The sequence below is a fragment of the Amblyomma americanum genome, chromosome 4, assembly GCF_052857255.1.
Source record: "Amblyomma americanum isolate KBUSLIRL-KWMA chromosome 4, ASM5285725v1, whole genome shotgun sequence".
NCBI classification, from domain to species: Eukaryota; Metazoa; Arthropoda; class Arachnida; order Ixodida; family Ixodidae; genus Amblyomma; species Amblyomma americanum.
Genome location: NC_135500.1, coordinates 98614250 through 98686338, shown reverse-complemented (window position 1 = coordinate 98686338; position 72089 = coordinate 98614250). Strand labels below are relative to the sequence as shown.

Genomic DNA, 72089 nt, shown 5'->3' with positions numbered 1-72089 from the left:
ATAGCAGCCAAGTCAGCTCCGCCGAAACCGTGCATATATATATATATATATATATATATATATATATATATATATATATATATATATATATATATATATATATATATATATATATATATATATATATGATTTCAATGAACCGTTTTTGGTGTGACCATGGCTTCCACTCTGCTATAATAGATTGAACTATAGATGTATCTTATGATTTACTTTAACATATCATTTCGATTGATATTTATTTTTATTTATTTTTCTTACTACCTCAAAGGCTCTTTGAAGGGGTCTTACATGAGGGAGGGGGTTACACAACGTAACATTGCTTCAGTTGATGATTTGAATAGTGATGGGTCAGTATGGAGCAAGGCGTGGCTGGGCAAGTCATTCCAGTCTTTCGCAGTGCACACGAAAAATGAAGACAGATGTGCAGATGTTCAGGCGGGCAGAGGATATATGTGAATATATATATATATATTGTTTGGTCAGAAATAAAACAAAGTGGAACACAATACTAGCGACTGCGTCACTAGAACTAACCAGTGCTGTCTTAGAGCACTATGCCTCTTCCATGAAAGTGCTTGTTAACAAAGAGTACCAAATGCGCTCTTATTACAAACTCGGTTGTGTCGAATCAGCTGCATTAGAAAAATATGAAAGCAAAAAACTAAATGAACTTAGCGCCTTAAAAACAAGAAAGTTACTTCGCGACAACGTGGAGGGCTCTTTTCCCCAGCAACAACTTAATAGTTATGAATTCGGTCCTCATTCAGCAGCCGCAAATTGTCCCTCTGCTTTCTCGGGTGTGCCCGCCATCAACAAAAACTTAGTAGTCGAGATACTTCGACCGTAATGAATCTCTCTTTTTACAAATTAACGTTGGAAGAAAACAACGTGTTGTCCCGTGGCCTTAGTTTTTGCCCCTCTGTAGGCGGCTACAGCGAGTTCCAGCTGCTGAAAGATTTGGACAATTTTGCCCACAACCTGCGCCTGCGAGAATTTTTTTACGACAAAGCTAATTCTAACGCCCCGCGAAATTCATTGTCGTCTTACAAGCACTGGGCTCCCCCAACACAGTGGGACAAGTGCCTAGAGTTGTATATTGGTGCTGTGCAAAAAGATATTCTACAACTGTACAAGAGTAAGGTACCTTTCCTCCGTAATCTTTCAGTTCGCGAAACTAGAGCAATGGAACAGTTAGCATCCAGTAATGAAATCATCATTAGGCCTGCTGACAAGGGTGGAGCTGTGGTTGTAATGAACAAGAGTGATTATGTCGAAGAGGCATACAGGCAGCTAGCAAGCAGTTCTTTTTAACCACTTCTAGACTATGACCCCACAAATCAGTTCAAAGAAATTCTCAAGAATACATTGCTAGACCTTTATAATGATAACCAAATTACAGAAAACGTTTTTCGCTCAATCATTCTGGTAGATTCCACTTGTTACCAAAAATCCATAAAGTAAACATTGCGGGTCAACCCATGGTTTCTGGTGTCGGCACTGTTACGGAAAATCTATCCCGCTACGTCGATACTCTAATTAATAGAATTCCGCCCACATTTCCGTCCTACATAAAGGACACTACTAACTTCCTGTCCGATATCGTTGATCTTGTCATTCCTCAGGGTTCTTTGCTTGTCACCCTCGACGTTACTTCACTCTGTACGAACATTCCGCATGCAGATGGTATACGGGCAGTCGTGGCCGTCTACAATGAAGCCCGCATTGAAAAGATAGTGGACGGTGGTACACTGGCCACCTTACTTAAACTGATATTAGAACTTAACAACTTTGAGTTTGAGGGAAAGCATTATGTTCAAGTTAGTGGCACTTCTATGGGCACGCGCATTGGGCCTAATTATGCAAGCATATTTATTTGTTTGTTGGAAACCGAATTTTTGAAAAGCCGGTCATTAGTACCATTTTACTATAGGCGTTACATTGATGACATATTTCTTATTTGGCCCCATGGAGAGACGAGCTGCTTTCATTTACAGCCGCTTTCACCAACCTGCATCATTCTATATCATTTTCCCATACGTACTCTAGATGTAAAGTGAATTTTCTTGACGTCACCGTTTCGCTTCACGAAGACAGATTGACTACAACGGTGTAAAGAAAACCTACTGACCGCCAGCAATATTTGCACTTTGATAGCAGCCATGTCAAACATGTTAAAACCAGCATGCCCTACAGTCAAACACTTTGGTTCGAACGTATTTGCTCTAAATAATCTGACTTTAAAAGCAACTACGCCACACTTCGTAGCGCGCTCATTAAACAAAATTACCCCCTCAGCTGATCGATGACGCCATAGAGCGCGCAGATACACAATCCCGAAGGATTATACTCGCTAAAGAAGAACCAGATACTTCTTACTCGAATACCAACCTTGTCCTCACTCATTCCGCATCCGCACCAAAAGTTTCGGCAATCTTTAAAAAACACTATAGTATTCTCATGCAAAGTGTTCGCCTGAAGGAAATATTCGTAGAGCCACCAAGGGCTGTTTATAGAAGATCGAGAAATCTACGGGACATAATAACTTCTTCAAAAACTAGTCCTCCGCAACCCACAGGCTTCATCCCTTGCAACAAGAGCCGCTGTAAAGTTTGTCCGCATATGACTACGTCTCAGAGCGCTAGCAGTACGGGTTCTAACTTTTGAATTAAAAATTCAGGGTGACTTCACCTGCGATAGTGCGAACGTTATTTACCTACTCCAGCGTATATGTAACCTTCAGTCCGTAGGCCAGACAGAAACCCCCTTTAGATTACGCTTCAATAACCACCAAGCCCATGTTAAATCCCTCCCAAACCTGCCCCTATCAAGGCATGTTCAGCTCCCAGGTCATTCATTCGATCATATTACAGCTACTGTTCTGGAATCTGCATTTAAATCTAATCATTACCGAGAAATTAGAGAGTCTTTCCTGATCTATAAGTTTAATACAGTATCTTCTGGTTTGAACGAAAGCACGGAGAAATTGAGCACCCTACCAGTTCAAACACCCTGATATCCACCGATGTTAAGTGCTATTCCGTTCGTGCTTTTTCTTCGTGTATATCGCACCCCGCGTTTGCGTTCAATGGCGCCTGTATGTTTAACTTGCTGCTCCATCATATAGCGAAAATTCCGCTACGTTCATCTTTTTACCTCAACGCATGGGTATGCTTCTTTATTCTTTTCTTGTGCTCGGACAGAACAGGCAGATAACGTCATGAGTTGTTTTGTCAGGATGTAATAAAAGCTAATACTGTTACCGCTTATGCTGCTTTATCGTGACCTGTGTTTTTTAGAGACGGTATATTTTAGTGTTTTTAGAGTGTGCAACTTCTGGCTTCTTAAGATTTTGCTGTCCAGTAATTCTGGTTTCTCAACTTTGCACTGTAAGCATGACACGTTTAATCATCTGTCATCGCATTCTGTAGCTAAGAGTGTTAACGCACTAAATTTCGCAACGTAGCCCTCTTGTTCAGCCATTGTGACCCACATTCGCGTTCTAGTCACGTGTGTGATACGTTTTTAATCTTCCGTGCATTATATGTTTGTACTTTTTTTGCACCCTCCGTCATATTCTGTGTCCTCCGTTCCTATTCTGTTATTCTGATGAAGGCCGTTCTACGGCCGAAACGTCAAATTACATTGTTTCAAACGTTGGTCTCTGTTTATTCACTACTACTGACCGTGCCAAGAAGCCTTTTCCCTGAATTATATATATATATATATATATATATATATATATATATATATATATATATATATATATATATATATATATATATATATATATATATATATATATATATATATAATTTAGAAAAAATAGGTTTAAATATCCTTCAAGTGAGAACTGAGGTAAAACCGATGCCTTTGATCTAGCATAGGGAGAGACAGCGAGGATTAGAACTGCAATGCGGGACTTAGGTCATATGATTACTTGCGCATCATAAAGAAGTAGAAGTAGAAATAATTTATTTATTATTAAGTTTTCAGGTTGAAAGCTCTTGACGTTTGTTGTTATCAAAGTTACTCAAGCAAGAAAACTGTGTAAAGCATGTATCGAACCGCTATAAAGGTAAGGCATACTACAGATGAACCTGTGCTCTGCAAAAATAATGCAGAACACACAATAACTGCCAAAGCCCCCCTAGAAGACTGAAATGCCCAATTTTCAGTATAAATCGTTCATAAATCAATAACATGTTCAGAACGTACAGTGCTTGCAAACTTTCAATTCAGATCATTTATTGAGCAGGATAAAATGAGAGGTACTGCACTTGTTCAGCTGTCTCTACGTATGTTTTTGAAAAGGCATGAATTCACTCTGAAGTGGCCTTAGTGTCGAGGTTTCTTTCCTTGGCCTGGGTGTCCGATACGTGAACGCGAGGACATTGAAGCCAACATTCACCACTTGCTGTGTTGGGAAGTGCTGCCCAGCTCGCAATTAAACCTACAAGAACCCAGCACCTGGATGTAGCTGGTCTTTAACCGAGCAACCCTGCTTCATATAGCTTGGACGCGGGAACCATACCATCGTTCATTACTGGACTTTTTAAAATCAGCTAGCCTTTTTCCATTAATTTAATCATTACTGCATCCTCCATCACCCCTAGCCCATTCATGCCCTGAGGCAATAAATAGTATTTTATGCTCATGTGCAAAGCTGTGCAAAGTGAAGAAAAAAAACCAGTGTCTTCTGGTATTTTCACCCGTGTAAATTTGCTCATTGGAGAAAGTGCGCTTGTGGACATGCATGTCTTGTGTTTTTAGATTTTTAAAAAAAAAGCTGGCAAACTCAAATTTTAAACATCTCAGAGGTTTCTTAAAGGTAAACAATTTCTATCCCTTGATTGGGGCGTGATAGTCGTCACTTATACGTCATAAAAGTCAACGCAAGACAACACGTGCGCTCTATTTACTGGTGTTTGGTCTTTATTACACGCCATATATTAGACTGCGCCCAGTTTTTTTTAATTTGCCAGTAAAATACGGAAGTTTCTTTATGTTGTGGGAAAGGGACGAGTGAGCTCACTACCTAGGGTACGACCTCCTTTTCTCCACAAAGAATGAGCCGAAATCCATTACAACTGCCGAAGTACAACGTACGTTAGCACGTACAACTGCAACGAAGCGTACCTGCAAAGGACGTCGTTGCATAGCGTACGTCACCTATTCGCGTTTTTTGAAAACAAGCCCAGAGAAGGGATCGTATTTTAACCCTCTACGCATGATCAGGTCCTTGTAACAACGGCCCTGGCCATGCAAAGGGTTAAGAATATGCGTGACATGCGTTGCACCTGGTGGCACCGAGCTGGACGCGTTCTATACTGCGCATACTGCTAATAAAAAATCGGCCACAACGCATCGGCGGAGTGTATTTTCAAGAGAGTGGAGAAGTATCTGCGCATATGGTTTCCATTCGCACAGTACGCAGTGGCGACGAATAAACCATCGCACATACAAGTTCAGCCGGATATTAACTTCGGATATAAAATTCAAGTATTGCGCTCCATCGGTTGCGATACCGAAACCAAGAGTGTCGAAATTCGGTCGTGCTTTCGATCGCGCTGGAAGGTCACAACTGACAGCCATTTTTCAATCGACTATACCTTGTGCACAGATCAAATTTTGCTGCATCATTAATACTTAATTGAGGCTGTCAACATGGTTCTCATTACGTTTGTATTTAAACGTGTCCACGCCTATCATGCAGGCAGGATGCAAACTGCATCGCGGGCGGCATCAACAATCACACAAATTTCGTGCGTTGCCGGTTGTGCATGTTGTACGTTTCCTCAATTTGTTGTTTACGTATTCGGTTTTGTGTGTTGTCAGTCTGTGTGTAGAAGAAGCTTTGCAGAAGGAAATCTATGTTCTTGTTGTGCCTACAGAGGAAGGGGAATTACGTGTGACCCGGAGAACTTCACTTTTGTAGCGTGCGCTAGTAAGGACGCGGTCCGTCTTTGTGCGCGCTTGCCCAAATGTCGTCGCAGAGTCAGGAAAGATTCGGGCTTGTTAACGCCTTCACCAGTAACATGAAAGCCGCAGAAGTGTATAACCACAATAGCACACAAATTTGCTTCGTTGAAGCCTGTCAGAGTTATCCCTTTAAATCTGCTACTTCATTACTTGCATCTGCAGACAAGTAGACGCAAAGCTGCAGAGTCGGCGTTAGTTTATGTCAATTCATTAGGCGCCCGATTCGGTCACCGGTGAGCTTTTGGTGCCTTTTATTTCTTTTGTAGCAGGCTTTAGCAAATATAGCACGTTCGTGGAGACCGGGCCGTTCACAATTGTCGGATGTCTGCGTTCTTTTTGTGCGTAGTCGCATAGCAAATGCAACAGTTAGTTCTTTAGCAGTCTATAGCGTTGCCGTGAAAATGAAGATGCTTTATGAATTCTGTGGCGATATGTGTGATAACCTTGTTCGTGGTGCGTCATGGTGACTTGTGCAAGCTGGTGAGCCATATCCCGTAACCAACCAGTAACCAACAGTTTACGCCGGAAACTGGTACAAACACCTACTAGTTAGGCATATCACCAGGCTTTTTTTCATATAGAAGTCGTCCCTTTCTTCATGCTGGCGTGGCATAGAAGTATAAAATCCGTATTCCGCGTCCCAATAGCCGCTACAAAGGACTGAAAAATGCATGCTACTCTTCGATTGCACTAAATGGTCTACTTCAGAATGCAGGAGCACCTGCTGTATTGAACAATGCTGGTGTCTGTTTTCGTTTATTTTTTTGGCTGGGTCTGCTTTTTGTGTTCACGGTTTCCAGACATTGGAGGAGTACCAGTAGCTTGGGGGAGAACATTCCAGAGGAAATGGAGCCAGCTATGCCGACCCATCGCTTGGTGCTCCTGTCGAGTAAAACAATGTTCGAAGCAGTATTCCTTTGATTGCTGTGAACTTTCGTGCAATTTCTCCGATCTGCTTTCACTATTGCTGAAACCCAAGGCTACTGGAAAGCTGACTGTGTTCTCTCTGATATGTGGTTGCGTAGCCTTACAGTCCACCAGAGCTCGTTTAATGTTTTCTGCACTGCTCCTGTATGCTGCAGAAATATCTCCCCTGTTGTACTTGCTTCGATGTATTGCCTGGTTCTAAGGCAAATTTATCTGGACTCAAGTACATGCGTACTTACTCTTGAATTATCATATAGAGCACTTCGTTGCGGATTTCGTTCTTAAAAGCTCTGCATCCGTGTCTTCATTCTTTTGTTCTCTTTTATTTCTGCACTTGTACTCCATTTCATACATAAGAGGCAATGCTGCGGAAAATGCTGAAGTAGTCTGTTCGTGAAACCATCATTCCGCCACATATCATTCGTTCTTTCCAAAACTCAGGTGAGTGTTTGGACGATAACAAAGAGCTGTATAAAACGAAGTGTTAGCATTGAAAATTACGGTCTAAACTTTGAGGCGGCCAGTGTTCAAGCCTTCTGGCTATAACTTACACTGAGTGAACTACTTTTCGGGCAAGGATTGAATTGGAGTGATTCACTCTGCCAACCTCTTATCACATCGCCTCAGGTAATTTTTGCTTCTCAAAGAATGGATGAGTCGCAGGGCGAAATCGTGGCCAGAGGTAAAACAAAGTCCAGGAGGTGCCAGCTATGGCACTCAAGGTTTTTCACAACGAAATATGCTTGTGTTCAATTTCGTTGTATGGCAAACAACTTTTTGGGCGCAGACAGCCTGCGTGAACAGGCAGGCTAGCTTTGGCAGCATTGCCTACTATGTATGAAATGGAGTATAGGAGTCTCGGTTTCTAAACTTTTTTGTGTGTGTTCCACAAGCACGTTGTCCCACTCAAAGAGCGAAGTTCTGCCGGATTAAACTCCGCAGAGCTTTAGTCTTTTCTGACAGACAGGAAATGTACTTCCCTAAGTAACTCACAGCTCCTAAAGACCTTTGCACATCGTGCTTGTATGATGGTTAGGGAAAGTTGACAACACACTGAATGAGATTTTCGTCTGTCTTAATTCCGTCCCTTGCGATTGCATCTCCGAGAAATTTTAGTTCTTGAGCAACCAAGATACACTTCTCTTTGTTCAGGGTGAAACCAGCTCGTGAATCGTCTTAAGGACTGCCCTCAAATGACTGTCGTGGTTCAGCTTTGTTCCGTCCCTCATCAATATGTCATCTGTGTACACTCTCATGCCAGACAGGCTATCTAGTGCTTATGCAGAGCACTTATGCGGAACTTAAGCCAATGCCCGTACAGCGTAATGACGATGCAGATTTGGGACGGTTGTTCATCTAATGGTATCTGATAAAACCTACGATTGGCATCAGGTCTGCTGAAGTAGTGGCACCAGCCAACTCTGCTTCAATACCCTCTATTTTATGAAGCCTCCGTACCTCTCGGACTTGATTTTTTCGTTGGTATCTCATTTCTGACACCATGCTTTGAGCTGCAAGACACTGAGACTGGCGTCGGAAGAATCACCTGTTTTGCAGTGCGCTTCTTGTTATACCCCTAGATGTGGCGAATGCGGCTGGATGACACAACATAACTTGCTACATATCAATACAGTGATCTTCAGAAGTCAAAATTTTTTTGTGAAAGAGCACACGTACTGTAGCACAGGGTCGCAAAGTAGGCTGCCATTCCGGCAGTGGCATGGTAATGGTAAACAACCGTAATGTTCGGGTGCCCCATCATCCCTTGATATGGCACAGCTGCGTATGTGGCCAGAAAGCATAATCACCTTCTGATCAGTCATGATAAGTAAAGCTTTGAGATAGTATTTAATATTTCTGATAACTCAGCAGTGATAATGTAGCAATGTTCAAATTTTATTTCACAGCTTCCTATCTCCTCCATGGTTGGTACAAACATCATAGTTTTCAGCTACATGTAAATATATGTGAGTCCAAAGATACAAATTTATGGTCATTAATACATATTGCTACTCTGATTCTCTTAAGATTAGGTTTCTACCCTTAGGTTTTAATTAGAGGTTTCAACTTGAATAAGCCACATTTTTAATATATATATATATATATATATATATATATATATATATATATATATATATATATATATATATATATATATATATATATATGACAATTTATTGACAAATCATTTACTGTTTGCAATTCTTCATGGTAATACAAACTCTGAGCAATATCAAGTTAGATACTGTTGTAGGCTTTAACCCATTGGCTTCTGCGGCCGGCGATCCGCCGACCGCACCGGCGGAGGCCCAAGTCACTTTGGCCGGCGAATCGCCACGGAGCGGCTAACCAGAGGAAGATGATCCTCGTTGAGATTGGCCAACTGAGGACAGACGTCTCTGCTCTGGGCTGCGTCACTCTGTGGGGACATTTGGGGAACACTGTGCTTCAACTGACAGGGAGAATTTCAACTCTTCGCGAAAATCCTTGCTTGCGCCGCGTTCCTTGGTACGATAGGTGCCCATATTCAAAGGTGCACCTCTCTCTCTCCCGCCTTTTCCTTTCAACTCAAGCATGGAGACGGACATGAGCGCAGGCGCTGCATCAGCAACCACCAGCAAAAATTCCGAACGGAAGTGGTGCAAGTTTTGCCACAAGGCGTTCTCCAACACTAGTAATTTAAGAAAACACGTAAAGGACATTCACGGGGAAGGAGCTTTGCAGCATGTAAAAGACGAGGAAGCGCTGGCGATGAAGGTACGGTCGTTCTCGTGCGACTTGTGTCCGAAGCATTTTGTCATTCTTCGTGACCTGCGGCGGCACCATGTGGACGAACACAACTTCGAGGAAGAAGTGGAGAACCTAGTCTTCGACTCTAATACAGGTAAGAAACGAAGTCGACGCTATTGCATGCATGCACGCATAGGTCACGGCAACAAAGGGGCAGAGCGGGAGGCAGTCGCACGCTCGTTATAGCTTCGATTACTGTTTTAAAGGTTGCAGTTTACTGACCTTTCGAGTGCGCGCTTTTGAAATGTGTCAATACAAAGCCCGTTCGTTTTTTTTTATTTACAGGCTTACACCCACCCGGGGAAATTTGCACGTGGTTTTGTGCATAAAAACTTCGCGATGACGCATGCGCGTTTTAGTCAAATTTGAAACGCAGCGTACTATGACCTATGAGTGTCATGATTTTAGTCAGTAATTCTGCAATGTCTCATGACTCGGCACTTTACAAGCGACGTAATGACCGCCGCGGTGGCCAAGTAGTTGAGCATCCCTCCTCGCATGCGGGAGGTGCGGGGTTCGATCCCCAGCGCCGCCGGGCACCCACCGGTGATGCAATGAGTACAAGGTTTCCTCTGGCCTGGTGACCACCTTATCTGGGGTGAAATGCTTAGAAAATGGGTCTTTGACCCCATCTTGAGAAGTAAAAAATACCTTGTGTCACGGCGCTCCATGGCCATAGATGCCTTTGCGCCATAAAAATCCATAATCATCATACAAGTGACGTAATGAAATTTGCAAAGTATGCGTAGTCATAGCCGCGACTCATAATCATTATGAAGCGTAGCATGACTCAGCACTTAAGTAATGTAAGGTGTACAGAGGTTGTACAAAGTTTGCTTAGTCATGGCCCGTAGCCGTAACTCGTCATTTTGCAACATATGGCATGAATCTGCACTTTAATGATTTCGCATTCTCGCTTAAGTGTGTCTGCAGATTTAAATTAAAAAACTCTTTCACATTTAAATTGGCCACTGCAGGTAAGAAAACTGCTCGTGCAGCGTATCCTATCAGCAAGACTCGGTGCTACAGGCCTTGTTTATGCTCTATTGCGTGCGTGCACCTGCGATGTCTTGACAGAACTACACTCCTTATCTCCATCACAACCGCAACGTCCTTGTACCACTCGGTGCCACAGGCCTTGCTTATGCTCTGTTGCACCCGCGATGTCTTGACAGAACTGCACTTCACATCTCCATCACAACCGCAACATGACGCAGGTACGCGCATACAGGACACACGACATCGTCGTGGCATGCACTGGCTTGGCAGTGCTGAAGCCGTCGCAGTTGCAACACGCAGAAGTGTGCAGGAGGAATTCCCACTGTTATTCTAGCCTCTGGAAGTCAACAAAGCTGCCCTGAATTTGTGGTCCAAGGACAAGGCCACGTAAAAGGTTGCCATGCAGGAATGAGCTCTGCAGAGGCAGACTATGTAACAGTCCGTGTAATCAATTAGCCTAGTGTGCTAAACAACATTCTCTAGAAATAGTTGCCCATGCGCTAGTAGCATGTAAAAACCGTAAGTGAATGACTAATAAATTTTTAATAGTAAAAATAAGCTGGGAAACGCAGTTCTGGACTGCTGGCAAAAGGCAAAAAATTTTCAACTGAATCCGTGATTGTAATGTGCAGTTGGCACATGCAGAGCGCCAGTAGTAGCGCGGGATTATTGCACGTGTTCCCAATGCATATCGCATGCATTTTTCATTAGTCTATGTAAAAAGAGCAAGCTTCACTGGGCACTTCCCTTTCAAAAAAAATGAAAGTGGTGTGATGCAGAAAAAAAGTTTTTTGCCAAAATTCTATAAACATGCAAAAGCAGAATTGCATAAACGTTGCCTTGTCATGTTACTTCACTGTTGGCTTTCTAATCTTGCCTTATGCCATTTTTCATGCACTGTCATTGTACATTTTTATCGAAATGAAGCACATGTTTGTTCACGCCTCACTTTTTTATTTTACTTTAGTCATTGACTTTGCATCACGTCATAACTATGCTGTAATGCTGCTATGACTCTGTGGTTGCTATGTCGCTGTTGCTATGCTCTTGGCACAAAACCCACATACATCACAAAATCTTGATCGGGGTTTACGCATCAGAATAGTGCTCTTGCACCAGTAATTAACTTCTACTGTGTGGAGTGCTTAGTTATGATTATAATCTTTCCATTTCAGAATTTTGCACATGGAAAGACGGAGAAGAAAGCAAAACATGCTGTCATTTCATAGCTTCAACAGGAAGGAAAGAAAGCGCACTGAGCGTTTTCAAACGGTACCTGCACTGCCACCGTTCCGGCTCGCACAAAGAGCTTCCTAAAGAACAGCGCCAAAGGCAGAAAAAAAGGGGCAAGGAAGCTGCAGAATTGGCAAGCATTGCTTTGCAACTCTAGGGGTCACGGAGAAAGACAGCAAGGCATATGTAGTGTTTCAAAAGAAACACTACGGACACTTCAATGAAGTCTGCCGCCAGAGGCTGTCCCAGGATGAGGCCAGAGTGCTTGCAGGTTAGCCACTCCTCTTGTACAAAGCGTTTCTGCATGCAGTGTTCACTGTACTAGAATTTAAAAACATTTAGAGGCTACACTCCATCAACTCTTTATAAGGTGCGAGACAAAAGTGCATTACTAGAAATTTAGGGAAATAAATTGTTCATTGAACTGAAGAGTGATCATTGCAATGAATTTTCATTCTCCTGCAATGCATCCAGGGTACAAAAGAGGTGGTACGACACACGAAAACACCTATTGTAAAGTGGGAAAAGGCATGTCTCACAAAATGAGGGGCAGAATAAGTTATAGTAGGATACAACTTAAGAACCAAGTGACCAATGCCCCTCAAATGAAGCCTTATATCCAATGGCGTCGACCAGTTCTCATGAAGTCACGGTTAATCCTAAGGAACATTGCAGGAGGGTGGCAGATGAAAGGGGATTAGTTGCGGCTTAATTAACTGCTTGGTCACGAAAATCAGCTGATACCACTGAATGGAGGGTCTTCTTTGAGGGCCATGCGCCACTACTCTTGAGCACTATCTGACTATAGTGCAATACACTTGAGCTTACTTGGTCGCATGGAAGGGTGAAAAACAATTGGTCCACAGTGGCACATTGCAGGTGCATTGCAGGTACAAACCTCACGCCGTTTAGTTTAGAGACGCTTTGTGGAAGTGGTCCAGTCTTTCGAATTGAATATTATTAGAAATGCCATCTAGAACTGAACAACTGCAATGTCTGTTTTCTTTTGTAGCGATAGCTACATAACGGTATCATTTCGAACCTTCAGTGTGGCGGTGGCACGTGACCGTGGCCACCGTCACATGGTCACGTGTTTCGTAACGTGACCAGCCACGTGGTGCAGAGCAGCTTCTGCTGCCGGCGGCATGGCGCGCCGGCTAAACCGAGCTGCAACAGATGTGCGCATGTGCCGTGTCACGTGGGACGAAGGCGAAGAAGAAATGCCCAGCGAAACGGAACGGCGAAAGACTGACTTTGCAATTCGACTGAGCGAGTTCCACTCGACCAGCTGTAGCTATTGCGTCACTCCAGGTTTAACGAGAGCTAAACCACCGCCAGTTTTTTTCTGCTGGTTTCATTGACTACCCTAGGTTTGTCGCTCAATCGACGGACATTAAACTTCAGCCACAAGAATTCGGCTTGAGCTCCAATAAATGCGTCTTGAATGACAATTGTAGCATCAAGAGGCAAATAAAAAATTCAATGCTAGCCTCCTTTTTGGCTGTCTGTCGAAAGCGTAGGCATTTTTTGCTGATAAAAGAAACAACGCTACCAGTGTACCGGTTGTGTAAGGAACATGTTTTTTTCTCACAAGACAGGTTCGTCTGCAGTGAACTTTCATTAATTCGGATTATTTCACTGTGTTGTCACTTCATCACTAATGCTCGCAGGAATGTCAGTAAGCTTTACAGCAGCCCATCAAATTGTCGTTTTCCCTACCATCGTCATCTGCTTGAGCATGCATCTCGAGATCCTGCAGCTTCCTTTGGTGTTGGCTTTGCACAATCTTATGTCTCCGTGGGAACCAAAGTGGAGGGTGCTCGAAAACCACTGCCCAAGACATTCAGTGCCTTGGTTTTAATCATCTAGAAAGCTGAAGAACAGTTCTAAGGTCTCCTCAGTGATCGGATCCCCCTTCACTATGAACGATTAAAACCTGTTAGGTCACTAGGTGAATGCAATACCGAGAAAAATTACTGGGGGCGCTTGGTACTATGTGCAGAAAAGTTTTCTTTTGTGAGCCCGTGTTCATAAGCCGTCTATAGTACTTATAACAGGCTGAATTAAAGCAGTAGAGATACCAAATTTTAGCTGTACGTTCAGTCCTTGCAACGGTGCACAGCACATGAGAAGATATGGACAATCATGTGAATTGTGCCAACAAACGACAATAGCAATGTTTTTCTTTCATGCTGTTACGGTTTCAACAGCTGAACGATGGCTGTGACGTCACAGATCATTTGATGTTACGTGAGTCATACAAAACCTGCAGTATGGTCACTGCTTTCGTCGGTTCAATTTGTAGCAACTGTTATGCAAGCCTAACCCGCTGAAATGGTTCAGTGGTTTGAGTGCTACTGAGCCGGAATACCCGAATTCGAACGCGTTTCGATGGAGGCGAAACGCGAGAGGTGCCCATGTGCTGCACATTGTCAGTGCCCAAAGATCCGAAGAAGGTTGGAATTATTGCGGAGCCCTACACTACAGCACCTCTTTCCCTTGCTTCTTTAACTCCCACCTTCCTGCCTTCCCTCTTGGCACATTCAGGTGCCCACAGTACCATTTCCTTTCCTCAAATACCACTAAACACAGGCCTGGAAAAGAGTTCAAATCGCAAAAAAAGAACAAGCAGCAATTATATTGCAGTTTATGCATGACTTGCGCACCCTTAAATAGCCTTTGACTTAGCAGCAGTCATTCGGTTGTTGAAACTGAAACAGCTTGAGAAAAATATTCACATAGAAATTATTCTGGATTCTACATTGTGCCTCATGCACAGAATTGTGCTCCAGTCCAAAGAAACAAAGAACGCATTCAAAAATTTGGTGTGTCTACTCCTTTAAAGGTGCAGTCAGGTGAATTGATTCATTTTCTGAATATGTAGAATGAAACGGGACTGAACGAGAAGCACATGTCCTTGTTCTTTTCTTGTCCACATTTTCAGAGCTGTTATATCCTGCATTTATATCAGGCCGTATATAACTTTCCTGTTTTGCATTCTGTGCATGTTTAAACACTCAAGCACATAAAATGAATACTATCTGGCTGTGAAACAATCATTTTGTCTTGTGCTGTGCAGTGCCACAAAAGTGAAAGTTATGATCAATTTTGTGTCATCTGTAAAAAAGGAACAAGGTTGAAGACGAAGGAATCTGACAAGAAGTATCAGTCACTTTATTACATGGCAGTAAGCAAACGTACCAGACATGATAACAGTTCTTTTTCTGTACAATTTTCAGGTCGGTTAGCAGAAGGAGTGCCAGCAAAAACCGTCGTGCACAACATCCGAGCAGGCACAAGTGGATCAAGCCCACGGATGCATCTTGTGACCACTAAGGACCTCTGTAACATTTCAGATAAGTTTAGGATTGGCAAAGAAGAGCAGAGAGATCCAGACGATTTTAAAAGTGTTGTCTTATGGGTGGAAGAAATGAGGGCGGAAAATGAGTCACCACTGTTGTATTACATGAAGGGCGACCCCGACAGTCATGATGGTGACTTTGAGCTAGCGTTAATGACATTCCCACAACGAGAGTTACTTTCTAAATTGGGGACAGAGAAACTGCATTGAATCCACCCATGGCACAAATAAGTACAAATTCCAACTGACAACCCTGCTCACAATATCTGAAGATGGATCTAGTATCCCGTGTGCCTATGTGATTTCAAAAAGGGTGAACATGGGCACCATCGTGAGGTTTTTTGAGGCCATAAAAGAAAAAACAAACACTGTACAGTGTCAGACATTTATGTCTGACGATGCCCCTGTTTATGGCAATGCATGGGAGCAGGTGATGGGTACATTGAAGGGCCGACTGCTTTGCAGCTGGCATGTGCTGCACGACTGGAGCACGCGCCTGAATAGAGTCACAAACAAGGACTGCAGGGGTACAATTAGGGACATGTTACACACTCTGATGAAGTGCACAGATGAGACGGAGTTTCTACACTTGCTCCCTGCATTGCTTGGCAATCATGCCAAAGAGCAGCAGCTTAATAGCCTTGCTCCAAAGGAGCTGGAAGAGCTGGATGGCTTCATCACATATTTTGAGAAAACATACGCAAAGAGGGCATGTCAGTGGGCTTTCTGCTATCGGCAGTACATTGGATTAACAACTAATAATCACTTGGAGTCAATGCAGAAGACACTGAAGTACTCTCACTTTGGTAGAAAGATAAATGGACGATTGGATAATATAATCAAAGTACGTTTTTATTTGACGTCTGACAAGCTTCACAACAGGGCTATTGCACTTGTGAAAGTAGGAGCAGACCACCGCAAATCTGCCCTATTTTGGAAGCATAAAGTGGAGATTGAGCTCTGTAAGACCAACACTGAGTGGGAGATGGCCAGTGGCATGTAAAGTCACAAAGCTTGGTGAACTTCAAGAACACAGTGCAAAGGAATAGCAAATCATGCAGTGGCTGTGAGCTTCATTGCAAGCAGTGCAAGGCTTGCCACAACATGTCCACATGCACATGTGTTGACCATGCAATGAATGCGCACATGTGCAAGCACATGCATGTTGTTGCTTTAATGGAGCTGCAGTCGCGCAAGTTGCAGAGAAGCCAGGCCACCTGTTCCAATTGTCCTTCCAAAGATGGCATCCAAGACTATGCTATCGGTGGTGCAGGCTCCTTAATGGCCAGTGCTCAACATATTATGCAGAGCACTCAGCAAGGCTCCACACTAAAATAGCAGTAAAAAACTGATATGCTGACTATTCATCCTATTTATCAAAGACAATACTGCGGCAGCAGAGAAACAGTATCGCTGGTGCAATGTGTCACATGAACTTATATTGCAGTGGTAGAACTAGTTGAGAATAGCCTTCCCTCACAATAGTAAAGCACTTCATAAATAAATTTGCTTGCCAGTCATAGGTATGGTGCTGTGGCAAAGTTGCTAGGAATTTGTTCCGTAATGCAGATACTTATTTCTATTTTCGTTTCAGGTTTTCATACACCATATTTGCTTACATAATGGATGCACTTGCATAGTAAATGCGTTGCCTACCTCGGTCGTCAAAATTTCGGGAAGTTTAATTGACCACACCAAGTTTTACAGCATGTAATAAATGCGCCAAAATTACCATTCAAATTTTTTCCCACACAGTGCATCCGTTATGCAAGTAACTGTGGTATTACAGGTTACAGAATGAAGCATTGTCAGCCGTAATATGTGACCGAAAAACTGCCTGGAGCCACGTGAAGAACAAGGCTCCTAAGGCTTCTCCAGTATCCAGACATGGCACCCGTTTCATCCTGCACCTCACATTCACCTCGGTATAGTGGTAACCTGTCAGCTAGATTACTAATGTCGCAAATAAAATGTCTAACAGAAAACTGTGGTTGTATATATCAGGGGTTTTCCTTGGCTTGTGGCAGTAAACCTGGACAAGTTGTGGTAATGCAAGGCAGCCCAGTATGCACAAAATGTGAATTGCAACACCTTCACATACCATTTCTTAGGGTTCGTTTTCCACAAGTGGGTGAAACTCATCCTTCCACAATCCTCGCGTAAAGTGCTCCTTTTCCTTTCTTGGCTGCCAAAATCTTTTCCTAGGCATTTTGGCAATTTTCAATTGTTTTTGTTTGTTTGAAGGTGATTTTACATGTGATCTATTTTTAATAAGCTTCCAGATACTGCGCTTGATTTAAAGATTTGCAGTCATAGATGCGCTGCCATTGTGTAATCACTGTACAAAAACATTGATTCTAATGGATGTTTATGATGCCCTACAAGCCCAGCTGTGGCTTTGGAAAGCTACCCTTCCTAGTACACTGACAGTAAATACAACTTGCACGTAGCAAAAACTAACTAATCTCACTGTGTGTGTAACGTTGAATTTCAATAGATTCCATTAGATACTGCTTCGATCCCAGCTGCGGCGATTTAATTTTGATGGTGGCAAAATGCTAATGGCCCGTGTGCTGTGCGAAACCACTGGTGGTCGACATTACCGGAGCCCTCCACTACGACGCCCCTTAAAGCCTGATTCGCTTTGGGAAGTTAAACCTCATAAACCAAATAACCAACTGCAATACCCACATCACATGGGCACAACTGACAAGGTGTTCAATGCATGTTCATTAACGGCATTTTTGTTGCAACTTCCACTTATTGTCCGAACACAATGATGATGGGATTGCTTGAAGATTAGAAAAGTTTCATTTGAACAAAACCTGCCTGTAGGGTCAAAGCCTTTGTCAATATTGTTCACGTGTAGTATCTCACTTATTTTGCAGAAAATAGTTTCTCGCTTGTTCAATCGAAATGGTCACACTCAGCCTATGGTGTCAGTATAACGTGATGTCAAAATAAGGACTGTTACATCAACGAAATTTTTTTAATAAATCATGAAATAGAGTATAAAATGCATGAGCTTGTTACTTGTAGCAAACGTGAAGATGGCTTATGCATGAATGTCGCGAAGCTGGTCCCTGCAGTTCCGCATGAAAACCGATAAAATATAATCACGAATGGCACGTGTTAAATGATGATCAATTAAGGCTACAAAGAAATCACAGACCATCAATTTGACTCATGCGGCAGAGTATGTGTCAGGATTATGTTCCTGCCAAACAGAGCGCAGTAGCTGCCGACAGGTTCAGACTACGAATAGGTCTCCCATCAATCACCACGTGACACCCCCACTCCACTGATGAAATCCAGCTATCGGTGACACATCCACTCTCCCCACCCATCGATTTTGATTGGCAACCGCTTGCCAACCATCTCCTCCTACCCGCTCTTCTCTTTCCACTCTCTCCACTTTGCCACATGAGGCTTAAGACGGATGGATGGACGAATTATTCCAACATGTGGGTTCTGATGCTGACGCATGAGAATATTTTTGAATCACAGTTACAGTTTGTTACATGCCAAGTAGAAAAGTACTCGCTACAAAATGCAAAAATGTGAGAACATTTCTTGGTGTGCGCACGCTGCACCACAAGGAAGTACATTTGGCACCTAAACTGAAATCTGCAGTGTAGCGAGCAGTTAGCACCAGGTGCTGTACACAGACACGAGCGCAAAATAGACAACGTTTATTACCTTATTAAGGCCCTTTCTGTGCAGCTGTGCATGTGCACTCCCCCTGTACAGAGTGCGAAGACTGCTTTTAAACTAAGGTTGGTCACATTGCAACGAATAAAGACAGCACAAACACGAGAACCCTACACACTGTACTGACTCAACTCTTCGATGGTCAGTGCTATGCGTCTGGTTCCCGTGTCATGCTTTTTTGTTCTGAGACCAACCTTAACTAAAACAAACGGCTTGCCCGAACCCTTGCTTTTGAAGCATACCATGCACTAACACGCAGTACAGTGCACAGACTGAGCCATGTGTGCTATTGTAGCAGCAGTAAACCACGGGCAAAAAAATATGTACACCCAATTGCGATAGTCGCTAATGCGAAATTAAAGTACAGCTGTTTATGTAAAGCGCACTCAGGACAACGGACAAGGAAGACCAAACAACACAAGCGCTTTGTTTCCCTTCCTTGCAAGCAACTATTTTTGCAAGCAACGTGCGACCTGTGTCAAGCTTTTGAGCGCAGTGCACAAAGCCAGACAACGCTGGCACATATATCTCACAACAGTTTCGAAAACACAAATGCTAGGCATTATATAGCACTTTCTTCTAAAGCACGAAAATTCCAGTAATTTCGCCCTCCTGCACTCGCTGCAATAGGGTCTTGAATTTGCATGCATGCCATGCAAGAGCTCTTAAAGAGTCCCACTGCCCAGCAGGTGGTTACGACATACCGCATCACCAGCAGCCTTCACATGCATTTGCACTTCACTGGCTGGCTTCCTTGAGAACTTCGCTCACAGCTATACCATCTGCAGACAAGCAGGGAGTTCTGAGCAAAGCTCAACGAACATCGCTCAAAAGCACACAGCCGGCTGCTTCAGCCACTGGTGCAAAACCAGCAGAGCACAGTGCGGCCAGTGGAGTTGATGTGCGCTTGGTGCAGTCTGGCACAGCTGTTTTCACCACGTGCAACTTACCGGAATGTACCCAGCATGCCTCCTGACTTGCCTTACTAACGCTGAACACTGAAAACGGCTCCAGATCCTTTTTCCTCCTTACTCTGCTTGATTACAACTAAACCCTAAGATGTGCGACCATTTTTTGAAAGTCTTCTAAATTAGGCTGCCAGGTGCGACCATGCCAGCACAACTCCATCTCACTTCTGGTCTTCCGGTTATGTTGATGTTTGCTGCATTCACCAAAAATAAAATCAGATTTACAAATTTTTCTAAGCACTCGATTCAAACTCGTGATATAAACATAGAGAAGGGCTCCGTGATTACTGCTGAAAGTGAATACCAGTGTTTTCTGGCTTTAATGCACTGCGCTCAAACTTGACACAAGTTGCTTGCAAAAACGGCCAGGATGATGACACTTTCATTTCAAATTTTGGCCTATTATAGCCTATAAAAGCTTCATCCTCAGCAAAAGCAGTCCCTTTTCATTAGAATGACGTAACCCATCATCGCTATGACCCAACTCTGGTGTGTCCTCGGTATCCCATGACGTCTGACCTCACTGAGCTGCTCTGTAACACAGTAAGCATAGTGCGGGTAGAACGCAGGACGGAGATGAACCAGGACCAGCATAGCGTTTGTCCCCTCTTCTTCGTCCTGAGTTCTTCCCGCGCTATGCTCACTGTGTTGTAATGAATTACCAACCTGCCCAAGCCTATTCCATTCTGAGCTACTCTGCTTTGTTATTACCAGCTTTCTTTATATTGAGCAAAAATAAGCAGGGCACGAAGAATCGCTCGCAGCTTAAGTTGTCTGACAATATGTGACACTTGTACATAGCATCAGAGTATACATGGTCTGGGCACCTGGCTATCGCCTACTTGATACACCAGTTCTGTCCCCACTCACAAACACCCAAACACTTGCTTCAGTCTCTTTAGAAATGGAGGCAAACACACTGGCTTACACAAACAGCAAAATTACTTGCTATTACATCTTAACAAAAGTGTTCAGAGTCACATTGTTACTATGCTATATTAATTTATACATGCCACCACATCATCTTTGGCAGACGATAAAAATCTTGCTTTTCAAAAGTATGTGGGCACAGTCATTGATTGCACAAATCAAATATGACTGTATACCAACAAAACGTTAACTCACAGGAATTCCTACGCCGCTGAGAGCATGCAGTGAACATGGAAACACTTCACTTTTTGAGGTGCGCCGCTCAGCGTGTGCACATGCCTCCAGTACACTCTGCCTGCGCTATGGCATAAAGGACGACTGGTCACTCGGCCCCAAGAGCAGAAGTACGCATTGCCAGTACATTCCAGAATACTCAATTGCAATAGGTACTACACGAGACGTAAGCAAGGTTTTCGATAATCTAGCGTTCGCACTGTGCAGCTTTATTTCTTCGCTCTGTCCCAAGCACTCGAACCGCTGTCGTGGTTGAAACAGTCGGCTAAGCCTTACGATTGGTCTGCCGACAATTGCTTCACTCTGTGATCTGGCAGATCAATGCCATCTCGCACACAAGCACCCACAACAGTCGTCGATTGGTACTGTCGCCATATGGTGTCCAGATCAGTGCCTTCTCTGGTCGCTTCTTTGTTGGGGAAGAGGGGGGGGGGGGGCTCTAAACTGTTAGAAGGCGGGCTAGAAAAGACATGCTGCAACGTTCTCCAACCCTTGCTCCATGAGATAGTCAAGGCGATGACATATCACAACCTACACACTGCATCTTGATGATTATAACAAAAGGTATATGTACAGATATTTTCCGCAATGAGCTTGAAACCCCTAGATCTGGGACGCTAGTACTGGACGGCACGGGCTTCCATCCTGCTCACTCACCTTTAGGGGCGCATGGGAGGTAAACACGCATTCCACGGGCGGTCTACTGGTCACAAACAAAAGGGGGCAAATAACTACACAGGCCACAAAAACGCGACGCCGGCGAATACTTCACTCGCAACGACCGCCGACCGCGATTCGAAGGCACGTAAACAACCGCCATGTTTTATTTTTCTTCTTAGCTCACTGACTGTAGAGGGCGCTTTAAGAGTGCTAACATCATCATTATCGCGCTCTTCCTGAAAGAGGCGTAAACAAAAATAGCCCATATTGGCAGTAAACTAGAAAAAAATAAAGAGTTAAAAATTACAGCATAAATAAGATAGTCACTTATGCAGCTGGCGATAATCAACACATTCATTGAGAGGAAACGCCAATGAAATGGATCCAGAAGTGTCATTCACGAAAAAAAGAAACCACCACATTATAAATATGTGCGCTTTCTCCTGCCTGGTTAGACTACAGTTGAGACGTGCGACCATTTCTAGCAGATTTCTAAATCGGGTCGCCCTGTGCGACCATAAGAAAATTAAGCAAAAGAAACTGTAATAGGAGCTGAAAACGTACGACACAGAAGAGTCAACATTGCATGGTCAACAATATGCACGATTTTTCTCTTGCTGCGCATCCAAAGCTTGAGTGCATGTCTCTTTGCTGTTTCAAAGCAGCACAGCCTTCTATCATTGTAGCGGATAGAACCAAACCAAATTTAGTGTCATGAACAAAGCGGTCACATAACTTTCACTTATACGGCTCGAAATCACATTATTTGTTATTTCACTTTAGTTTTAACGACATGAGGCAAACACAAGTACCATTACAAAAAGTACTTTTCATCAGAGCACTTCGGATGGACTGGAAGCCTCACTCCCAACAGTGTACAATAAAACCATTCACACTAATCATGTTAACTGGCAGTAATGGGCACTTACACTGCCACAGGGGCAAGTAAAAAAATATGACCATTCAAAATCATACTGTGCTGATATATTGCTGCAATCTTAAACATAATCACGCTTGCCATTAGAATGAAAATGACTCGTCAGCACATGCAAATATGATAATTTTTTGCTTTACACACATTTTGACACCATGCCTAGTGCACTACTTATAGGCTCCATACAGTCAAGCTCGGTCACGAGCCGTGCACCAACTATCGCAGCTTTCACGAAACTGTGGGGTGGGGGAGCGGAAGCGCCACATGCTGCAGCACGCTTTCAGATGCTTTCACGGCACTTCAACGATTGCGAGTACTAGCGGAAATGATTTAAGAAATTTCAGGAAGATAATACACTTCTGCCGGTTATGCTGCGTCCAGAATTATCACAGCCGGGCAGGAAACTTGGCATCAAAATGTGCAAGCTTTCGGGTAGGCTGCACGACCGAGATGTGGACTGTAGCAGTACGGAGAGTCAAGTCAACAACCTCTGTCAAGTTCAACGTCAGTCGTACTGCAGCGCATTTAAAGCTACATTTTCGAATTATGTACACGTTACAACTCCTGCAACATGCATTTAGAATTTTGATAGCGCTAGAGATACTTTCCAATTGCGGGCATCTAACCGCATTTTTGGCGTTTGTTCGGCTTCTCACCGCGCTTTAGTTTCTTTGATGTTTGCGATCATTTGAAACACGTACGTGATGTCGGAATCAGAAGCTAATGTAATGCGAGCGAGGAGGGGGTGGAATTATTTCAGCACTGTCACGCAAGCATATCACATGAAATTTACGAATGCATGACGTTTCTTCCACGGGTAATACTACCTGGCGACTGAATAAGAGGTAGTGCTACAGCTTTTTTTTTTTTAATCCGAGAAGTTGCATCCTGTAACCTTTGCTGCCAATAGCATGCATGTACTGACGCCCACAGCTTTCTGAATATCGAAATCACGAAAAAGCTGGATTTACTCGCCTGCTGGAGGCGGGGCCAGGCATTGAGGGCTGCACTGGGAAGTGCAAAGAACATGTTCCAGTTTGTGGCTGCATGCTTAGATCGAGTGCCAAGCAATTGGGCTTTTTTTACGATCTCTATGTCCTATAAACTTTTGTGTTTGCCTGTGTTGCGCGGCTTGCGCATACCGCGCCGTAGTGCGAATTAGCTGTTGTCGATTTATTTTATCTTATTTTATATTCAGAACGATAGCTGCGAATTTGTGTCGAACCTACCTATCCTTCTCTCTATCTGCACGCCGGCAGTGGTTGTGGTGTTTTAACACCAGTCACAGGCCCGTGCATTTTCCTTTCCTCTTCCCCTTTCATCCACTTACTACTACTACTACTACGCCAGAGAGACTTCGATTCCTTCCTTCGAGTAACGTGGTCGCCCTGACCGGCTGCTCTTTTGCGATGCCAGAATAAACAAGTTGTTCTGTTGCCAGTCGACTCATCCTTTGCCGGGACCTTCGGATGTTTCCAGCTTTGCCCCAGGCCGCCAGGCCAACGCTACCCTTGGGGCTTGCAACCCAAATGCAACAACTGGTTGCCAGCGGTGAGATCCCGACAACGGAGGCCAGCAGCGAAGATATGCGGTCAACTGTATGCTGAGCAGCACAACGACCATCCGGGAGCAGTGCAACGAGCCCTGTGTGATGACTGGTTGCCTGCAGCGGAACGACTGCGCTGAATTCTTGGCTGCGAGGTTTGGTGAGTGCGGGACTTTCTTCTTCTGAGTTTTGCCAGGCTTTTGTTAGTGTCAGAAACAGAGCTGGTAATTGTGTTGTCGTTGCTGCCGGGTTAGTTTGTGGCAAGACAATAGTAGGCAGTAGAGAAAGCAGCATTCGGAGCAGCCATGGATTTGAAGTCGTTGCGCAAACCGAAATTGCTGGAGCTTGCAAGAGAGTTGGGTCTTGATGTCTCAGACAAACTCAGAAAACCAGAACTGCTAAGGGCGATTTTTGAGTTGGAGGCTGAGGATGACGAGCTGTCGGAATGCCTTGAGACCATTGAGGAGAGGGAACAAAAAGAAAAAGACGAGCGCGAACGTAAAGAACAAAAAGAGAAAGAGGAGCGCGAACGTAAAGAGCAAAAAGAGAAAGAAGAGCGCGCTTTGGAAATGAAGCGTCTCGAGGTAGAGATGGAACGCGCTCGTAATGGAAGTCAGGCACACGGTGCAGGAGAACGAGTATCGTTCAAAATGACTGACCTGATGCGGCCGTTTAAGCTTGGAGAGGACATTGGTTTGTTCCTGGTTAACTTTGAGCGAACGTGCGAGAAGCAGGGGTTCTCTCGGGAAACGTGGCCACAGCGCTTGCTCACTTTGTTACCCGGCGAGGCGGCCGACGTAGTCGCTCGCTTGAAGAGAGAGGAGGCAGAGGATTTCGACCAAGTGAAATCGAGTCTGCTAAAAAAGTACAGGCTGTCAGCGGAGGCGTTCCGTCGGAAGTTTCGGGAAAATGAAAAAGGCAGAAATGAGTCATATACAGAGTTTGCCTACAGGCTTATGTCAAACATGCAGGAGTGGCTCAAAGAAGAGAAAGCGTTTGGTGACCACGAGAAAATTCTGCAGTGTTTCGGGCTGGAACAGTTTTATAGTCGGTTACCTGAGAACGTGCGGTACTGGGTCTTGGATAGGCCAGACGTTAGTACAGTGGCTAAAGCCGCCGAGCTAGCCCAGGAGTTTGTGACGCGTCGGGCTCGCGGAGCTAAGGACGGTCAAAAGGGTGAATTTGGCTCCAAGTCTGAGAGGCCGAAGTTCACACCCATGAGAGCAAGGGGGGACACGCGTAGTGCGGATGCGAGTGAAAGCAGTCCGACCGAACGTAAGGAGACGGCGGCAGCCGAAGCCGAACGCAGAAAGCGGTTCGAGGCGAGGCAAGCGCGCGTGTGTTATACGTGCCAGAAGCCGGGTCACTTTTCGGCGCAGTGTCCAGAAACAAAAACAAAAGTCGTGTTTTTGTCATTATGCAGCACTGACGAGAACATGAAGCTTCTCGAGCCTTACATGCGAGACTTCCTCGTGAACGGGAAAGAGTGCCGAGTGCTTCGTGATTCCGCAGCTACAATGGATGTAGTTCACCCCTCTTACGTAGAACCCGATATGTTCACGGGCGAGTGCGCATGGATCAAGCAAGCCGTGGAAGCTCACAGCGTGTGTCTGCCCGTAGCAAAAGTGCTTATTGAAGGACCTTTCGGAGCAATTGAGACGGAGGCCGCAGTGTCATCTATGCTGCCCCCCCAGTACCCGTACCTATTTTCGAACAGGTCCGATCACCTCCTGCGCGAGAAGGGGCTTTTGTTTGGTGAGGCTAGCGTTCAGGCCTTAACCAGATCGAGAGTTCGGGAGCTCGCTGCAAAGGCGGTACTTGCGGGGCCGACGTTGTCGAGCAATGAGAAAGGGTCGGAGGCGCAGCAAGCTGATATTCAGAGCACGTCCGAACTGAATAAAATTGAGCCTGTAGCGCTGAAGGCACCAAGTACTGGAGATGAAACGCCCGACACGGGAAAGTTAGAAGAGCTGTCTGCAGATTTGCTCATCGCGCCTACGTCCGATGGACTTAATAGGTTGCTAAAAGTCAGCCGGTCGGCTTTGATAGCCGAGCAAAAAAAGGATGGCAGCCTAGAAAACATGCGCTGCAATGTCAAGGAAGGTATCGCCAAGAAAAATGTTCGTTTTGTGGAAAGAGGTGGGGTCTTGTACCGGAAGTATCTAGACCGCAGGGGAGTCGAGTTCGATCAGCTGATCGTGCCTCAGTGCTACCGTCAGGATCTGTTGCGCTTGTCGCATGGTGGTTCGTGGTCCGGACACCTAGGAGTTAAGAAGACTAAGGACCGTCTCTTGCAAGAGTACTATTGGCCAGGGTGTTTTCGTGACGTAGAACACTTTGTGAGGACATGTGACACCTGTCAGCGGGTTGGCAAACCAGGGGACAAATCGAAGGCGCCGTTGAAGTTGGTACCTATCATTACGGAGCCTTTTAGACGGCTCGTTATTGATACAGTGGGACCTCTGCCGGTAACAGCCACGGGGTACAGACACATTTTGACTGTGATCTGCCCAGCGACAAAGTTCCCTGAAGCAGTGCCGCTTAAAGAACTCAGCTCAGTTGAGATAGTCAATGCACTACTGTCCATATTTGCGCGAGTTGGTTTTCCTGCGGAAATCCAGTCAGATCAGGGCACAGTGTTTACTAGCGCTTTGACGACAGCCTTTCTCGAAAGGTGTGGGGTAAAGTTGTTACACAGCTCAGTGTACCACCCACAGTCGAATTCCGTTGAGAAGCTCCACTCCGTCATGAAGCGCGTGTTGAGAGCATTGTGTTTTGAGCGACAAAGTGATTGGGAGCTGTGTCTGCCTGGGGTGATGTTTGCATTAAGGACCGCGCCGCATGCGGCTACGGGGTTTTCGCCAGCTGAGCTGGTGTACGGTCGCTCGCTGCGGTCTCCGCTTCGCATGCTTCGAGACTCGTGGGAAGGCAGGGGCGACGACCCAGTCGTGGTCGAGTACGTGCTTAGTCTCCTCGAACGCTTAAGAAGGGCACAGGAGTTGTCAGGTGAAGCAATGCGAAGGCCCAGCAGAGGGCCAAGGTTTATTATGATCGGACAGCCAGGGCCCGTCGTTTTGAGGTGGGCGATGAGGTAATGGTATTGCGCACATTGCTAAAAAACAAACTCGACGTGCAGTGGGAGGGCCCAGCACGGATTGTTTAAAAACTGTCGGATGTTAACTACGTGGTGAGTCTGCCAGGAAAGCGGAAAGCACAGCAAGTTTACCACTGTAATCTGCTCAAACCCTATAGACAACGGGAAGCAGTGGTGTGTATGATGGTAAACGTTCCCGAAGAGCTTCCGGTCGAGCTTCCGGGACTAGGCTCAGTGACGAACAGGGAAGACACTGATCAGGTCATTAGTGACTTAATCATTAAAGCACCGCTGTCAGCTGAGCAGAAAACCGAACTACACCAACTCTTACAAGAGTTTCAAGGTCAGTTCTCTGAGAGGCCTGGTAGGACTTCTGTCCTTACGCATGATATAGAACTTACCTCCCCAGAGCCAGTACGATCCAAGGCGTACCGGGTGTCACCCCGCCAGCGCGATATTATGGAGGCTGAGGTAAAGAAAATGCTACAGCTCGGTGTTATTGAGGCGGGTGAGAGTGATTATACCTCCCCCTTGATTTTAGTTGAGGTACCGGGCAAGGAACCTCGTCCTTGCGTCGACTACCGCAGGCTTAATTCCATCACTAAGGATCAAATTTATCCGATCCCTAACATCGAGGAGCGCCTTGAGAAAGTTAGTAGCGCTCAGTTTATTTCCACCCTAGATCTTGTCAGGGGTTATTGGCAGGTTCCACTTACAGAAGAGGCTAGTAGGTATGCGGCGTTCATTTCACCAATGGGAACATTCCGTCCTAAAGTTTTGAGTTTTGGTTTGAAGAACGCGCCATACTGCTTTTCAAGCCTCATGGACAAAGTGTTGCGGGGACAGGAAGAATTTGCTTTACCGTATTTAGACGACGTAGCGATATTCTCCGCATCCTGGTCTGAGCATATGGCACACTTGCGGGCAGTGCTAACCCGCCTGCGCGAAGCGGGCTTGACAGTCAAGGCTCCCAAGTGCCAATCAGCACAGGCCGAGGTTGTCTACCTCGGTCACGTGATTGGACAGGGTCGTCGCCGCCCCTCTGAAATAAAGGTGGCCGCTGTGCGAGACTTCCCGCAACCGCGCACGAAGACCGATATTCGGTCGTTCTTAGGTGTCGCCGGCTACTATCAGAGGTACATCCCCAGGTACTCCGATATCGCGGCTCCCCTGACGGATGCTCTAAGAAAAACAGAGCCCCAAACAGTCGTCTGGGGCGAGACAAAGGAAAGAGCTTTTAGCGCCCTAAAGAGCGCCCTAACAAGCCAGCCTGTGCTACGATCGCCAGACTACACAAAAGGGTTCGTTGTTCAGTGCGATGCTAGTGAGCGAGGCATGGGCGTTGTACTGTGCCAAAGGGACAATGGAGAAGTGGAACACCCCGTCCTGTATGCTAGTCGTAAGCTGACCTGTCGTGAGCAGGCGTACAGCGCCACCGAGAAAGAGTGTGCGTGTCTCGTGTGGGCCGTTCAGAAATTGTCATGCTACCTAGCCGGCTCGAGGTTTATCATTGAGACGGATCACTGCCCTCTCCAATGGCTGCAGACCATATCTCCCAAAAATGGCCGCCTCCTGCGCTGGAGCCTCGCTTTGCAACAATATTCCTTTGAGGTGCGTTACAAAAAGGGGAGTCTCAACGGTAACGCCGATGGCTTAAGTCGAAGCCCCTAACGTAGGAATCCGCCTCAAAGTTGTTGGTTACTGATGTTTTCTTCCTGAGGCAGGATTTTTAACATATTGCTTTTGTTTAGTGTTTCAAAGTGATTATGTGCTTTCTAGTGCAATTTTCCAATTTGTGGACGCGTTCTGAGTGCTGCTTGACTACTGTAAGGAACTAGGCAGTAGTATAAAAGGGGAAAGAGCCTGGCAGAGCTTAGTGAGGGTTGTCTCGTGCTTGCTGACTGAGCGGTTGCGTTTCGGCGTAGTTCTAACGCTTGCTGGGAACGAGCACAAAAATGGCAACTCTCCCGAAGTCACTTTGCAGTGTCCTGTGTGATCCTGAACATGTGAACGAGGCCTTCTCTGTGCGCTGCGCTCAAGCAACGTCGAGGGACGATCGGTTTCGATTACGAGCATCATCGAGCGACATCCCTCTGGACAGCGGATGCAGTCCCCTGACCATCGGGATCTCCTTCTCCCGGCGGGGCGGTCTGTTACGTCTCGCCTACGACGCGCGGTATAGCCGGCGCGGATGCAGCGGACGCCGCGGCTTCGTTCATCGCGGCCGCAACGCCTCCCGCCAAGCGCGTCCAGGCAGGTTTCAGTGCCACGTGTCGTCGTGCGTGCGTGTGTGTGTGTGTGCATGTTGGTGCTCACGCTTGTCAAAGCGCGGCAGCCGGGGAGAGGAGCTCCCCAACTGGGAGGCGAGGAGGTCTGACCGGCGCCGGCCCGGCGGACGCGTCTCTCCACGTCTCGACATGTCCGTGCGTCGCCGTCTAGTGCGACTCATCCCGAGCGGTTCCTTCTTGCCCTCGACTCCGAGGGTATAAAAAGACAGCTGCGCCGGACGCCAGAGAGACTTCGATTCCTTCCTTCGAGTAACGTGGTCGCCCTGACCGGCTGCTCTTTTGCGATGCCAGAATAAACAAGTTGTTCTGTTGCCAGTCGACTCATCCTTTGCCGGGACCTTCGGATGTTTCCAGCTTTGCCCCAGGCCGCCAGGCCAACGCTACCCTTGGGGCTTGCAACCCTTTTGCAACATCGTGTACAAAGCGCAGCAAGGACTTGAGAGCAAGTAGTGCGGCCAGCGCGTTCGCCTTCCAATATCGTCATACCTGCCACGGCAGTGCTGAAAGCAGTGCTGCTCTGCAGCTTTCTCTGGCCACTGTATAGAGCCTGTGCTACTTACATTTCTTTACATGACAGGCATGAATGCACACATGCATGCCAATTTTAGCATAGGTGGCATGCATACATAATTGTCGATATGCACCTCGTCAACACCACATATTGTGCATTGTGCAATGTTATTTAATGTAGCAGTGCCGAAGCCACTTCGCTACCCTTCCACTAAAGTTATCCGTGGTTATAAGAGGGCAAATTTCCCTCTCATAAACGCCGAACTGGACAACTTCTTTCATACTTTCCAACAGATTGCTTCTTCAAGAACTGTCAACCAAAATTGGTTATTATTCAAACAGAAACTTTCGACATTAATTGAAACCCATGTCCCAATCATTTCCATTCGTGGCGATGCAGGTAAGCCATGGTTCAGTGGTACCCTAAAGAGGCTTTCACGTAAGAAAAAACGCTTTTTCGCATTGCTAAGCAATCCAACTCAGTCGTCAGGTGGGAAAATATTTTACATGTCTCAAAGACTATACAAGCCTACTGAAGCAGTCCAAAAAGAAGTTCTTCCACGAGGATCTTCTGCAGATAATGAACAAAAATTCCCAAAAGTTTTGAAATCTACTTTCTCCGGTTGTCATCATACGCACAGCATATCACTTTCTAACTCGGATGGTTCACATGTGCTGCCAGACGAACAATCCGATGTAATGAATCGTACTTTTCTTCAGTTTTTACCCATAAGCCGAAAGATAATTTTCCCAACTTTCCTCGTACCAGTTTTTCACAGATGCCGCCCATTATAGTCACTGCGGAAGGTATAGAAAAGCTTATCGACAAGCTGAATTTATCAAGTAGCCCCGGTCCTGATAGCATTTCTGCCAAAGTACTTAAAGCCACCAAAGTCCCAACAAGCCGTATATTGCAGATAATATTTGCCCAGTCCCTCGCTCAAAGCGCTCTTCCGACAGATTGGAAAATTAGCAAAGTAGTTCCATTATTTAAAAGTGGCAACCGGTCTGATCCATCAAATTATCGCCCAATTTCCTTAACTTGCATCGCCTGCAAACTAATGGAACACATCATTTATTCTCAAGTTGCCCTACACCTTGATAACAACGCATTCTTCTTCGCTAATCAGCACGGTTTCCGCTCTGGTCTTTCTTGTGAGTCGCAGGTTTTTGAATTCACCACTGATCTTCATTTAAACCTTGATTCATTTTGTCAAATTGATGTTATATTCTTAGACTTTTCTAAGGCTTTTGACAGTGTTCCTCACTTGCGACTCATCTGTAAACTTTCTTCTCTCAGCCTGTAGCCATTAATCTTATCATGGATTAAATGCTTCCTCACCGACCGCTTTCAGTTCACCGTCATAGGAGGGCATCGCTCAGCCTCAACCAAGGTTCTTTCTGGCGTTCTACAGGGCTCAGTCCTTGGCCCGCTTCTTTTTCTCATCTATATTAACGACCTCCCTTGTGGCATTTCATCATCAATACGTCTCTTCGCAGATGACTGTGTCCTCTACCGCCGAATTTCATCTCAAACCGACCAGACTATGCTTCAGGATGACTTAATTTTCATGGATGACTGGTGCAATAAGTGGATGATGCAGCTTAATATTTCAAAATGCAAGTTTATGCAAGTTTAACGCAAACGCTCTAACATCACCAACGTGTACTCTTTAAACTCAGTCAATATTTCACAAGTACTAACGTATCGTTACCTCAGTGTCCTAATCTCAAGCAATTTAAATTGGTCCGAGCATATCACTAAACTGTTCGCTGAGAGCTCCAAAACACTGGGGTTTATTAGAAGAACATTATCATTGTTCGGCCGTCCATAAACTCGCATATGAAATCTCTGTATGATCGAAACTCGAAAACGCATGCGCAATGTGGTGTCCACATCAAGCTTACCTCATCGAATCTTTAGATTCTGTGCAGAACCGCGCCGCTCGCTTTATATCTTCTAAATACGACTACAAAATCAGTATCAGCAGTATAAAATCATCACTGGATCTCCCCTCATTGGTCTTTCGCTGCAAGATATCACGACTATGCCTCTTTCACAAAATATTCTATCATTTCACGCAACTGCGCCAATCTTTTCTTCACCCACCAGCACGTTCATCTCGATGCTTATTCAATAGCTTAAGTGTACAGCGCCTGCATAGATCAACATCTGCCTTTAATAAATCATTTATACCAGTTGCAATACAGGAATGGAATGAATTGCCAGATCCTACTGTCATGGAAAGTGACCCTGTCAAATTCAAAGAGCGGTTACTGTCTGTCTTTCAACATTAAATTTGCCTATATTTCTTTTCTCACCCTTAGTTTGACACTTCTTAAGCAACTCGTTTGTAATTCCATTTCACTACTCGATTGAATTTTTTTGTAACTGTTTTAATTGTGTTCTCATTTGATGTTACTGATTGTATTCGTTGTCCTAATTGCCCTCATTGCATGTTTATATATATATATATATATATATATATATATATATATATATATATATATATATATATATATATATATATATATATATATATATATGTGTGTGTGTGTGTGTGTGTGTGTGTGTGTGTGTGTGTGTGTGTGTGTGTGTGTGTGTGTGTTTTGCTATATTTGTTTTTTTAAACCCATTTGGCTTTGTTGTATTGTCCTATGTACGTCGCCCCCCCCCCCCTTATGTAATACCCTGTGAAGGGTCTTTAAGGGTACAATAAATGATGATGATTTGCACACACAAATACTCATGAAAATTCAAGATAGATAAATTTAATGAAACGAGGACAAAGAGGTCGGCCAGAAATATTGATATCTGGCGTGCTTCTCTGCACTCGGGAAGGGGAGGAGCAGAAGAAAGAGGGTCCTGATGTGTGACGATGTGGTGAGAAGAGAGGTACGTGCACGCACATCTGATGGCGTCAAAATTCAAGGGTGCTAGCAATTACTGCAGCTCAAATCGTCAAGCACACAGAACACACAACAAAGTTATGTTATGTTATGGAATATGAGGTTTAATGCCCCAAGGCCACATGGGTTATAAGGGACACTGTAGTGCAGAGATACGGATTAATTTTGACCACATGGGGCTCTTTATCGTGCACTGATATCATTCAGTACACAGGCGCCTTGCATTTCGCCTCCACTGAGATGCGGCTGCCGCAACTGGGATTGAGCCCGTGTCCCTGGGCTCAGTTGTCAGGCACCCTAACCATTCAGCCACTGTGGCAGCCCAACAGTGGGGGTATAGTGTACTTTTACTATATCTGCAATGTAAAAATTAACAAACGGCAATTTCCCCACTTCATTTAAATTATTACAATTGCCCAATGCCCTGCTTGGTTTCCACTGCTCTTGGTTCGCTACACACTTGAGCCTTTTAACTTTTGGTCAGTTCAGGTCACGTGAGGCATGCAAAAAATTGAGATATACTCGCTGCCAGTTCACTTCATGTCATTCCAACTCTTCACAGGTTTGTGTACAAGTTGATGTAAATAACAACGAACAAAGTTGTGACAACACTGCGGTCTTTGCATGCCTCACGTGACCTGAACGCACCTCTGACTTCAGAGTCGTCGTTCGGTTGTTTAAGCGAAACAGAGCGAGAGAAAAAATGCAATTATAAATATATTGCCTCTTGTTGGAGCAATCCATGCAGCTGTCTAGGTTTTCTAAGCTACTGCGAATCATTCTAACTGAAAGAAAACAACTAAAATTTTGGTGCCTCTGCTCCTTTAATACCTACTGGGCTTTAACAATATAAAATGCACCTAAACATATCAGCAAACCGAGCTGTCTACTATCAAAAATGTATCGATAAGCTCTTTTCTCATTGCGCCTTTAACCATGTTGCCTCATATTTGCGGTGTGCATATGTTCTTACTGTGCATGTTACAAAACCTGTAATTCAGAAACCAGCAGACCCATCCATTCAGCAGCATGTCAAGTGAGGAATTAAAAATAGAATGCACATAGAAAGGAAATGCACACAGCTTTTTCAGACCTTCCAAGTTGAAGACTTTATACTCACATGTGGCCAATTGTAACTGTTTTCTTATTGAAATTGCACTCCACTTTAGACGTTTGCCTTAAACCATAAGAAAATTCGTCAACATGGAATATCCAAATATAAGTAGACAAGCCATGCTTACATTTTCATGAAGCATGTTCCATGCATGATGTGTTGATGTTTGTGTATGCTGGTTCTTCACTTTATATTAAAAGATCATAGCTACAGTTTTTGTTAGCGTCCATTGCCCCATAGAGCTGCCGTCTAAGGTGCAAGCTCATTTGAAGTTAAAGGTAGCTTGCCTAGTCACTGCGGAGTGCCCATTCCACAAAAAACAGATTTTCCCCTCAAAACTGACATGCCGTAATATCAGGCATGCAATTAATGTGACACTGCACAAAAACAAAGGAAGATAAGATAAGACACAGTCTCGTCCTTGTGCAGGTGCACTGCTTTATCCTTATTATGCCATACTAACTAGCCCATCAGTCTGCGTTTTTACTAACTGCAGCGGCAGAAACAACAGCTGTGAAATCTGCAATGCATTCATGGTGTCTAGGAATTTAAGCTCAGAAAATGTAACACACAGAAGGTGCAAGAAACTGCTCATCCAGAGTGTTTACTTTTCTCTCTGTGTTATGTTTTACTTACCATGCAATAACCGAACGTTTCCAAGTGAACCCTAAGGCCACATTGTACTGACTGTGGCTACACAGATGCTGAAAGCCTCAGTCATGCCTCCCACGTTATCACTAACCACTACAGGAATGACAGAGCCAGCAAAACAAGTTTTAGCCTTGTCTGACTTCATTCCAATGCTGAACGTTGTAAAAAATACACCAAGAACCATGTTACTTCCACAAGTTCTACTTAATAGATATAAAAACACTTCACAAAATCAATAAAAGAAAAACAGCTTTCACAGATATGACAAGGTTAGGTGGAGTGACCATACTAAAAAATTCGCTAAAAGCCTATCAGCGAAGAAAGTGGCGTAGGGACCACAGCTCATGTGGCACGATGCGTCGTGTTGCGTGAGGTCTCACCGCGGGGAACACTGCGGCGTCGTGCATTAAACAGTCATTACCGGGACTAATATATGCGGATGATATAGTGCTAATGGCTGACAATAAGGAAGATTTACAGAAGTTGATAGACATATGTGGTACAGAGGGAGATAGATTAGGTTTCAAGTTTAGCAAGGAAAAATCTGCAGTCATGATATTTATTGATGAGGGCGGCGAGCCTAGAATACAGGAGTTCACGCTAGGTGTAGTGGATGAGTACAAGTATCTTGGGGTGTGGATAAATAACGGTGCTGAGTATCTGACAGTGCATGAAAAATATATAATGAATAAAGCTAGTAGAAATGCAGCTTTCATGAAAAATATGGCACTGTGGAATTACAATAGGTATGAAGTGGTAAGAGGGATCTGGAAAGGGGTGATGGTTCCTAGTCTGACTTTCGGCAATGCGGTCCTGTGCATGAGACCAGATGTTCAAGCAAGGTTAGAAATCAAACAACGCGGCGTAGGGAGGCTAGCTTTGGGAGCACATGGCAATGCACCAAATCAGGGGGTGTAGGGTGATATGGGATGGGCGTCGTTCGAGAGCAGAGAAGCTAGCAGTAAGATAGCATTTGAGGAGCGATTGAGAAAATTGGAGGAAAAGCAGTGGGCTAGGAGAGTTTTCAGTACCTGTACATAAAGAATGTTGACACGAAATGGAGAAAGTGAACTAGAAAATTAACAAGCAAATATCTGGACAGCAGTAAGGGGGCAAATCAGCAATTATCGGTTAAGAAAAAGGTTAAAGGAACAGAGAGGGCTCGGTGGAAAACAGGGATGGTGACGAAATCGGCACTGGGAACATACAGAATCTTTAAGCAGGAAATTACCAAAGAAAATATCTATGGTAATTGTAGGGGAAACTCTTTGCTGTTTGAGGCCAGGACGGGAGTTTTGCGTACTAAGACATAGAGTCAGGTACCACGAGATAGACACTTTATGCTGTGCTTGTGGAGAGGAGGAGGAAACGGCTGAACGTTTGATACTTTTCTGTGAAGGGCTTCACCCTACAGTGGAAAGCAGTGGGGCTGATTTTTTCAAGGCAATGGGGTTTAAGGATAGTGAAGGGAAAGTAGATTTTAAGCGAGTAGAAGTAACCAAGCGAAGGTTATCTGATTGGCGGCTAAAATCAAGACAAGAGACAAATTTCACAAATCATGGCAAGGTGGCTTGAACCACCGCCCGATTCAAAGGGTTCAGCCTTGTCCATCCATCCATCCATCCAATCAGCTGTGACCTACCGTGTGCTTTGCGCGACATGGGAGTCAACGCGAAGTGATCCATTACAGCTTGGCTAGTTGGTGGTTAGACTTTGCAGGCATATCAAACATTTGAGACGGAAGATATGTTGTCCTTTCACAGGCTAGCGTAGTACTTCCTGTCCGCCTTCCTTCCGTACACAAGCGCCTTTTTTGCCCATAGCTGCCGCCGATGGGCACATATGCAGGACTATAGGAACATACAAAGTACCGTACTACAAGTGATAAATAGGATGACAGAATACAGACACCGCACAGGACATAGAGATGACATTATGCATGCGAGCTCGCCGTATCAGTACGTACAGGTCAGAATCAGTTACGCGGAACACTAGAACATAATTCTCGACACACATTCAATGCAAGCACCGCCTGCAAAATGTAGCCTTTACGAGCTTCCCATATCATACCACTAGCTGGAACCGGTCGCACTGCAAGCTTATATAATAAAGACAGCAATAGGGCGCAAGTCCGGACGTTAGCGCGGTCAATATCACTCGCCTTTGCGCTAACCTTTCATGCCTTTGACGACACCACTTGTTTCACACGTCAATGAACCGCGCGCTTAACAGCCATGTAAAAACAAACCACCGTGGCGATGGCAGCGATGGTAACCGTGGCAACCTTGGAGACGCCAGCGACCTAGGAACTGCGGCTAGGGATGTTTCAAAAGTTTTCAGCGCCATTTACACCTAATTTTGCGACAAAACGTACCCAGTAAAGTACCGAGATAGACGCCTTTTTAAAACGACGTCATTGAAAACCACGTGACATGGCGATCACTTTCCTCCTTTTAGCCCTACGCGAATCGCCGACCGCTCAGAGTCACGGCGGGTCTCTAGACGGGTCTCTAGGGGAGCGCGCGCTTTCCTTCTTACGGCCTGCGCATTCGCCGCGGAAGCAATGGGAGTTTTTCTCCAAGAGTTACGCCTTTCGCCGCCGCCAGGGGCGCGACGATTCCACTGCTAGTAGGGAGCCTACATACATGCCGCCTGCCGCCTGGCTTCGCGACATGTAGGCTCCCTAACTGCTAGGGACCGCTCTCTGCCCACCTGCTTCTGCGGCGGCGGCGGCGGGCGGTGATCGCCTGGTTTCGTGCTGTTTTTCCGCTGCTTCTTGTTCAACGATTCACCGAAGCGAAAGAAAACAAAAAGCAAATGATTTATCTACATGTCAGCCAATAAGTTCACACGTGAACAGAGTTTTCATAGAAAGATTCGAACCATAGAAACATCAAAGGTCCAATCACTCTCGTTCCTGAAAGGTATGACAGGGAAATGACAGATGTTGCGGTCTGAAATGCCGAAGGTCGTATTTCGCTCAATTTCTTGCATGTCTCATAGTCCATGCCGAAGTTAAGTGCTGGTAGAGAATTTAGTTAATGCGAAGGTTAACGGAATGGTTTATGGTTTATGGGGGTTTAACGTCCCAAAGCGACTCGGGCTATGAGGGACGCCAATGTGAAAGGCTCTAGAAATTTCGACCACCTGGCGTTCTTCAACGTGCACAGACACTGCACAGTACACGGGCCTCTAGAATTTCGCCTTCATAGAAATGGCTCAGTAGCTTTGCACTCCAAACACTGAGCCATCGCGGCGGATTCATATAAGTTTCAATGCCGCCATATTCATTGCTTTCTTTTTCTCGCCACATTGTCAGGAATAGGGGGTACCGTCTCCTGACTCGGCTACCTGACGGCGCCATGGTCGCCGCTGCTTCTGCGAACGGCATTCCTCGCAGCTGCGTGTCGAATTATGTATCGAATTCCGACTCATCCGCCTTTACGTTGGTTTTCTAAGAATCCTCCCAAGGTCCGAATTCGCCGATCTTAACAATGTGCAGAAAAGCCTGCCAACTTGACTTCCCTCTTATGTGCGAAGCGCAAACGTCACTGTCGGTCTGCGCTTTTTTTTTTTTTCCGAGCCTCGCATATTTCTCTCTTGGACGGGGAGTGCTCTCATCGCACTGTGTGCCGGCAGGCAGCGTGGCCTTTAGTGTTGTGAGCGCTGGTGCGCGTTTCTACCCGTTTCTTCCACGGATTAAGTTATTTGCTGTGCGACGGTGTTTATTGCCCGCCGTTGATCATCCAACGCGGCGATGGTGTACTGCTGCGTACCGCTTTGCAAGTCGCAGTTGAGGTCTGCTTCTTTGATATCTGAAAAATTTCTCAGAATACTTCTTGTTAATTACACCAAGAAAATCACCGACAGGAACGAGAAGCCAGCTAATTATCTGCATAAACCATCCATGGGAAGCTTTTCAGACTGTGAACTTTTCTTCTTTTTGTTTGGCGCTCTTCTCACTTCCACAGCGCTGTTCATGCCATTTTCTTTGATGGGAAGTTGTTGATCACTCATGTGCTAAACCGACTGAATAGATGTGCGTCAGTCGCGATGCTATAGATATGTAGAGTGTTTCAGCCAACTGATACGTTCTGAACGTAAAACATATTGAAGTTATGGATCTGAGCGCACCGCATTGGACACCTTGAATTTAGCTGTGAATAAATTTGTTTTCGTTTCTCTGAATCCGTCCAGCGTCATGAATTCTCGCTAAATCCGCTTTCGTGCAAAACAAAAACGGCAGCGCTTGAGATTTCAGGAGCTATATTTTATACGCTTCGGAATTCTTAGGAATCTGTCATATAAACGCTTCAGGTCGCTTATAATTCTAACACCCGTCAGTAGGCAAACTGAAGATTTGTTTCTCTCCAAATTTAACGGGTAGAAAGTGTTGACGTGAGTAGACCAAAGCCTCATGCGACCATGCAGTCATACTGAAGAAGAGCACGCGATGGCGCGCGGTAGTTATTCTGTTGTTTATAACTCATAGCTATCAAATCGAAGAGGCTGTTTGCGCGGTCTTTGCGTAATGCATAGGGGTGAAATATCAGGACCTGACGGTTACCACTCACGCGGGACGGACTTGGAGCGGGCGCGCGTTCTCCTTCCGCGTGAACGGCGGTCGCAACGGCGGAGCAGTGGGGCAGTGGCGACCCCACCGAGGTGCGGCGGGAGGCGGAAACAGACCCCATTGTGAAGGCCGTAAGAAGAGAAGCGCGCGCACTCATGGAGTATGAAGTATGGTTTGTTATGGGTTTACTCAATAGATGGCAGCACAACACCACTTGTGTAGTGATTGATTCATGTGTTTTCCACTAGATGGACATAGTCGTCCACTGTCTGAGGTTAGTTTTGTTATTTTTATCGACAAAAAGTTCGCAATACCGTCAATTTCCAAATATGGCGTCGCGGAGAAAACGCGCTTTGACAGCGGAAGAAATTCTTAATCTTGAGTTCGAGAGTGATGACGAGAGTGACTACTGCGATGAAGATGATGGTGTGTTAGATGACGAGAGTGACCGGATTACGGACAGTGACAGCGACAATGAAGACAACTTGTGTTTAGCGCAAGATCCGTGCGACTCTCGGCCACCATCTCCGAAGGCGCGAAAACTAGAAGACTGGCAATGGGAAGCGGATGACACAGTGAAAAAGGTTGCGAAGAACACCTTTTGTGGTCAACCAGGCATCAAACGAGCCATCCAGCTACAAGTAGGTGCAAATCCCAGTTCTCTGGTAATGTTCAACGCTCTCCTCGGAGACGAGATTTGGAGCACCATCGCATTACACACAAATGCCTTTGCATGCGAGAAACAGCGTTTGCATCCCGATCCCAGTTGGCATGAAACAACACCGGATGAAATGAAAACTTACTTCGCTATGTGTGTGCTGATGAGCCAAGTAAAAAAGAGCAGCATTCAATCTTACTGGACAACAAGCACACCATTTTTTGCTTCTGTAATGTCGAGGCAGCGTTCTTGGGCACTCTCAAAATATCTGCATTTCTGCGACAACTCTCTCCCTCAAAGTGGAGATAAGCTGTGGAAGTTGCGCCCTGTGCTCGACCACGTACTGAAATGCATTGATACAGCCTATGATCCCGAAGAGCGCGTGGCAGTTGATGAAAGCCTTATGAAGTTTCGTGGTCGGCTGTCCTACGTCCAGTTTAACCCCTCGAAACGGGCAAGATTTGGCTTTAAGTTCTACAAACTGTGCGAGTCTTCAAGCGGCTACTGCCTGAAGTTCTCGATTTACACATGAAAAATTGAGGCTGTTGTAATCGACCTTCTAGAAAAACGTCTGCCCGATGGCCACACAGTGTTTATGGAGAACTGGTATTCTTCGCCATTGCTATTTCGCCACCTAAAGGAAGCTAATTCGAATGCTGTCAGCAGAGTCCGCCTTCACCAAAAGAACATGCCGAAGGATTTCAAGGCGAAGCTGCAAAAAGGCGAATGCAAGTCCCTCTTTGCGCGAGGCATCATGGCCCTCACTTGGCAGGACAAAAAAGCAGGTCACGATGCTGTCAACCTGCCACAGTTGAACTGATCTCACTGATACCAGAAATACAGGAAAAAAGGGTCGCAAGAATGGCTTGCCAGTTCTGAAGCCGCAAGTTGTAATCGATTACAACTGAGGCATGGGCGGAGTGGATCGCGAGGACCAACAACTCGCTTCCTTTACAATTATGCGAAGATACGCCAAAGGCTACAAGAAAATCCTTTTATATTATGGACATCGCTGTTCATAACAGCTACGTCTTATCTGCCAAAGCATCACGCAAGCGGCTCCACTACATAGACTGGAAAGTGAACCTCACAGAGGACATTCTCGAAGCGGCCGTTTTGCCCCAGTACCATGGTCGGCGTAAACCGTCTGTCGCGGCTACACCAATGCGGCTTCCGAGTGGGCTCATTTTCCTCGCCATATCCCACCAAACAAAATCAAGCAGAATTCGTCAAGGCTATGCTTAGTCTGCAAGACACACGGGGAAAAGTCGGAGAGCGGGTGGGAATGTGAAAAATGTGAAGTTGCACTTCACATGCCTGTGTGCTTCAAAGCTTCAACTGTAACTGTAAATCACATCCACAAGGATAGCTCTGCTTTGAGATTTATAAGCCCACGCCTGCTGATAAAATAGGCAACTGCCGCAACATGTGTGATCTGCAATTTAGGGTGCACTCTGCTGGCTCCTGGCACTTGCTTGATGCAGTGGATCTGTTTTTACCTTAGCCAGGAGTCTGCATGTAAAGTTGCATCAGCGTTGCCTAGATGCATCACACCATCAGTCTCCTATGTATGGGTGTCGTCTCTGCTGCCATGATTTCTTGGCAAGATGAAATGTATTCCTGCAGTTTAATGGCTGCTTCTAAGGCATTAAGGGCCATGATGGATTACACTAAATATTCTCTGCCTTCATTATGTACCAGTGGCTACTGTATAATATTAAACTCTGCTTTTGTGTAATTGAGGCTTCCCCTTGTGCATGTTATGCTTTTCTGGGTGTCATTTTGCAGGCAAATCAAGCCTATTTGCAGGAGGAAAAACATGCATGGACAACTGCCCAACTGTGCAGATGATATCCTCAGGCTCATATCCTTTCAAACTGTCTATTTGTTGCTCTGAATTTCTGATGACTATGTGCCAAGTTAGGCACATCAGAATCCTTCTGGGTAATTTGTGATGAATCCGGTGGGTCTTGACTTGGCAGCATATATATATATAGGGTGCAGGCTATTTTGGAACTTAGGTTTCTGAACGTTTGTGGGATTTTTGTTCTGTTTCTTGCTTTCGCTTTTGGCTGTGTTGAGCTGCATGGATTGTATTTTCCAGCCAAGATCATCTGCTTCTGCTGCAATAAACGGGTTGTGTAAGCGTAGGGCTGAGACAAGCAAGTTGTTCTCACATTGCCCTAAGTACTCAATCAGTTGTGTGTCCTAGGTGAATTTTGGCCTGGTGACCTTCTTGGGTGCTGGCAAAACAGACACTGCGCTTACTTTATTCTTAGGTATACGCATTTTCTTGGAATCCTAATCTCTGATCCAACGAAGGAGTGAGTTTGCTGCTGTGTTTGATACAACTGGATGCAGTCTTATTATGACAGGCTTGAAAAGACTACTGGAGTATATGCACCACCATTCCGAGTCCACTCTGGTGGCTTATGGAACTTGGTACAGGCAGTAAAACAAACTTTCAAGCATGCAGCCCTTTTCATACGGTCATAAAACACATCCTGGCTCCAGTAACAACACAATTCCTATCTGATACCCTGTGCATTTCTCTCTTATAAGTACTGCTCCTCCGCAAATAACTGTTATTACCTGTGGCTGTTAAAGTTAGGTAATCTGCCATTGCAGTCAACACTGGGATGCTAGTCTATCATAATTGAAACAGCGCAAGGACAGGACACAGTAAGGAGGCACCGTGAGCACTATCAACTGGTCTTTTTTCCAAAATGCTCAAGGACATACATAGGTTTGGCATATATACGGGAAGCATTCATAATTAAGAAGAAAAACAGCATTGTGTTTGCACACCATGTTTCACCCTGTTTCCCATGGAAATTGCATTTCTAGACCATCGGATTTATGACGCACGCTTTTCCACTAGATTTTAGCTGCCTTGTACAGTGTTATGAATTTTTTGTCGTTATTTGTTTACATTTGTTTTGCTCCTATTGTAGTTCCCTGTCACACTATCATCGTGTTTCTCACGCACGCCATGTCGTTATATTTTAGCTGTCTTATACACTTGTTATGAATTTTTGTGGTTACTTGTTTACACTTTTGTTTCCTTGTGGCTTCCCCTTTTAGATCTTGTTAACAGCCGACCTGGGCATATGCCGTTACCTCCGTCATGCTGCATTGTGCAATTTTTTCAATTATTTTTTTGTTGTTATTAGCTTGTCAAACCTAGTATATATCCTATGCTCTTATGATTATTAGATCTAGAGAGCATATAGGCACCTCCACTATTAGCAGCCGGGTTTTTGCATACTTATTCTGTCTTGCTCTGCTTGATTTTGCAGGCAGACAGATGTCCTGGTACTACAAGCTGCCAAGCATTAACCTTTCAATATGCTTCCAACCCTTGCTTCACAGGTGTCGTACTATTGAAAGCATGTAAATTGAGATTCCCAGTAGTAGCAGTATCTGGCTTTGTCCTTGCATTAATCCATAAGCACTACCAGATGCCTTTCAAGCATGAGTGCCTACTGCATTATACATATACATGCTGTATACACTGAGCATATAAACAGTTCTCTTGTGACTGTGGCAAAGAGTACATCCTGCCTAAGGAAGAAATTTCGAAAGCAATCTGCTGCAAACATGGGTAGAACCACACCGTCACATATGCATGTGCAAAGTTAGGTTCACGGGAATCTATCTGTCTTTGCTTACAGAACTATCCAGACCAGTTGTATTGAATATACCACAGTTGACATTGCATTTTAGGTTGTAGAAAACATGAGTTTCAGATATTTTTCTCTTATTTTTTATTTCTCTTATTTTTCTTACCATATCCTTTCACAGTTTGTGCAAGAAAATGACACTATGTTTTGTCAGATGTCCTTTCTGTGAATTTTTGCTACTGCTTTGTGCACTGCCGTTTACACAAAAGTATGCAAGCGCTGCCCCTGGGGCATTTCTGTTCATTTTAAAGTGACTCTCCTTTGCTCTTTGTTATTTTACAGGCCATTATTGATAACCCATGTGTGCAGCGCCAGAGGAAGAAACCTTCAGTACCACGCCTGCCAGCCTTCCATGACTCCATTCCTTGATGTTCATAACCTGAAAAATTGCATGTGCAGTGATCTTAATGCATTGTGTCTATGTGAAAAATGAGATGAAAATGGTTTTGATGTAATTGTTTTAATAACAGCGATCTAAATAACGAGGAAAATAAGCATCGCCCTCAAAACAGAAATTTTGTTTCGTATAGAGAGGACTCGTTGCGTATAGAATATATTTTTTTCCACCGAAATGACGAGCGCCTTGGGAAAGGAGAGGGAATAATGGGAGTAATGGATGGCTGCACAGTGGCCTCTTCAGGTGTTACTGATGCTGAGGGGGCACCAGGTTCTTTTTGCTTTTTGGCTCAAAGGTTGTGGAGCAGAAACCTTTCGTGTACATTGGCTGAACAGCTTAAATTAGGCTCTGAATGAGGTTCCCATTTTAGTTGTGGCACATACAGAACACATGACCACGTACAGCAATCAAATGCAGTCTCTGACCTGTGTACTCATGTGGTGTGTACTTTGCAGTATTAGCATTAGCATCACTGTATTTCATCACTCAAAATCAAGCACCATTGAGGGAGTGGGGCCTGACGAACAAGCGCCAGCTGGTCTTGCAGCTGTCTTAGACAAGCCAGGCACTCCATGAAAAATGGGCTGAGAGGCGAGAGGGTTTAATGGCCGTGGGGCGATATGTTTAAGGGCAGTTATCACATTCAAGAGATGTTGCATTCTTTTGGAAAAAGTTCTGTGCTGGTGTCACCAAGACATTGCGTGTCTATTCGTAAAGTAACTTTGTGATTTGAAGAATTTAATAAAATAAGCAGCTGGGGCTCACTTTTGATAAAAAGAGATCATTGGTTCCAAAACGTGCTCAATTCAAAATGCAAATTGTAGAAAATGGCACCTGTATTTCTGGTGTAAAGTAAGGTTAATTAGAACCCATCCTGCTATACAGAGATTAAAGTAAGATCTGTGGAACGGAGGTGATTGTCATTGAAAATTTTTTTTTGATCACAGTGCAGCAAGAATGGGACACGAGATGAAAGATTGACACAAACAAGCGCTATCAGCTGGTTTTTTATTGAACGAAAGGCGTATATATACAGACATTGAACTACTTATCAAGACAACAAAAGTTATCTGGAAGGCACGTGGGAGGTCAGATAGCTCAATTCTCTCTCGGATAATGCAATAGAATAGCTGCTGATACGCATCGTACCGTTGTGGTGAATATAGAAGGCCTCCATTATCTCGCGTGTTAGCTTATCGCAGAATGTCATTGTGAAAAACTTAATGTGAAATCATTTGAGGAGCACGAAATGTAGTTATGCTGGGCATTGTGTGATTGTTCTGTTAAGTGTGCTAATTGATTCTTTCATTGATTCAATGTTCTTTTTAAAGCAGAATCGCAAAAGGCGAAATTTGTATGCGTTGGACTAATTAGCCTTTGGGTGTGTCTATGTTAGACACTTCAGTGTTCATCTGCATTGTTGTGCTGTACGGTTTCGAATCTAAAAATTCGTGGTAACGTAATTCAGTTTGACTCCACCACTTCACACTGCTGCTTTGTCTTCTGGTTGGGGCTTTTGTGAAGACTATAGCTATGCAAAACCTGTGATGTCAGTATCGCGTGGTGTTTTCTACATGTTATTGTATGTGCAGCTGTTCACTGCTTTAGGGGCATTTTGTTGGCTTTGCTGAAGAGTGCAATAGATTCCTTGTGGTTGGTCACAACTGAATGACCTCATTTCGTCATGTGCATAGCGTTACTTCCTCTTTCAATACTGTATTTGTTGCTGTGTGGATTTAGCCTGCATTCTGACATCTTCCATTCCGTTTTAAGGCATTTTTAAGAGCAGCTGAGATTTAGCTGTATAGGTCGTACTGTGACAAAGTTATTTTAGTTTTCTCACAATACTGATTGTTCTGCATATCTGTTGGTCAATGTAGTGCTAGTTTTACCAGATTTGCTGATCCGCAGTGTTCTTGTTTTTGTTGCCCGACTCGGGCCATTACACTAATCAGGCTTTCTTGCATCACAAAATTTCTGTAAAACTAATGTAGTGCTGCGATTATGCCCAGAATAATGCAGCATCTGATGACAAGATGAGAAGTCGCACTTTAATTCACAATGTCACATTCACTCCCTCTACTGTAATGGCCTAACCATTGGAGCATGCACATCACATGTAGGATGTGTGGTGTTCGATTCCCAGCGCCACTGGGTATACACCAGTGCTAAAATACGCAAGCTTTATTCCTGGCTTCAGCAGGGTGGAATGCTTGGAAATGGTGTTTGACCCCATCTGGTATAGACAAAAGTGCCTGATGCCGTGTTGCTGTTTGGTCAAAGCTGCCCTTGCGCCATCAAAGTTCACCATTGTCATCATCGGCTCTTACTCTCGTTCTTCCGATGGTCTCACCTCATTAATATGTTCTCAGAGATGTGCTTCTTCTGTCGCATCCATAGTAGTGTTAGAACAGCCGGTTACCTTAAACCTGCTTCAGAGCAGCACATTGATGGACTGAGCAGCATCCAGTTGCATATTGACAATCTCAGTGATGACAGTTTCTTCTTATTTTTCTCTCGATTTTTCATCGCAAATTGGAGATGTCGGCCTTCACAGGCAAATATATATTCTCTGACTGCACTTGGCACACAATAGTGTGCAGTTTCAGGTGTGCTGCTACTGAGTTAATTGCGCTCTTGGATATGCTGCAGGTGAAACACCACGTTGGGCATATTGGCCACATTTGTAGGCAGCTGTAATCTTTGCCGCAAGTAAGCCTCCTGACAATTTTTAACTGTAGCCATGCTCTGATAGTTTTTTCCCATCCACAGAGAAAAAGGCCTTAAGGAGTTTAATAACAAAAAATTAGTGCTGCATCAGTCTGTTGCGTCGTTATGCATAACTGACCCTCATTATCTTTTAAGTCTGTTTGGACAGACTTGTACAGTCCTTTCCATAGAGCCAGTAATTGTGATAGTTCAGTGATCAATGCAATGGCTGTTCACTCAGTTCCAATAGGTCTAAATTTCTCTGCAGTCATCAGTCTTTCGTGAGCATAAGTATAGCTCTGACTTGCATGCTGAAAAAAATGTCGGGATTTGTTTTTGTTTGGAACTCACTTTGTAAGCTTGCCATACTCAGTTTATACAATCTGGCACAGTTTTGTGCATGATTGTATATTCTATATTCACCGTCACGTGCTCGTAACAAGTGAGCTGTGGAACGTGTAGTCTTGTGTCTTATTGGATGTCATTTTACTTTCACATGCAGGCTTGAGCACTAAGGACTGCAAAAATGGTGAACCTTCTGTACAGACCTCACCAGGTTAGAATCTAAATTTTTTCTCCGTAAATGCTTCCCTGATAGTTGTCTTTCAAAGAGAAGTTTGAAGTGTACCGAAGCTTCACTTTACTATGGTGAATGATATTTGCTTTTCATATTTTGGAAAGTTGTTTTTTGTCATATGTGAACTACTGACCGAACTGTCACCTTTGCGAGTTCAGGTCATTGATGCAAGAAATTGTACAAGGGATCAAGGCCTTGTCCGGCTTCTAGCCTTTTGCTCCTATTAGACACTGTCTGAGGAGCAAATAAAGCAACCAAAAATGTCATTGTGCTCTGTGGTAAGCGTTATTGACTGCCATTTGTGCAGATAAGACCACCTGTGTGGACTTAGGAGAGTGCGTGTCATGATGGCAGTAATGTAACTGCTAAGGTCAATGGCAGTGAGTTTGTATCGATTGCAAAGGCTGCCCTAATTTGTTGGCAATGATGACATTTCGTCCAGCCTAAATGTTCTCTTTCACTGCATGCAGAATTCACTGTAGGGACATCTTGCTACGGGCCTGAGTTCTCTTTAGGGCCAGTCTACTGAATAAAACTTTTGGTAAACATCCACAGCTTTTGGTGAATGTGTCTTTCACATTCATCTTTTATCCCTAACTACAAGTGAACTGTGGACTGTTGATTCCTGCATTTTATTGAAAGTATGCCTTTACAACACAGGTACTGTGGTCACACACGGCGGACATTTCACGCCTCGTACGCAAGATTCAACCAGTCAGAGGCACATGGAATCTACTCCTGGCATGGCTAACAAGGAGGGTAAGAGGCCCCAGAAATGCACCTCCTGCAGCAGGGGATCCAGAAAGAGATCCCAGCTAATGGTGCATCTCCGAGTCCATAGTGGCGACCGCCCATACCAGTGTAACGACTGTGGAAGCAGCTTTACACAAAAGTCCAATCTGAAGGTACACCAGCGCACTCACACGGGCGAGTGTCCTTATCGTTGTGACGAGTGTGGATGCAGCTTTACACAAATGGCCACTCTGAAGAGACACCAGCTGACTCATACTGGTGAACGTCCTTACCGTTGCGACCATTGTGATAGAACCTTTGCACTGAAGCAGAACCTGGTGGCACACATCCGTATCCACACGGGTGAAAAGCCGTTTCGGTGCCAGCTGTGCCCCATGGCCTTTAGAGTTAGTTGTGACCTTCTGAGGCATGAGAGATCCCATAAGGGTGAAAAGCCCTACCAATGTGACTTGTGCCAAAAAACATTCACTCAGAGGTATAGTTTGAAACAGCACAAGGAGACAATACACAAAGAGTAGCAGTGGTCCGTGATGCCTCTAGTATATGTGTTTTGCTAACTTCCAATTTGTGTGCAAGCTAATGATATTCTAGCTTAGCACCCTATGAAAGATGTTGGTATCATTTGCCACATTTGTAGGCTCTCAATGGGATTCCTACATCAGTCATGGTACTAATAGAATACCTGACCACAGAGAACAATCAAGTGAAGCCTGCACTGTGTGTACTCATTGCAAGTTGCTTCGTCAAGTAACTTTGTGACACTGAAAATTAAAGAAACAAAAATAAGCATCTGGTGTGCACCTTTTATGAAGGAGGCCCATTGGTTCCAAAATATTATGCTCAATCAAAAATACAAATGGCAGAGAAGGATGCCTTTATTTTTGGTGCGAAATGGGGTGAAACAGACCCCATCCTGTTATTGAGAGATCAAAGCGAGGTCACCTCTGAGGTGATGGTCATTGTGAAAAACTTCATCTGTGACATCGCATGAAAGAATGAAATGCAATTATGCTGGTACTTGTGTGATTGTTCCGTTCTGTGCACAAATTAATTTTTTCATTTATACAATATTCTTCATGTTTCAATCAAAGCAGAAACATCGAGTATGAAAATTGCACTCAATGGCGGTGTTGTAGGTGTTATCGAAAAAAAGTAACTAAATACATGACTCGTTACACTGGAAAAAAAGGAATGCATTACCGCCCTACGTTAGCTACTACAAAATGTAATGCGTTATCATTACCGTTACCGAAAAAGTACCGCACGTTACTTTGCCGTTACACCATGGCCATAAATTTTAATTAGTGCTTTTTTGCTGCATGAACTCGCGATATTCATTTTATAAAAATCATATTTCGCATAAAATTTCTAGCCCAAACAGCGATTTTACCTGAAATCTTGATTTAACGAGAATACTTTGCACAAATGTGCATAATCTTAGCAATGTTATAGCAGCCTAAAGTTGCCTATAGATTTACGTGTGATGGCTTGTAACCGTGGCACATGGTGAACCCATTTTCTGAATATGACGTTAAACACAAAATGACATATCATCATCAATTCTAATTTCACAAAGCAAACACCGCTAAACCCTCAACAAAGTTACAGTGATTCTGAGAAATGTGATGTTCCAAAATGCTCGGCATCCTTGCACTCTTTAGAATGTTATGTGTGGGAGTGGTTTGGGCAGGGGAGGTAGCTGACGGTGAGTTTTGGAAGCGTGCTCGTGCACTTGTTTCGTGCTTTATGGGTATCTGTCTTTATTTTTTTAGTTGGTCACGTTGTCATGTGCAGGGGTTTTCTGGCATGCAACAAAGGTCGTTGAGAGCATGTTGAGATTTTGTTTATTTGCAACATCACTTTTGGTACTTCTTTTTTTCTGAAAAAGAGGCGGAGGGGGGACAATTGGAATAAAAATTAACTAGTAATGTGACATCTCACGTTACCGAAAAATGTTAACGTAGGTACGTTACCAGTTACAGTTTCGAAATGGTAACAAGTATGTTACTAAGTTACCGATAAAAGTAACGTGTTACTGGTAACGCATTACCGCCAACACTGCTCAATGGAAATTTTAGCCTTTCATGTCTCTGTGCTTACACATCAGTCTTCGTCTTGATTCTTGTGCTGCATGACCTGGAATCTGCGAATGCTTGCTTACGTAATTCAGTGTATCATTACCACTTTGCACTCCTGCTTTGTCTCCTGTTTGGGTCTTTGTGAAGACTGTAGCTTTGCAGAACCTGTACTATATCCTGTGGTGAATTCTACCTGGTATTGTAGTTGCCGTTGTTCATTGGTTTATGGGTATCCTTTTTGCTTTGCTGAAGAGTTCACTGATTACTTGTGGCTGGTCACAAGTGACTGACCTCATTTCGTCATGCACGTAGCATTACTGACTCTCTCCAAACTGGTTGTTGCTGTGTGTATTTTACCTGCATTTGACATCTTCCATTGCATTTTGATGCTTTTTTAAGAGCAGCAGACAATTTGCTGTATGGGGTACTGTACCATGACATATTTTTTTCTTAGTTTTCTCACAATACTGAATGTCGATCTGCACGTCTGGACTTAATCGTGTATGGATTTCGTTTCATGATGGCGATACGGGTTTTGATTTGTATTTAGTCTGGAAATTGTTTATTATAATGCAAAGCCATTTTAAAAAATTGGTCCGTGTTTTTGTTAAACTGTGTGCTCTGTTGATGCTATGCACTGTTGCACAATGCAGCGCCAGTTTTACCAGATTTACTGACCCACAGTGTTCGTTTTTTAGTTTTACCTGACTGGTTCTCTTGCATCACAAAATGTCTTCAATACGAATGTAGTGCTGCTATGATTTCTGCTCAGGATAATGCAACAACTTATGACAAGTCGCACCTTGAGTCACTATTTCTCGCCATATTTACTCTCCTCGCACGGTGGCCTAGTCATTGAGCGTGCATTTCGCATGTAGGATGTGAAGGGCTGGATTCTCTGTGCCACTGCGTACCCACCAGGGGTACAGTACGCAGGCTTTTGCCCTGGCTTCTGCTGGATGGAATGCCTGGAAACGGGTCTTAAGACACTCCTTCTCCCCGCTTGCGTTGATGAAAGTGCCTTGTGCCATGGCGCTCTTTGACCAAGGCTGCCTTTTTGTCATAAAAATTCATCATTTTCATCATCAGCTCTCACTCGTGTCTGTCCGATGAGCTCAATCAGCGTGTTCCCAGAGATGGGTTTCTTCTGTGCCATCCATGGTGTTAGAAAAGCTAGTTAACTTAAACATTTTTCAGTGCAGTGCATTGTGGGACTGGGCAACATTGTGTAGCACATTGAGAAACTGGGTCATGACGGTTTCTTTTTTTTACCCCTCGACTTCTTGTCCCAAATTTGGAGATGCGGGTGTTGTCCAGTAAATATGGTATGCTCTAACTGCACTTAGCACAGAGTAGTGTACAGTTTGAGATGTGCTTCTACTCGAATAATTGCACTCTTGGAGACGGTGGAGGTGGAACATCATGTTGGGCACATTGGCAAACATTTGTGGGCAGCTGTAACCTGGGTGTTTTTACCGGTAGCCATGCTGCGCAAGTTTTTTTCCTCTGCACTGTACAACGGCTATAAAAGGTTTATTTGAAAAAATGATGGCTTTATCAGTGTTTTCAGTCATTAACCATAACTGACACTCGTTATTTCTCAAGCCTGTGTAGGTAGACTTGTACTGTCCTTCCCATGAAGCAAGAAATTGTGCAAATTCATCGTCCGTGCAATGGCTGTTGACTCAGTTCCAATAGGTCTATAAGTTTGTAGACAATTGGCAGTGAACTTAAGAGCAGTAATCATCTGCGTGCAGAATTAAAACTCGAGAATGTTTGCTTTCGAACTCGCTTCTTTTTAGGCTCGCCCTACTCAGTTTGCGCAACCTTGGAAAGCTGTTTTACGAGATTGTATTCCATATTCACAGTGCCATGCACATAACACCACGTGAGCTGTTGCACGTGTAGTCTTTTGTCTCGGTGGATGTAATCTAGTTTTCACATGCAGGTTTAAGCTCCAGGGACCACAAACATCATGTGCGTTCTGGACAGAACTCACCAGGTTAGAGTAAACTCTTTCTCCATATATGCTTTCCTGAAGATTGTCTTTCAAAGAGCAGGTTGAAGGATATGGAAGCTTCAGTTTACTGAACTGTGGTGAATGGCGATATTTGCCTTTCATAGTCTGGAAAGTTGTTTTCTGTGATATCTGAACTACTGACCGAACTGTCACCCTTGTGAGTCCAGTTCATTAATAAAAGAAATTGTACAAGGGACCAAAGGCTTGTCCGGCTTTTAGCCTTTACTTTTATTAGACACTGTCTAAGCAGCAAATAAAACAAAAAAATGGCATTTGGCATGGGTCTAATCATAGCTGACTACCACTTGTTTAGTTATTAAAGGGGCTGGGAAACACTGCTTGAACAGATGCCGGCTATACTTCACATGGATTCTTTATGTCACACAGATGCTGACTCAAAAAGAATTACAGGAATAGATGCTTGGGAACAGGAGTTATTCAATGAAGAAATTTCAAAATACAGGCAAACAAAATGCTGCCTTCAACTCGATTTTCGCCGGGCTTCCCATTCCTATTTCATTCTCCCAATGACGACACAGGAGGGACCAATCAAAACAGCCTATCTAAGCACGTCGCAGAAGTTTGCACACCATAGTTGCCTAATCGCTGTAACTCGTTCTTGACAAGGCTGGTAGCATCGTTTTTCATTGTTACAACAGCCACATCAACGCCTAGTTGACCCAGCGATGCTTCATCGTCACGTAGATGGCGCAGAAGGGAGCACTGATCAGTGACATTCTCTGACTTATGGTTCCAAACTCGAGTGCGACATACTGCGATGGAGTTCGGTTTGGTTTATGGGGGTTTAACGTCTCAAAGCGACTCAGGCTATGAGAGACGCCGTAGTGAAGGGCTCTGGAAATTTCGACCACCTGGAGTACTTCAACGTGCACTGACATCACACAGTACACGGGCCTCTGGAATTTCGCCTCCATCGAAATTCGACCGCCGCGGCCAAGATCGAACCCGCGTCTTTCAGGCCAGCAGCCGAGCGCCGTAACCACTCTGCCACCGTGGCGGCTTCTGCGACAGACTGACATTTAGGATAGCGTGTACCGCGTACCATGGCCGCTACTAGGAACGCGCTTATTGGTTACGGCTAGCAAGGTGCACATGCTGTTGACAGGAACGTGGTGCCATATGGCACCGCCACCCGGTAATCCTCCACAAGCCGACAATGTGGAGTGCTAAATGTGAAATGATTTTTTCTTTGCATCCTTCCTTGGGAGCGAAACAAATGCTAGTAGAGTGTATTGGCTCGATCAGATAGCTTCCACAAAGTCGTTTTCAGAAAGATAGAGAGTAGCCATAAGTGCTGTGCACTAGGTCATAGGATGTCTCCAAGCAGGCGCAAAGTTCTTCGAAGCAAAAAGATAGCCAGAGCCTCTCGTGGTGTATTTTTGTTTTACTTGCTCTATAGCGCTTTTATCTAAGGCAAACAAGTTGATTTCATTGATATAATATAAAATGCAAAAACTTGACAAAACCTGTCTATTTATTCACACAATTTGTAGTATATTTACTGTTTGTCTAATGATGAAGTTCCCGCCCAGTGATGTCATGTCCACTGCTAAAAACCGCCATTGTATGGTGACACCGTCAGTGCCATGAATTTGTTTTTGCGAGTTAAATAAAATATTAAAAACGAGTATACGCGGTTCGACCAATGCTAATAGCATCGCTATAACTCATTCTATGGAACCAACAGGCAGAACAATGCACTGATTACGTGTTTCGGGGCCCCTTTAAGCCCACCTGGGTGGAGTTCTTACAGTGACCCTCATGATGCTGGTAATGTAAGTGCAAGGTTCAAATGCAGCAACTTTGGATATCCACACAGACTGCCCTATTTTTTGGCAGTGATAAAATTTTGTGCATCCTAAGGTTGCTTTTTTTTGCCTTCGTGCAGAATTGACTGCAGAGATGTCTTGTTTCAGACCCAAGTTCTCCTTAAAGCTGATCTGTTGAATGAAACTTATGATAAACATCTGCAGCTTTAGATGAGTGTGTCCTCTGCATTCCACTTTTATTCCTTACTACGAGCTAACTGTGGACTGTTGGTTCTTGAATTTTATGTAAAGTGCTCTGCCTGTACAACACGGGTTCAATCATCACACAGAGCGACCATACCACACCTCCCGTGGAAGATTCAACCAGTGAAAGGCACCCTGTGAGCCACTGCATGGTATATACTCCTTCCGGCATGGGTAACCCCCGCGGTCAACCGAGAGGAAATAAGCTGCACGAATGCACCGACTGCTGCAAGAGATTCAAACGAAAGTCTCAGCTAGTGATGTATCTCAGAGTCCATACCGGCGACCGCCCATACCATTGTAATGACTGTGGAAGCAGCTTTGCACAAAAGGCCAATCTGAAGGCACACCAGCGCACCCACAAGGGCGAGCGTCCTTACCGTTGTGACCATTGTGGTAGCAGCTTTGCACGGAAGAACGGCCTGGTGCTACACATTCCCACACGGGTGAAAAGCCGTTTCAGTGCCAGCTCTGCCCTATGGCCTTTAGAGCTAGTTCAGACCTTGCGAGGCATGAGATCCCATAAGGGCGAAAAGCCCTACCAATGCAACCTGTGCCAAAATACATTCACTCAGAGGCATAATTTGAAACTCCACAAGGAGACAATACACAAAGAATAGCAGTGGTCCTTGATGCCTCTAGTATATATATCTGTCGCTAACTACCAATTTGTGTACAAGCTAACAAGATTCTAGCTGACTACCCTATGAAGGTTGCTGGTAGCTAACCATCATTAACGATTACTTACGGTTTAAAATTTTGTTAATTTTGACAGATTGGTCAGAAAACGACATTTGTTGTGTCCTTACACAACACGCCCGCTGTCGCTCCAAGTCTTTCTTGAACACGAAGAGTTAGTCTGCTAAGCTCTAGAACTTGCATCAATTGAACTAAAACTGTGGTCATACATAGATGTCATCACTTCTTGTTGGAGAGTGAAAATAATAAAGGCATTCACCCATTTATCTTTCTGAAATTTTTTTACACTAAACAGGTATGCAATATTCTATTTGTCAATATGTCTATATGGCACAAAGGACCACTCCATCATTTCTTTTGTATTTGATGGCTTGATGACACTGCATAGGGTAGCCAGAAGTAAAAGCTTCTGTTTAATTTTAAAAACTTATAGTTGACAGCACTAAAGAATATTAAAAACAAAAGTGTTTTCCAGATGTTTCTTCAAGCTTCTGAGTCATAATACAATAGGTTCATACCATGAGAGAAGCGAAATCTACCAGTGGGTGGCAATGAGTTCGGTTAGCTGAGAAGATCAGAAAGTTTGCAGGGATGATATGGCAAGTTGACAAAGCACAGGGTTGATTGGAGGTCAGGGGGGAAGACCTTTGTGCTGTGGATATAGTTACGGTCATAAAGATGAAGATAAATGTTCCTCAATTGTTATACTAGTCGCCATGCTTCCATGAAGCCACACTGAACGTGCCACTGTGCACAATGCAACAGAGTGGCTCTAAACACTGCTATTCGGAGACCTCTGACCATACAAGATGCAGGCTAGGAACGTACCTTCTGATTCTCTTAATTTACTCTTCTACCCTCTCCTCCGAGTCCAAAAAACAAAACAAAAATGGGCTACGTAACAGGACAGTTCAAACTGGCTCAAGTAAACACATTAAATGGGCCAGTATGCATCCGCTTGAAATCCAGGAACCACTGCACACTGGTTTAATTGAAAATCTACACACATCTGCCTTGTGCATGGCTAAATCACCTATCCCACCTGATGAGGAAGGCTCCACTTAAAGGACACAAAAACTATAAGCATGGGAGTGGTGCATCATTGTATGCAACATTGAATGAGAAAAGCAGCACGTTGGTGATCGGGCACGAGTGTAGACTACTCTGTAAGCTTAGGCCAGGGTTGCAACCTGATAGTTATATGCCAGTTCAGGGTACTGGCAGATACCACTCGGTGAAGACGGCAAGAAGCTTACTGTCTTCATCACACCATTCGGGAGGTTTTCCTTCAACAGGCTTCCATTTGGCATCGCGTCCTCTTCCAAGCATTTCCAGAAGCAGATGTAAAAAATTCTGGAAGGTATCAACAGAGTTGTGTCTTATGGACATCCTTACTCGAACTCGGGCGAAACAGAGCACAAGACACTTCGCACCGTTGTTCAGCAACTGAAGCAGGTGTCGCGCCAAACGAGAACAAGTGCCTCTTTCACCTCGACCAGCTCACGTTCCTAGGTCACAAGCTTGACCAGCATGGAATCAAGCCCGACGAAAAGAAAGGTTGAAGTCATTAAAAATGGCCAGTCCCACTAATAGAAGCGAGTTGCAAAGGCTGCTTGGAATGGCTACATATCTTTCTCGCTTTGTACCCAACCTTGCGGATCTGCTCCAGCCACTTGTTTGCTGTCAAAAAAGCAGGAATTCGTTTGGGACATTCCTCAACAGCAAGCGTTCGACAAATGGAAGCAGCTACTTTCATCTTGCCCAGTGCTTGGGGTTTACGATCTTGCTAAGGAGACAGTGGGCAGACGCTTCCTTTCAACTGGGGGCAGTGATTTGACAGAAACAGACCAGTGGCAAGTTTTCGGTCATCGCATATGCCTACCGACTTCTACCTGACGCGGAGAAATGCTATGCGCAAATAGAGAAACAGCCGTTGAAAAATGTTGACCTTACACTGCGGCTACAAAGACAAAATGCAAATGAGGCGCTTTCCAGAGTGCCTCAGCAGAATACTGGTGACAGAGCCAGAAAGCGACATCCGATGCTTTTTTTGCGCTGCGTGAGGACAATCCTTCCCATCAAGCAGCACTGCCTTGAGTGGTTGAAAGAATCCCAAAAATCAGATCGCGTGTGCTTGTATCTTCGGGAACTCTGCACAAAAGAATTGCCTTCCCGATGAGGTTCACCCCTTGAAGTGAGATCCTTCTATGAACAACGTCAACAGCTCACCGTACAGGACAGTCTGCTACTCTACGCAGCCCATGTGGTTGTTTCACTCACGTGCAGGAAAGAAGTTCTGCGCCCTTTGCACGAAGGTCACTTTGGCATCACAAAGACCCAGGCACGCGCTGAGGACTCCGTTTGGTAGCCTACAGTGGCCAAAGACATCGCAGACATCGTTTTTTCTCACAATATGACATGGTCAAAACACATTGATCACATCACAGCTAAAGCTCTTAAAATGGTAGGTTACCTGAGGCGCACAGTACGGGATGCTCCTAAAGATGCCAAATTGCTCATATACAAAACTCTAATTGCCCCTATTCTTGAATATGCTTCATATGCGTGTAATCTATGTAAACAACATGAAATCGATCAAATAGAATCTGTACAACGAAAAGCTAAGATTTATTTTCCGTCGCTACAACTTTCATTTTTCACCCCCATCTGCGATATCTTCCTTAAATTTAAGTCCGCTCGCATCCCGCCAGAAAACTGAATCTTTTAAACTTCTTCACTCTATAGTGCATTCTGCTTATTGCCTTTCAGAGGGTAAGCATATCTCGTTTTCAACACCATCTACAACCAGGATCCATCACGATCTTAATATCCAACCTTTTTTCCCCGTACCAATGTTTTCAAATACAGTTTTCCACGTACTGTGGACAGTTGGAACTCTGCGTGGCAACATTCGTGCATTATCACTTTCTGATTTTGCGTCAACAGTTGAGTAGTAGCATTGTATGGTGTGTGCAGCATTTATATTTGTAATCCTTGTCATGTACCCTTTTATGCATGGAATTGTACCACATCTTATGTACCCACTCCTGCTATAGCCCCTAGAATGGGGCTGCAGTATTTTCAAATAAAAAATTAACCACCATAAAACATTGTCCAGAATGTGTCAAGACAACCGAAAAATGCCCCTTCAAAGCACAGTTTCCTTCAATATCGTGGGAGAAAGATAATGGGCCTGTTTTTCTTCAATAGCCACTGGTGGTTAATCGGGACTGATTATTACTCCAGATATCTGGAACTGACTCGTCTAGAGAAGCTATCATCTAGTATAGTGCTCAATAATTGCAAATCAATTTTCGCCTGACACGGCATTCCAGAGGTGGTGGTCTCCGATGATGGTCCGCAGTTCTCGTCCTCTGACGCCACTAAGCTTGCTCAAGAATATGGGTTCAAACACGTCACATCAAGCCCACTCTACCCTCAGAGCAACGGACTCACTGAGGTTGCTGTGAAAATCATCAAAACTTCAATAAAGAAGACCCAAGACCCATATTTGACCCTCTTGTCCTACAGCTCAACTCCGGTTGGCATGTCAACAGCTGTCAGCTTGTGCCTGCAAAGCGATCATAAAAGAACAGTTGAAGCCAGCAATATGTGTTGCTTCAAGAGGAGCATCCATCCTGCAAATGTTGCTTTAAAAACTGTAATGGCGAGAGAAAAGGCAGATAGGGGAGCGATGGAAACTCCCAGTTCATCTTCAAGAGATGTGAGAAAGACTAGATGCTGCGGCAGAAAAAAAATTTGTGCTCTTAAACCACTAAACATTAGATGCATCCGAGGGAGTGAATACTGAGATGGTTAATGTGAGGAGCACATACAATTCCTTGGATCGAATTTGAAGCTGAAAGGTAAGTGAGTAGCTCAAGCCAGCTTCCTAGAATGTACATCAGTAACAACCGCTTGAAACTGAGCTAAAAGCAAGTTCCAATAAGTAATTGTACACCATAGCCAAAGGCATGCAAACTACTCATTTGGGTCAGTTGTTTTGGATTCTGTGTGTGTTTCCTGAGCTGAGTACACAGGCAGCGTAGTTATCATTGCGACCGCACAAAACGACGAGGGACGTTGTACTGTGTTTTCTTCTCTTCGTCCCTCGTTGTTTTGCGCGGCAGCAGTATGCACTCCACTATTGCTGGTAATTGTGTTCCTTCACTGTGCCATACGCTCTTCTGAACGTATCCTATTGTAAATTAAAAAGAGAACGAAAACAGCAGAGCAACGCTGAGTTTTCCTAATAAAATGGTGATCTTTGCGATGAATAACGCTCACAAATTACTGCAGTGCATCAGCGCCACTATAACTGGTAAGTCATAATAAACTCCTATTTAACATATATACAACGGACATCGTAGCCTACCGAGACTTCCGTATTTATATGCTGGATTCAAAAAAAAAATTGGCTGTGGTTTAGCTCTTGTTAAACCAGGAGTGATGCGAGAGCTACACCTTGCTGAGTGGAACTCGCTCAGTCGAATTGCAAAGTCAGTCTTTCGCCGCTCCGTTTCGCTAGGTGTTCCTTCATCTTCGTTCCTGGATGTGGATTCACTTTCTTGCTCTCTTCATTCCCCCTCGCCACTTGACACGGCGCATGCGTACAGCTGTTGGAGCTCGGTTTCGCCTGCGCGCAACGCGGCCGGCAGCAGCAGCTGCTCCGCACTACGTGATCTACCACGTGACCAGCCACGGAGCTCAAGGGGTCCCACGCTGAAGGCTCGAAGAGCTAGCAGAGTGTAGCTATCACTACAAAATTCTTGTACGCAAGCTACTGACCTAATCATGAACAAACGTCGCTCACAAGGTAGCAAATTATGGTTTATGTTCTTTGAGGTATAATTAAAGATTGGTAAAGCTTTGTAGTGGGCTAGTTGGTTGTACATACTGAAACTAGGGAGCACTATAATCAAGACAAGGGGACAACACCACTGCTGCGCTCGTGTCTTGTGGTGTTCTTATGTGGTGTTGTCACCTTGTCTTGATTATAGCGCTCCCTAGTTTCAGTATAAACATTGGTAATTGCCTGCACTTTCTCTAAATTAGAACAAACTCCTTTCTGCTGCGAGTACAGTTTCTGCAGTTGTATAACGTTGGCTCTGATGTATTACAGTAACTCGTCAGACAGATCCCAAGTGAGCGTTTTTCATCGCAATGATCATTGTTTTACAGGGAAAACTCAGCGCTACCCTGTAGTTTTCATTTTCTTTTTAATTTACAATAAGATATGTTCGGAACATCGCATGGCACAGTGGAGGAACATACAGTAAGCACACGAAAAACAGCTGATGGTCTGTTATACCCCTGTCACACGGGCACGTGTAAGGCCTTGGGAATTAAGGTCCTTTGCCCCAAAGGCGCCTGACACGCATCTACACGGCAAAGCGTCGAGACCTTTGCGAAAAAGATCTGTAGCCGCAGAGGCGGCCGTCAGCGGCCTTAAAGTTGCTTAAAGGAGCAACCCAGATGGCGGCGCCAGCTAGCGAGCTCAAAGAATAAAAAATTGACGCAATATTTAGTTTTGAAAACGTAAAAAATATCTAATTTATCTTATTTAATGGTCAATTTTGCGTTACAGTGCACTTAACCGTAGAGGAGGATGACTTAAGACATCTACACTGCTAAGAAAGGACTTGAAAGCATTTTAGCAGCTTCGTCGACACACACGTGTTTGCTCTTCTCGTATTGCTGTTTTTTCTTCGTTTGCTCTTCATGGCAATTACACCATTCGTTCTAACGTCTTGCGGTTCGTCGCTCGTGATTACGGCAGCACGCTAACCAGGCACAACCTAATTTCTTTGAAATACGCACAAGGACATAAGCAACAAAGCACACTTCTCACACACAACGAGGAGCCGAACGGAAAAGTGTGCCTACTGTGGTCGGACCGGGAACAATGAAAAAAAAAGAAACTTTTGTTTCAAAATATCTGTTTTTCACCGTCAGAACACTCGTTTATTATTGTGATAGCTACTTTTTCAAGCATACATGAAAGCACTCATCCTCTTAGCCGAAGTGCTAGTCTGCTTTAATTTCATAATGTTACTAGCGCCGCTTCACACACAGCGGTGACTTTTGGCATTCACGGAGGCCGCGTTCTAGCTCCTTTGGATTTGCCGTGTAGCAGCGCCACTGCTCGTTTTCGGGTTTCCTCCTTTAGTACATTAAGACAACTTTACGGAAAAGGCCGCGAAGAAGTCCCGTGTGACAGGGGTATTAAACTGATGGGGCCATCTTTGTTAGCTTGCCACTTAGTTAAATCTAGCAAACTGCTGAGCAATTTTCTCATTTTGGGCAGCTACGTTATTCAGACCAAGCTACAGATGTGCTCCCAATACATCCTATGACAAAGGTAAGTCTTTGTAGGCTAGAAGTGTATTATTGGTATATGAGGAGGTTTCTTTCCTCATCTCACGCCTGGAAATGCATACGTCTCATTCCAAGGCTTGCACACATTGACTACTTTTCAGTTGTCTGCCAGGTTTCTCTCAAATACTTTGGTATAAGAAATTAAAATTTGTCTAAATACCTGTCAGCATGAGTGCAGATTATAGTAGACAATTGTAACAACCTGTGCGAGACGCGTCAAGCTACGTTGTAACAGAGTACCCCGATCGGTGATACTCATGCTATTTCAGATGACAGTATAACTATTGCAGAGTACATCTGAATTAATTGTGTCCCTAGTACGGGATTCTATAACCAGTGCTTAGTTCTTGTGTTTCACCCCATAATGGACTTAATAACTATGCTGCTTGTGTACTCAGTTCATGGTATATACTAAGAATCCGAAAACAAATTCCCCGAATGCAGCTTGCATCCCATTGGTTGTGGTGAACAATTCTTTGAAGGAAACTGAAGCTTGTTTTTAGTTCAGTTTAAAAGTGTTATTACTTTTGTGCGTTCCTAAGAGGCTTGCTTATTGAGCTACTTACAGTACATATAATTCAACTTGAAATTTGATCCAAGGTATTTCATGTGCTCCTCACTTTAACCATCTGTGTATTCACTCCCTCTGATGCATTCAACGTTTAGCAGTTTCAAAGCACAAATTTTTTCTGCACATCTCTTTCTGACATCTGCTGAAGATGAACTGGGAGCTTCCCCATGTATCTCTCCTGTCTGGCTTTTCTCTGTTTGATGCTCCTCTTGTAACTACACATGTTTCTGGTTCGATAGTGGGAAGCATTCTGGGTTGCTTCTTTCACTTCCAGTGATACTATACGATCGCCCTGCAGGCATCAGCATATAACCATGGGACTGTAACATTAACCCAAGTTGAGAGAGTAGACTGTATTCATGTCATATTATCAACGTCCCGCTTTTCTCACTCACTGTTATATACAATGATAAAGCAAACCCATGCTTATAGTCATCTTTTTCTTGAGGTGGAGCCTTGATCATCAGGGGGCTCGTTTATTTCGCGTGCGTAAGGGGGATGTGCATAGACTGACAAACCAGGGGCTCCTGGAGCCCAGGTTGATGCAGATTGGCCCTTTTACTGCCCGTTTACTTGAGCCAGTCTGAACTGTCCAGGTAGGGTTGTTATGATGCTCTTTTATGTACCTGAAATTAGAGAAAAGGGTAAAAGAATAAATTAAGCGCTTCAGAAGGAATGCTCCTAGCCTACGTCAAGCCACTCTCTTGCAGTGTGTAAGGAGAATAATATGGCGGCTTTGATATGGCTTCATGTAAGCATGGCAACTTGTATAATTACTGACAAACCTTTTGTCTTCACTTTTCCGACCCTAACTACATCCACAGCACAATAAAGGTCTCTCCCGCTCACCTTGAACACACTCTGTGCTTTGCCAGTAAGATTGAGCCATCCCATCCCAAAAAACTTCCTAATACTCATTTGCTAACCCCACTCGTTGCCATCCACTGCTATGCTTGGCTTGTTGCATGGTATGAACGTTTTATAGTTAGACACAATAACATAGAGAGACCTCTGGAAAAATTACTTCTGTTTGCAATATTCTTCAGTGCTGTCATCTGTAAGTTTTTTAAAGTTTACAGAAGAAGCTATTACTTTTCACTCCCTTATGAAGCGTCATCAGACCATCAAATACCAAACAAATGACGTACTGGTCCTCTGTGCTGTAGGGACACATATATTTGGTACGTGTCAACTTTGAAATTTTCGAAAACCAATTAAACGCCAATACGAAGAAACAATGCCTTTGAATATCGCACACATGTTTAGTATAAAAAATTTCTGAAAAAGATCAATGGGTGAATGCCTTTAATATTTTCAAAACAAAAGTATGGATTTTGGAACCCATTTAAAAAAAGTTATACTGGCACAGGACTATGCAAAAAAACGACATGCACAGAAGTGTCTAATTCTTGATTAGGCAGCCTAACAGTATACAACCTGAGATGTGGTCATACAAAATGAGTGACACATTGAAATCCATGAACTGACACATAAGTGGCTACTAATTAATAGAGTGACGGGTAGTAAGACCTACATAACTTGTATGTTAAGAGACCAGAAGAAATGCCTGAACTATCAGAAGGTCAACAGATAAACAAAGCGGACGTAAATGAGAAGAACGCATGTTGACATCAAAACAATGACACTGCGTATGAAAAAAAAAGATATGACCTGTGACAACCGCATGGGTACTGAAATTCTCTTTGGCGTCCTGGATGTCTAAGGGACATCTAAGAGAGTTTCAGTGCCCATTGACAAGTCAATTATGTACAGTTGGCATTGTGATGGGCTAGCAGTGAAGCTCAGAAACCAAAACAACATGTCTAGTCTATTTTTTTACCCTGCAGCAAGGATCCTTCAATCATTGGCACCATGCCTTCAGCTATGGGCATGTCAGAGATGCGCAGACTATAGTGCACCACTCAATAGGCAGGATTTTGCGTTATCATTTGCACAGCCAATCCTACCTCAACTCACCTTATCCATACCCTCTGCCTTCCTTCGGGAACTCAATGCGAGAGTCAACAAATGGGCTTTCCCGCATACCTTAGTTTACCCAGAGATGGCGGACCTCACGACAGAATTGTTGTAAAAGGTACCAGGATGAGTGCCATGGTGTTGGCATTAAGCATGCCTGTCATCATTGCCTTGATCAATCAATAGAAAGCCTTTCAGGCCCTGTCAGCAGTTCCACGATTCACTGCAACAATAGAGCTCTGAACTGCACAGAACTACACTAGACAAAGCAATTTAAGCCACTGCACATCCAGCCAAGCAACGAACTGTGATACAGGAGTGCAGTTCGTCACATTGCTGTGATGTTAGCAAACAACAATGCACATCTACTCCAAAACTGTGCCTGCACTCATGTCTCGTCTACTTGTTGACTTCAAACCAATGGTCAAACCTGTCCCAGAACGTGCTGTTGCACACATCCTGACGAAACTACAGTGCCAGGATTGTGCACTATTGACCCGCAGTATATTTCACATGCAACTGCCATTGTGGTTCAAAGCTGACAGCAAGATTCCTCTCCTGCGGTTCTGCTGCGTAAGGATGTGGTGGTATGTGTGAGAGCACTCACTAAACATCACCCACGGTAATGAAGCATTTCAAGGTTGTGTGTATGCTGAAAAAAGTCACTCGTGCATTGTGCAGAGTGAGAAGCGATTCCTTTTGTATCCATGTAATTTTAAAACAACAAATGGGATCCCCATAAGTGAGAACCATGGCTTTAGTGACGCTGCGCTTACCAGCCCTTTCTCTTATGAAATCGTGAGCCAGCAGAACTCGAAAGTACCTTATTTCCTTTTTATGCAGTCAAACAGAGTGCACTGTGTGTACAGAGTTGACTTTTTAACTAGTTTAGTTTATTTGAGGGGGTTTAACATCCTGAAGCGACCCTGAATATGAGGTGTGCTGTAGTGAAAGGCTCCGGAAACGTTGACCACCTGTGGTTCTTCAACGTGCACTGACATCGCAGAGTACAGGGGCCTCAAGAATTTCGCTCCCACTGGAATTCAACCCCCACGGCTAGGTTCGAACCAGTGTCTAACGGGTCAATAGCTGAGCACCATAAGCACTGAGCCGCCGCGGCAGCGGCTTTGTAACTGCGGTGTGCTTTGTAATCGTTCTTTGAGTACACAAGGTAAACATTTTTTTAGTAGACCGGTGAACATGTATATGCCGAAAGTTCAGAAATTTGAAAGCAGTGAAATATTCTTCAACATAAAAGGTTGAGTTCAACCCCAAATGAGAATCATCCTTTTACTGGCAGAAATATTTTTCTCAATGCCAACTTTCAAGCTGACCTGCAATGTAGGATACTAGGCAGATTCACAACCTGTCAAGCATTTGACACTGACTCTAAAATCGCATTTCTCATCACTCGCGGTGGTTTCCTTATAACAATGGACAGAAATCATTTGTTTTTATTGCAGCATTACAATGTCTTTGATGGGGTTAAATTTCAAAACTGGTGTCCACAGAAGACTGACCTTTCTGAACGCATAAAACGGATAAAGGTTACACCCTCTTGAACCTACGCTAGCCGGCACAGGGTTTCGCTAAATAAACTTTCTGAGTTACTGCACACGGTGTCCTGCATGTAGGACGTGAGGCATATTTTGGTTAAGTGTGCTCGAGCTTCAAAGAATGTGAGTGCAAAGCATGGGGAAGACTGTACAATGCGCAAAAGGGAAGAACAGGGGCTATTCATTTTAAATTCACCTAAAAGGTTGCTCATCGATCTTTATTAGAACGAATGCATGCAACGGCAGGTGAATGCAAAGTGGTTGGGAAAATGAGAAGCTTGAACTTTTCTCCAAAGCGACCAACAAAATAAGTTGTGGTGCTATTGGTAATGCAATGCTATCAGACAAAATTATGTGTTGTGGGGAATAGCACTGAGTGCTGAAGAGAGTCATGATAGCAATTCTTTGCTAGATTCTAGATACAATGATGTCTATGAATGCTCAGAGTAGAATAGGAAAAAAGGCAACAGCATCTTTTTTGAAGAAGCAGGCCGACCAATGAACGGCACCGCTTTTGAACTTTAGTGAAAAATATATCAAACGAGTTTTACAAACAGCCAGAATGCAGTCAACATTTTGCAATAGAAACTGCAACAAAATACTAACGTGCACTAAGCAATTTCACACAACTGACCTAAATAACAAGCTTTATATTACACTAAAAGATTACAATGTTTTTCGAAGGCACTAATCACAGTATTTTTTTGTTTCAGCAGCCACGACCCTTGCGGCTTGTTATCATGAACACCTATTGTAAATAAAGAAGGCTTTTTCAAGTAACACCAACACAACAAAGAAGCCAGCACAATGTGAAATGGTTACAAACAGCTGATATTCTAACAGATGAAATAGATTAAAGATGGTGAGGAAACAATGCTCCACAAATATTGTACCATTTATTAGAGCAGAGACAGTGCTCTCAGAAATGGTGACGCAGATGTTAGCAAATTCTTTTCTCGGCTCTCGTTCCAAAGAACAGAGAAGTCTTCAAGCCAGCAAACTAATGCAACACACATCATTTTGAGGCTGGACACGTAATTGTACTCTCTCATTCCTGTCACTAACACTGCTGGAATAAGCACACAAAGATTTTCATAGCAGCAGGTTTTCTTTGGTTGTCATACAAACAGTTATTTGTTCAGTGATATTGTATTAACAAGTAAACTTATAATTAGGCTCACAAAAACTATCCCGCTCAGGTTTCAAGACTAAACAAAATGTTGTGCGACCTTTCATTCCCTCAAATCTCTTCATTGAGGCAGGGTGACAACTAGTGGCAGTAAATAATGTTGGGCACAATGTTTTTGAAAGTCACTCTCCAACAAGAAGTAATGCCATCCACATATGACCATGATTTTATTTCCATTGATGCAAGTTTACGACCATAGCTGGCTTACTCTGTGTTCAGGAGACTTGGAGCAACAGCGTGGGTGTTGTGCATGGGCACAAAATATGTCATTTTTGGACAAGTTTGTCACAATAAACAAAATTTGCTGATGTAATTAATGATGAAGGTTAGTTACCAGCACCTTTCATGGGGTATTCAGCTAGAATCCTGTTAGCTTGTACACAAATTGGTAGTTAGCAAAACACTCATACGAGGGGCATCACAGACTACTGCTATTTTTAATGAATAGCCTCCTTGTGGTGTTTCAAAGTTTGCCTCTGAGTGAATGTCTTTTGGCACAAGTCACATTGTTATGGGATCTAATGTGACTCACAAGTTGTGAGTGTTTTGTAAAGGCCATCGGGCAGAGCTGGCACTGAAATGGCTTTTCACCCGTGTGGGTATGGATGTGTTCCACCAGGTTCTGCTTCAAGCAAAGGTGCTACCACAGTGGTCGCAACGGTAGGGACGTTCACCAGTATGAGTCCGCTGGTGTCTCTTCAGAGTGGCCATTTGTGTAAAGCTGCATCCACACTCGTCACATCGATAAGGACACTCGCCCGTGTGAGTGCGCTGGTGTGCCTTCAGATTGAACTTTTTTGAAAACCTGCTACCACGGTCGTTACATTGATATGGGCGGTCGCCGGTACAGACTCGGAGATGCACCACTAGCTGGGACCTTCGTTTCAATCTCTTGCTGCAGTCGGTGCATTCGTGCAGCTTATTTTCTCTCGGTTGACCCCTATGGTTACCCATGCCGGAAGTAGATTCCATGCAGTAGCTCACAGGGTGCCTTTCACTGGTTGAATCTTTCACAGGAGGTGTGCCACAGTCGCTCTGTGTGATGACACTGAACCTGTGTTGTAGATGCAGAGCACTTTATATAAAATGCAAGAACTAACATTCCACAGTTAACTTGTAGTAAGGAATAAAAGATGAATGCACTGGCCACACTCATCAAAAGCTGCGGGTGTTTATCAATAGTTTTATTCAACAGATCAGCTTTAAGGAGAACTCAAGCCTGAAACAAGCCCTCTCTACAGTCAATTCTGTACGAAGGCAAAAAAAACTTGGGATGCACGAAATGTTACCACTGTTAAAAAAAATAGGGCAGTCTGTGTGGATATCCAAAGTTGCTGCATTTGAACCTTGCACTTACATTACCAGTATCATGAGGGGCATTGTGAGAACTTCACGCAGGTGGGCTTAAAGGGGCCCCGAAACACATAATCATTGCATCGTATTGCATGCTGGTTGCACAGAATGAGTTATAGCGATGCTATTAGCATCAGTCGAACCTCGTATACTCCAGTTTTTAATATTTTAGTTAGCTCGCAAAAACAAATTCATGGCACTGATGGTGTCACCATACAATAGCGGTTTTTAGCAGTGGGTATGACACCACTGGGCGGGAGCTTGATAAATGGACAAACAGTAAATATACTGCAAATTATGTTAATAAATAGACATGTTTTGTCAAGTTTTTGCATTTTATATTACATCAACAAATCCAACTTGTTTGCCTTAGTTCAAAGCGGTGTAAAGCAAGTAAAACAAAAATACACCACCAGAGGCTCTGGTTATTTTTTTGCTTCGAAGAACTTTGCGCCTACCTGGAGACATCCTATGGCCTATTGCAAAGCACTTATGGCTACCCTCTATGTATCTGAGAACAGCTTAGCGGAATCTATCTGATCGAGCCACTGCACTACAAGCGTTCATTTCCGACCCAAGGAAGAATGCAAAGAAAAAAGCCATTCATTTTACATTTAGAAGTGCACGTTGTCGGCTTGTGGAGGATTACCAATATGCCCGTTGCCAATATGTCCAACGTGATGTTCCACCTCCGCCGTGCAATTAATAGAGTCAGTAGAACCACATCTAAACTGTACACGACTGTCTCTTGAGTGCCGTTAGAGCATAGCATATTTACTGGACAACACCCACATATTGAAATTTGGGACGAGAAATTGGGGGAGGGGCGAAGCAACCAACCGCCATGACCCAGTTTCTCAGTGCGCTTTTCAATGTTGGTGAATCCCTGAATGCACTGCTGAGAAAAAGTTTAGGGTGACCACCTTTTCTAACACCCTGGATGACATAGAAGCAACACACTGATTACGTGAGCTCATTGGACAGACGAGAGTGAGAGCTGATGACAGTGATGAATTGGTATGATGCAAAGGCAGCCTTGGTCAAAAGCACCGTTGCACAAGGCACTTTTGCCAATGCAAGAGGGTGGGGGTCTAAGACCCAATTCCAGGCATTCCATCCAGCAGAAGCCAGGCAAAAGTTTTCGTACTGCACCCATGGTGGTTACCCAGTGGCACAGGGAATGCAACCCTGCATTTCCTACGTGCGAGATGCACGCTCAATGACTAGGCCAACATTGCAGGGAGAGTGAACGTGGCGAGAAATAGTGAATAAAGAGGCGACTTGTCATCAGTTGCATTATCCTGAGCCGAAATCACAGCAGCACTATATTCATTTTTACGGACATTTTCTGATGCAAGGGAACCAGTCAGGCAAAACTAATAAGCGAACACTGCAGGTCAGTAAATCTGGTAAAACAGGCGCTGCATTGAGCAACAGTGTACAGCATCAACAGAGCACAGAGCTTAACAAAACCACAGACCGATTTTTTAAATGGCATCGCGTTATAATAAAACAATTTCCAGACCAAAGACAAATCAAAGCCCATATCACCATCATGAAACAAAATCCATACATGATGAAGTCCAGATGTGCAGATCGACGTTCAGTATTGTGAGAAAACTAAGAAAAAAAGTATGTCGCGGTACAGTACCCCATACAGCCAAATGTCCACTGCTCATAAAAAAGCCTCGAAATGCAATGGAAGATGTCACATGCAGGCAAAATACACACAGCAACAAACAATTTGGGCAGAGTCAGTAATACTACAGGCACGACGAAATGAGGTCAATCACTTGCGACCAGCCACAAGTAATCAGTGTACTCTTCAGCAAAGCCAAAAGGATACCCACAAACCAGTGAACAACGGAAAATACAGTACCACATGCAGTTCTCCACAGGATACCACACAAGTTTTGTAGAGCTGCAGTGTTCATAAAGCCCAAAACAGGAGACAAAGCAGGAGTGCGACACAATATAGGCATTATCTGTGTTATCCTGCAAGGCAACTGTTATTTTAGCGTAGGCTCCAGCAGCTGCTGGTTCCGACAGGTATTGGTCCCAGCAGCTGTTGGGAATGTGCTTATAACCCAACACTGCTCAAACCAGTAGATTCCCAGTTCAAAATTTTCATCTTCCCTTTTCCGCAACATACAGAGACTTCCCTATTTATCTTCCAGATTAAAAAAAAATTCCCAGGCACAATCTAATGGCCTGTAATCAAGACCAAAGATCGCTCACTAGATAGCGTACATGCTGTCTTGCTTAGTGTTGTCTTGCTAGTAGCGCACAGCAAAGCGTCATCCCATACCGGCAACTGCCCATACCAACGTAACGACTGTGGAAGCAGCTTTACAAAAAAGGCCAATGTCAAGGCACACCAGCGCACTCACACAGGTGAGCGTACTTACCATAGTGACCAGTGTGGAAGCAATTTTACACAAATGGCCACTCTGAAGAGACACCAGCGGACTCACACTGGTGACCGTCCTTACCGTTGTGACCATTGTGGTAGCAGCTCTGCACCATGGTGGCCCACATTCGTACCCACACGGGTGAAAAGCCATTTCAGTGCCAGCTGTGCCCATTGGCCTTTAGAGCTAGTTCAGACCTTCTGAGGCATGAGAGGTCCTATAAGGGTGAAAAGATCTACCAATGTGACTTGTGCCAAAGGTCATTCACTCAGAAGGAAAATTTGAAACCCCACAAGGAGAGGGTGCACAATGAATAGCAGTGAGCCCTGATTCCCCTCACTCAATCATGTTTTGCTAGCTGTTACTTTGTGTTCAAGCTAACGATATTGTAGCTGAGTACCCTATGAAAGGCGTTGGCATCATTAGCCACATTTGTAAGTTTTGTTTATTTTGACAAAGTTGCCAGGAAACGGCATTTGTTGTGCCCGTAGGTAAGCACATAGACAGTCACTCAAAGTGCTACTGGTAATAATGTCATTGCATTAGCAGTGGCCCAAAAATTTGAGGTTATTTTGTTGATTCCTTTGGAGAAAAGTTTAAACTTCTCATTGTCTCAACCACTGTGGATTTACTTCTTTGAAATGCCGTTGCATACATTCATTCTAATGAATATCGATGAGCAACTTTTTAGGTGAATTGAAAATGAATAACCCCTGTTCTTCTTTGTTGCAAGTTGTGCAGTCTTTCCCACATCTTGCACTCACATTCTTTGAAGCTCTAGCACAGTTGACCCATATGCTCCTTACGTCCGGCATGCAGGACACCTCTTGTGATTGTAGGAACTCTGAAAGTTTATTTTGCAAAAACTTCTGCCTGCTAGCGTAGGTTCAAGAGAGTCTAAACTTTTCCTGTGCTGGGTTGTGTTGAGTTCGTTCAATTTTATGTGTTTTATGTGCTTAGAAATATCAGAAAGTCTTCTTTGCTCAGCAGTTTTTAAATTCATCCCGATTTGCAATAAAAACAAATGCTTTGTGTTGATTGTCATAAGGAAACCAGAGCGCGTGATTAGAAATGCGATTTTATTGTCGGTGTAAATTGTTTGAAAGTTTACCACACATAACAGGCAGCGAATTTGCCTAGTATCTTACATTGCAGGACGGCATGAAAATTAGTGTTGAGAAAATTATTTCCGCCAGTAAAAGGATGATTCAGATTTGGGGTTGAAATGATCCTTTTTTATTAAAGACTATTTCAATGTTTTCAAATTTCTGAAGTTTCGACATACACTAGTTCAGCGGCCTACTAAAAAAATTTTTACCTTGTGTATTCAAAGAATGATTACAAAGCACATCCATCGCAGTTACGAGGCTGCTGCTGCCGCAGCTCAGTGGTTATGGTGCTCGGCTGCTGACCCGATAAACACTGGTTCGATCCCGGCCGCGGGGGTCGAATTTCAATGGGGGCGAAATTCTAGAGGCTCCTGTAATCTGCGATGTCAGTGCTCGCTAAAGAACCACAGGTGGTCAAAATCTACGGAGCCCTTCACTACTGCATCTCTCATATTCTGAGTCACTACTAGTTACGAAGTCAACACTGTACACACAATGCCCTCTCTTTCACAGCATAAAAAGGAAA

The 72089-nt window shown here is 44.2% G+C and overlaps 1 long non-coding RNA gene across 2 annotated transcripts; it reads left to right on the top strand.

Annotated features, from left to right (window-relative positions):
- The first annotated feature begins 39754 nt into the window (after positions 1-39754).
- On the top strand, positions 39755-58057 carry LOC144128169 (uncharacterized). Of its 2 annotated transcripts, XR_013313716.1 has the most exons (4): positions 39755-40053; positions 41859-43442; positions 44036-47415; positions 48097-58057. It is a non-coding gene; the product is annotated as an uncharacterized LOC144128169 (long non-coding RNA). The 2 variants fall into 2 exon arrangements; XR_013313715.1 differs by having other exon boundaries at positions 41859-47415.
- Positions 58058-72089: the final 14032 nt, after the last annotated feature.